General features: G+C 36.9%; 2 protein-coding genes across 11 annotated transcripts; both read right to left on the bottom strand.

The window, feature by feature from the left end:
• Positions 1-34,069: 34,069 nt before the first annotated feature.
• LOC114300028 (serine carboxypeptidase-like 26) lies at positions 34,070-48,338 on the bottom strand. Of its 4 annotated transcripts, none has more exons than XM_082877305.1 (10): positions 47,925-48,338; positions 47,184-47,291; positions 46,487-46,582; positions 46,283-46,375; positions 44,620-44,708; positions 43,831-44,109; positions 43,242-43,411; positions 43,037-43,132; positions 40,125-40,230; positions 34,070-34,343 (listed from the first exon to the last, which is right to left on the bottom strand). In XM_082877305.1, the coding sequence occupies exons 3-10, from the start codon at positions 46,572-46,574 to the stop codon at positions 34,197-34,199; spliced, it is 1,068 nt and encodes a 355-aa protein (XP_082733431.1). In that variant the 5' UTR covers positions 46,575-46,582; positions 47,184-47,291; positions 47,925-48,338; the 3' UTR covers positions 34,070-34,196. The 4 variants fall into 4 exon arrangements, with proteins under 4 accessions (XP_082733431.1, XP_082733432.1, XP_082733433.1 ...); XM_082877306.1 differs by having other exon boundaries at positions 43,242-43,408; XM_082877307.1 differs by lacking the exon at positions 46,487-46,582.
• An 11,773-nt stretch (positions 48,339-60,111) lies between these two features.
• LOC114300025 (beta-glucosidase-like SFR2, chloroplastic) lies at positions 60,112-65,303 on the bottom strand. Of its 7 annotated transcripts, none has more exons than XR_014334893.1 (11): positions 64,973-65,303; positions 64,175-64,526; positions 63,845-63,983; positions 63,423-63,589; positions 62,770-62,991; positions 62,228-62,396; positions 61,893-62,126; positions 61,646-61,795; positions 61,427-61,556; positions 60,584-60,845; positions 60,112-60,488 (listed from the first exon to the last, which is right to left on the bottom strand). XR_014334893.1 is itself a non-coding variant. In XM_082877287.1 (10 exons), exons 1-10 carry the CDS (start codon positions 65,151-65,153, stop codon positions 60,649-60,651), a joined length of 1,941 nt encoding a protein of 646 aa, XP_082733413.1. In that variant the 5' UTR covers positions 65,154-65,303; the 3' UTR covers positions 60,515-60,648. The 7 variants fall into 7 exon arrangements, 1 of the variants encoding a protein (XP_082733413.1); XR_014334891.1 differs by having other exon boundaries at positions 60,112-60,475; XR_014334892.1 differs by having other exon boundaries at positions 60,112-60,390.
• Positions 65,304-72,089: the final 6,786 nt, after the last annotated feature.

The raw sequence follows: 72,089 nt of genomic DNA, 5'->3' as shown, positions 1-72,089 counted from the left end.
CAAGGTTAATTTTTTAATAAACCGTCTTATGAATTGCACTTTACCTAGAAAGCCTCGCACTTCCTTTTCAGTCCTCGGTGGTGGCATTTCTAAGATGGCCTTGATTTTGGAAGGATCAACTTCGATACCTCTCTGTGTGATCAAGAACCCCAACATTTTCCCTGCTGTAACACCAAACGTACATTTCTGAGGATTCAGCCGCAACCGATACTCTCTGATCCGTTGAAAGAATTTCTGCAAGGCGGTGTAGTGGACCTCTCTTTCCTTGGACTTGACAATCATGTCATCCATGTACACCTCAACCTCTTTGTGGATCATGTCGTGCAATATTGTGGTCGCGGCCCGTTAATATGTAGCTCCAGCATTCTTCAGCCCAAACGGCATAACCCTATAACAATAGGTCCCCCACAGGGTGATAAAAGCAGTCTTCTCTTGGTCTTCGAGTGCCATCAGAATCTGATTGTAGCCAGAAAACCCATCCATGAATGAGAGCAACGCATGCCTAGCAGTGAAGTCCACTAACTCGTCGATATGCGACAGAGGAAAGTCGTCCTTTGGACTGGGTTTGTTCAAATCCCTGAAGTCCACACATACCCGAATTCTGCCTTCCTTCTTCGGCACTAGAACTATGTTGGCTAACCAAGTTGGGTATTCAGATACCAGCAAGAACCCTGCGTCAATTTGCTTGGTGACCTCTTCTTCAATCTTAAGAGCCCAATCCGGGCGGATCCTTCTGAGCTTCTGCTTAACAAGCCAGGCCTCTAGGTCAAAAAGGATCCGGTGCTGTACAATCTCAGGATCGATTCCAGGTATGTTTTCGTAGGACCACACGAAAAAATCTTTGAAATCTTTTAATAAAGCGACTAAGCGCTCGCGCTCCTCCGAAGACAATGTGGACCTGATCTGGACCAGCCGCAGATCCTTATCAGTACCTACATTAATTGTGGTGATTTCATCAACCAGCGATTTTACAAACCTCTCGTGCTCTTGATCAAGCAAATATTTCCAAACGGGAGGAATATCTTCCTCGTCGTTTTCATCGAAATTTTGAAAGTCCTGATTAATACAATAAATCAAGGGCACAGAAAAATACTCAAATGCCACAGCCATTCCATTCTCATTAATCACTTCCAAGTCGCCTGATTCCTCTATTACAACAGACTCAAAGGAAAAAGAAAAAGACGACCTAGACAGGACTGTGGCATCTGGGTTGTCACCTCCAAAAATACCAGACTCAGACTCAGACGAGCTGGAACCTGATTCCGACTCCATAGACTCGGTGGAATCGGATTCCGGCTCACTACCTGAACCGGTGCTGCTCGATAAGAATCCCTTTTCGTACTGCCAAACAAGGGAGGGTGCGATGGACGTATCCAGAATGTTTGAAGATGGGCTCGCAGCCGTTTCATTCCCAATCATGGACACTGAGTTATCCCCTAAGCACTCATGTACGATCGGAGGATCTGAAAGTAGACAAGCCACTGCTACCCCCATTTCAATCTCAGTGTTCTCGGAATCCTCTTCCTTACACTGCTCGGCCTCAACTGATAGGTCTGTCTGCTCTTTGGCAACATCATCCCCAGACAACTGCAAGCCAAAAAAGATCTCAAATCCTGGTAGGCGCCTCTTCTCTGCGTTTAGACATGGCTCTGGGAAGTCGCAGAGTGGAAAGTCTTCCCCCTCCTGGGCGAAGCGTCCATTCAGGGTGCCCTGGATAGGCCGATGCATCAACTCATAATGCCTTCCGGTCGGCTTGGCCCTGGCCCTTCTAGCCATCTCTTTGCCTTTCCTTTCCCAATCCTCTTTGGTAGGCAGATAACCTAAGCCAAAGGTATGCGGGTTGTGCGGTACTTCGGCCGATACTGTAATGCCCTTCTGACCACTTTTTCCTAGTCCCATCCCAAGGATATGCTGAAGCTTGTTCATGAGGTACACTGACTGTGCGCTGACATATAACCCCTCATCAATAGCCAAAATGTTTTGTACGACTCGGGCCTCGGCTAGGGTAAATCCTGATAGGAACACATCCTCCGTGCCATGCTCGATTTCCAGAACCGGTGTAGACACCTCTGGTGGCGGATAGATTGAAGAATTCCCAAAAACTATAGCAACCCCCTTCCCGTGGGGGTATTTCAACATTTGGTGCAGGGTGGAAGAGACCGCCTTCACTTGGTGCAACTACGGCCGCCCTAGGAGTAAATTAAAGGTTGCCGGAACGTCCAAGACATGAAAGGCAACATCGTGTTGTCCTGGACCAACTTGGATCTGAATCTGCACAGTCCCCATCACCTGTCTGCTAGTATTGTCATATGCTCTTATCACCTGGGCAGTTGGTACAAAATCCACGGGCTTTAACCCGATTGCATAGGTCGTCCTCGACGGGCACACATTGATAGCAGATCCTGTGTCAACAAGAACCATCGGTATCCATTTTTCTCTACACTCGACAGAGATGTAGAGAGGTTTGTTATGGTTTGCGCCCTCAGGCGGCAGTTCCTTGTCAGTGAAGGTCAGCGTCGAGGAAGCTCCTCCCGGAAAGACTAGTCCTACCAGCTGCTCCGGTGTTGTATCTATTGAGAGTTTGGCCTTGTCCATCGCAGAAAAGATAGCCTTTCTATTAACTCTTGAGGCCATAAACAGTCCCCAGATGGAGATGTCTGCTTGTATCTTCTTAAGCTGTTTCAGTACAACCTCCTCTTCGAGCAACTTTTCTTTTTGCTTGTCTACTTCCTTGTCCTTTCCAGACGCCTCTGGTTGATCTAAGTGCGGGGGCTTGAAATACCGCCCGCTCCTAGTCATGTGGTCAACTTCGCCAACATACCAGGTATCATCCGGCTGGCTTTGCCCCCCAGTCTTCATCGGTGTGGGTGAGACATAGGTCATCATCTTCCCACCACATGCCATCGGCAGTCGACAGACACCTGTCCGGCTCCGTTACAACTATTCCCGTGCCCACAACACCTTATGTTCCTCTGCTCGCAACACACTCCGTTCTTGTGCACACAACACGTTCTGTCCTCGCAGGGGCTTTGGCCTTTCTAACCCTCTCAGAATCTTCGATCCTTTCCCACTCAAACTGCTTCAGTGCAGCTTGCAGTTCAGTATCTTCCGTACCCAAACTGCCCGTATTCTAAGCAAAATTCTTAACACCGATGCTCTCCGACGATGCATCCTGATTCCCGGCCCTTTCGGCTACTGTTGATGTCCCCGTCCCTGACGGACTCTATTCTAGCTGAAGTTGTTCAACAACATCCGGCTGGTTGTCAAGCTACCCAGTAGACTCTGCTGACCCATCCAAATCAAACCAGTTGACTGTCACGTCTCTCGGATCTTGTTTGTTGAAAAACTGAAGGTTAACAATGTCCTCTTCCAAATCCGCTAGGTCATCTAGCCCCTGATTAGGTCCATCCTCTCGTACTACACAAATCTCTGCCCCCACTGGCAATTCCACTCTCGGCCTAGCCTGGCCTACAGATGTAATGTGACCGCTGGGGTTGTACATGATGCTCGTAGACCCCTCAGGCTCTGTATTCGCATTCTCATTTGCCTCCACAATCGACCCACTTCTATCTTCGATAGCCACCACCACCGTTTCAGGTTGGGTTTGGGAGATGTCCAACATGTATAAGTCAGTGCTGTCAGGAATGAACATGTCCGGCTTGGGTAGGTGGGAAGGGGTGATATTTATGCTAGGGTCGTATAACACAACCCCAGTTTAGATCAGATTGATGCGTTTAGGAGATGGAGCTTGGTTATGTGGTGGGAGAGGGTTGCTTGTGACATTCGGTTTCTCCGGAGGCACGATCACCCTGTTGTTAACGAGATCCTGAATCTTGTGACGCAATCTATAGTACTAGTCGGTGTCATGACCATGCTGTTGGTGAAAGGGGCAGTACTTCGCCGGGTTATGGGAGGGGAGAAATTTTTCTGGCAATGGTCGCGGCTCTAGGGGCTTCAAGTGCCCTTTTCTGATCAAAACCCCCAAAGCCTTGGACAAAGACATGTATAGTGGGGTGAAGGTTCTTTGGCCTCGGGGTGGAAACTTGGTTGTTTGTGAGCTATTTCCAGACGCACCGGTGAATGGTGTAGCTGTAAGGGTTCTTGGGGTGGTAGTGGTGACCATACTCACATCTGAAGCTCTGGCAGCTGTAGCACTGCTTGTGCCTGCATTCGTACTGCGGTTGAATGCCCTCTTGGGCTGTTCTCTCTCATGATCAATGAGGCCCTGTTTCATAGCGTCCTCGATCTGCACCCCTATCTCATGTAGATTTGCAAAGGTAGGGAGGGGGAGAACGATCATTTTCTGCATGAGTTTAGGCTGGAGGTTGCGCACAACCATCCGAATCTGATCTTTGTCAACAGGCTTGATAGTCATCATCGAGGCCTTAGCCCTCCACCGGGTCACAAAATCGGAGAAGCTCTCATTCGGCTTTTGCCTAGTTGTTTCGAGATCACGTGTTGTGACCTCAATTTGTGTATTGTAGGAGTATTGAGCTACAAAGGCCTCAGCCATCTCCTCCCAGTTTCTCTTAATAGAGTCCTCCAGTTTTGCATACCAAATAGCCGCTACACCGACAGGGTCCGACCAAACAGGGAAAGCTTCTGCAATCTGGAGAGGCCCATCAGCCTTAGTATGTCCGAAAACAGTGACAAATGCACCATAGGATCTCCAGACTCGTCGAAACGATCTATGTGTGGCATTTTAAACCGGTCTGACAGAGTCATGGTCGAGTCGATATGCCTGTCCTCTATATCCGGGATAGATTTCACGCCCTAAGACTTCTTGAACAGCTTTTCTAGCTTGCTCACTTTTAGCGCTGTGGGATTTACCTCGAACTCAAAGGGTGCATCCTCTAGGTTGGTAGGCGCTTTAGAAAGCTGGGGTAGGATTGGGGGCAGAGCTGGCCCCGTTGGAACGTCCGTATTGTCTTGGACATGTGATGTCTCTCCAAGTATTGAAATTCTTGGTGGGGGAGGCGCTGGGTGCGAAGAAGATGCTCCGGCTTGCTGTGGTGGTTGTTATTGCTGAAGTCTAGCAATCAACTCTACTTGTTGGCAAATTCTGCTTGACGGGCAGCATCCTGGTGCATGGCCTTCATACTCTCTTGGAGCTGACGCATCATCCCCTCTGTACCTACCATATTATGCTGATCTAGCTAAATAACAGGTATATCTATCCCTGTAGTAGAAACTGAGACCTCAGCCTAACTGTTCACTGGTGGGGTAGACCACTAATCTGGCGACCGCTGTATCGATACACTGCGCCTTTTTGACCTCCATCTGGTAACCGGGGGTAAAGAAAGGAACACTGCTTGTCCATCTGTCAGATCCCTGGTTCGATTAAGTCTACGACCTCTAACCCAGAGTGCTCAGGGAATATCTACCTGGTCGGATGCAATGGTGCTAAACTACCTTGCAAAAAGATAAATAAAGCATAATAAGGAAACAATGAACAGAAAAATGGACAGCATAACAGCTTGAATAAAAACAACACACAGTTGGCAAACACAAGCTGAAAGAACTGTTCTCAACCACTGATCACTGTTCCCAAATCATTGCCCCAAATCTGAATTTGATACCCGCAGGTAAAACTGATTCCCAAATATTGATGCCCGCAGGCCTGATACCCAGACTTGCAAACTGAAACGTACATTCCTGTAGAGGCCAACTCTAAAAGCACATAGGAAGCAAGTGAGAGCCAAAACATCCCTATGTTGGGGTAGGATTTCCTCGTCCTATTGTCAGGAGCTAGGGTTTCACTATGCACGCAGCGGTTTCAAACAACCTATAATCGGGTAAGCAACCTGTCCTAGCTTGGAATGGTGACTACAGTTTCCGATATGCACTAGGTCGAATGGTCAAAAAGGGTGTCCCGGTAAAAACCGGGGTTTGTGTTCCCGTCGTGGCAGAGCCTACAACCGGTCAGCCTTATGGCACGCTTCTCGAAGCTAGCCTCCGACAAACCGTTCAAGAATAGCATACGGCAAACACAGTGTCCTAGGCGCACCGATGCAGATGCAATGCAAAGAGACACATAAGTGTAATCAAAACAAGATATCATGACTTCGAGTCAAGCTCTCTAAATCCCCAACAGAGTCGCCAGAAACTGTAGACGTGCCCCGAACGTCCCGAGCTCCGCGCGCGAACGGCGTGAGATCTGTTTTGTTCATTAAGCTACTACAGTTCGGACTCAATGTCACGATTCTGAATCTAATCTCGCAAAGTGCAATGCAAGACCAATAAATCACCAAAGAGCCCAAATCAGGCAAATCGTTTTGGAAAACTGATTTTTATAAAGAAGTGCCAAACATGGACTGCTTTGCCAGATACAGAGTCGCCACCTAAATGTTTTGTTTTTGGGAAATTTAAGAAACCCTGACTCATGCCTAAGGCCACGTGCCCGTCATCACCAAAGTTGCCTTAGCTCGGGAACTTGGGCACGAGAGGGGAAGGTCATGCAATGAGCACCCCTGCTCGCCCAATCAAAGATCGGCCTTTACTAACATGATATTTTGTTTTTGAAAACACATGCGTTCTTATTCCGGTTATTAGCCTAGAATTACTATGTGATGCGCACAACACACAAGTATAGACTAGATCGCCTAAGTTGGAACAAAACATCTTATGTTTGTTTGTTTGAAAATGGTTTGAAGGTGCTACTCGCAAGTAGGCTAAGACGTGGATTTGCCACCCTCGAGTGGGCGTAGAAAACATGGTTTTGCCAATCTCAAGTGGGCTTAAAACTCGCATTTCGATGAATTATTCCAATTCAAGTAATCCAACATTCACCCACAGGCATTCATGCAGTTAATCACTTAAGCAGATAGCCTCATGGCAAGCATGCTGTCATGGCAACACTGACACACATGTAAGGATGCTAAAGCATAAAAGCTTACCTAGTACTCCGAGCCAAAACAATAGCTAGTTAGTAATCATGCATGATCCTAGTTTATGTTAAGATGCCTAATGCAACACATGCAAAATGCAACTAGAAATAGGCTCGGCTATTCTAAGATGGCATATAAGATGCAACTTGATAATCATGTATTCAAGTAGGAATTGAAATACAATGTAGTTAGTATGATGCGCCGAGCTTGGTGCATGCAATACAGATGAATGGATGCAAACATGCAAGCATAAGAATGCTAATTGAAATATGACCTAGAACTAACCATCGTAAGCGATTAAGTAAAAGAGAGAAAGAAATGGGGGTTGGAAGACATGTATCACATACACGCACGCTTATTACAACATTCGCCCTCTCGACGGAGGGTCCGAATAAATAATACAAGCTAGCTATGCTAAGTTATTCTAACTAATTTAATAATCTAATTAGACTAATTATTACAACACCAAAACTAATTAACTAACAAGCTAATTAATTATTACAACCCGAATTGAAACAAATAGCTACACTAAGCTAAATGAATATTACAAAACCAATTAAATGATTAAATTACACTAACTAATCATGAATACTGAAATGGCCTCGTAGGCGATGAAGAGATGCATGCTTGGTCGGCTTCGCTCGGAAATCCGTTGCCATACCTCATGTTGCCTCTGTTTGCACTGTTTTACACCTCTGAAGACTTTACAAATCTCCAAAACATTTCTAATCCACCTCATGGACATGCTGAGAGGCCATCGGCCAAATGGTATGGTCATCGGCCAATAGATGAGGGTCATCGACCACTTTTGAGGCTATCGGCCAAACATTTCTAGCCAATCGGCACACCAGATAGCTGATCGGCCATATTTTTCGGCAAACTGCTCCTTTTGCTGCAGCAGAGTACAAACAGAGGCATGGCAATACATTTGCAAGAAAATGTTGTGCAACTACACCCCTTATCATGTTTGAAACTCAAATGAGTGTAGTGATCGACCCTCGAGCCATCAATCACGCATTTCAATGCATGATGGCCAAAGAGGCTGAGTTCCACAAATCAATGTGAATGAAATGCACAAAAACACATAATGCCTTGAACTCTATCATGTTGGATCAAGAGTGTCGGCGACTAAGAATTGAGGTACGTTTCATCACTTCAAGTATGAAACATGCCTCGTTCCTCGTGTTTGGCTTAACACCCAAACCAAACACAATGCAATGCATGCAACATGGAGATGCTATACAATGCAACATAAGCATACCAAATGCAATGCAACAAGCATGCAAAATGCCATGCAACCTAAACATGCAAACATGCAATGTAACTCAAGCATGCACACATGAGGCAATGCAACAAGTATGCAACAACATGCAAGAGATGGACAAGTATGCAACAACATGCAAACCAGCAAGCATGCAACAACATGCAATGTGACAAGCATGCAATAACATGCAAAGAGATAGACAAGCATGCAACAGCATGCAAAAATAGACTTAAACTAAAATGGGCAAACCTTAATCATGCCCAAATCAGTGGCCAAAATGATGAAACAATGGCATGAAATGCACATACAAACATGCACACACTTTGGTTTGCAAACAAGGTATGAAGACAACTACTCTCAAGCATCAGCAATGAATGAAAAGCATGGATGTATGACAATACTATAGGCCCTAAAATCATGCATGGAATGGTGCCAAACCACTCACATAACACAAGGATAGCATGCAAGAAAGTTCAAAGTTTGAAACTAGCAAAGGGACTTAAACCATGGCCATGCAAAGCAAGCCCCAAAGGGCCAAGGGCAACCAAAACAGTCCCAAGGCAGGTCAATACAAGACCAAAAGCATGCTCGAACCTAGCCAACACAAGCTAGAACAAAAGACCAAAAGCATGAAGCATGCAAGGCTAATAAGGGGTGTTACACTACATCTATTAAAACCAAACATGGCATGACTTAACCAATAAAAATCAGAGTTATGGCATGTCAAAATAAGCCCAAAAACCCACTGAGATGACATCCTAAAGACCTAAGCATAGAGGCATGCACAATGACCCGCTCTTAAAGCATAAAACATCAACTCTTCAAAGCATTGAAAGAATGACAAAGGCAAGTGTATGACCATGAAACATGCACTGAAATATCATTTCAAGTGATGCCAAATCATGAGAATAGTCTAAGCAATGTATGCTAATGGATTGGATACACAAAGCTAACAAGCTAGATTGAACTATGGCTATACAAAGTATGGTATGCATGACCAAGACAACACAAATCAGAGCTTAAGCATGGTAAAACAAGGCTAAAAGCTTTTTTGATTTGAGCCAAAACATGCAAGAATGATGGTCCAAACACAAGATACATGTTATGCTAGCATGCAAGATTGCTCTATAAGTATGTGAAGCATGCGAGATGCTATCAAACCAACCTAAAACAGAGTTGAAGCATGCTAAAATAACACCAAAAAGTTGCTGAAATAGAACCAAAACATGCTAAGCAAACATGCTACTATTATGAGCCATTTATACTAGCATACAAGACACAAGGAGAGGGGGGTGTCCCTCTCCTATTTAAGACTCCAAAACCACCTTTCCACCACTGAAAATCCTCTGGATTTCAGTGGTGAGAAGGTCAAAACAAGGTGGTTCCAAAAGCTTAAAAGGAAGGCACAAAACAAGACCAAACAAGGCCTAAGAGGGGGTAGACAACCCCTAACACAAAAGTGACCTTAAACAAACATCACAAGCATGAAAAATTATAAATTTTTACAATAGAAAGTTAAGCTTAAATCAGCATGCAAATAGGTCTAAAAGCTTAAGCCAAAGCAAGGGATTAAAAGGTAGTTGACTCACCCTTGAAGAACACCTTCAAGAACACAACTTCAGCAGCTTTTCTGAGTTTAAACCAACCCAAAAACACTAACACCAACTCCTAAGTACCTCAGCAACAAAAGGATGGTGTTCTAGTAGGTGTTTGTGTGCAATAGTGTGAAGATTTTACACTTTTGAGCACAAACAAAGGTAAATGAAGATAGAGAGGTAGAATATAGAGAGAGAGATATATATATATATATATATAGAACTTGTATATCTAATTTTTAGAACCTCTGGAAAGGGAGAGGGGTCTCCCTTCTTATAGAATTTCAATTCTCAAGCTTGTTGAACAAGCTTGAGTCTTGATTCAAATCCCTCCATACATGTGTATGGAGGATGAGAATTATGTTCACCAGTTGTCACAGCTGGCACAAAATATCTGCAAAAGCAGATAAAAAGATCTCAGCCAAGAAATATGGCCGATCAACCAAAAAGAGTGCCGATTGGCCACCACTTATGGCCGATATCAAGAAAAGAAGGCCGATGGCACAATGCCTTAGCTGATGGGTTGTAAGGATGGCCAACAAGCCACCCTCTTCCCTCAGAAGCAAAACCACAAGTCCTTGGTTCACAACCAAGCACAAAACAAACAAGTTGAAAGATCCTAAGGCAAGGCGCGCAGTTGAGACCTTTGGGAACTCAAAATGAACACGAGCATGGATGATCATCGAGTATTCAAACGATGACGTCCAAGTCTTGAGGACGGTCAAAAATGGGGTGTCTAAAAAGTTGTTCACCATTGTCCATTGTAGAATAAGATGTGAACATCTTTTTGTCGGCACAAATGTGGTGAGTAGCACTAGTGTCCACCCACCATTCTTTAGGATTTCTGACAAGATTTGCCTCGGAAACAACTATAGAAAGATTGATTTCATCTACATCATTGGAAATATTGTCCACTTCGGCCATATGGGCTTGAGCAAGCTTCTTGCTTGTTTTTCTTTTGCTTTTACTTTTGCTACGACAATCTTTGGCCCGTTGTCCCTCTTTGTCACAGATGTAACATTTGCCGTTAAACTTGTACTTTTTATTTTCTCCCCCTTTAGAGCCTTGTGATGAACTTTCTCCAGAAGACTTTCGTTTCTTGGTTTTTGAAGCATGTTCCACCACATTTGCCTTAGACTCCATAGGATGCTTACCAGCCCGCTTTTCAGAATTGCGGTTGTCTTCTTTAATCCTCAAACGCATGATTAATTCTTTCATAGACATTCTTTGCGCTTGTGTTTGAGGTAGTTCTTGAATTCTTTCCAGCCTTGTGGTAATTTTTCAATTTAGGCTGCAACTTGGAAGGATTTACTGAGAAACATGCCCTCTATGTGAATGTCATGCAGAATGAGTTAGAGATCTTGAACTTGGCTGATCACAGTTTTAGAATCAACCATTACAAAATCCAGGAATTTGCCAACCACAAATTTCTTTGAGCCGGCATCTTCCGTTTTGTACTTTTTCTCCAAAGACTCCCAAAGTTCATTTGCGGTCTTGATAGGACTGTAAACGTTGTATAATGTGTTGTCAAGTCCGTTCAAGATGTAGTTCCGGCAAAGGAAATTGGTGTGTTTCTAGGCATCAATCGCAGCAACCACTTGCCGGTCGGTTTCATCCTCTTTCAAAATAGGAGCATCCTCACGAAGAAAATGAGCCAGGTTCAGAGTTGTAAGATAAAACAATATTTTTTATTGCCATCTTTTAAAATCAGTTCCTGAGAACTTCTCTGGCTTTTCACCGTGATTTACCGGTACTGTCACCACAGGAGAGGGGGTTGGTGCAATTGCAGCCACCACAGTAGTACTTGTTTGAGCATTTGTTTCAGTAGTCATGAATTCTAAATTATAAACAAAATTATAATTAGAATTTATACTACACATAAAATTAATCCAAATTCACAGAATTAAATTCTGTAAAAATAAAAGAAACAAAAATGTAACTTTTATTTTCTAATTAATTTGGAAATAAAATAAAATTTTATTTAGCCAAATTAATTCCACACAGAAAATTAAATTTCTGTTTCACTTCAATAATTAAAATACTGAAACAGAATTTTAATTAATGAAAACTCATAAAATAATTTCTAAAAACCAAAATTAATTTCTGAAAAATTCCACAAAAATATATTCTGAATTGTTAATGACACCAGTATATTACTATTAGTTGTCAAAGAAAATAGACAGTATATTACTACTATCTGTCAAATAGCATATAATCATTGTTTATTTTTCTAACTAGAATATTATTTTGTAAATCCGTAGAAAATAATTTTTTTTATAAACGAAGAATGAAAAAGGGAAACAAACGAAAAATTTTGTAAACAGAATAATTCGAATCTGTCTTAAGATTGTTGGAACAATCTTCTATGTAAATAAAATAGAAACAAAATTCAAATAAATAAATAAATAACGTACCGAATTTATTTATCGAAGAAAATTGAAAGACCAAGTCGAGTGTGTGACACTCTGTTCTTAAGACAGATTCGTCCGGCTACGGTGCTTACGGTTGAATGGCGTTTATCTCCCAGGATACAATGATCTTAACCAATTTGTAGTAGCACTCTAAAACAAATTGTTCGGCGAACCAAACCTGTGTTCTAACTCTCTAAATATTTATTCTAAAATTAAATATGGAGAATAATGCACCAAAGATGATAATTGGACAGCAAAAGAATATTTTGAGACTGATTTTCGGTGTCCAAGACTACTGGAAATGGTCTGAATTTATAGGCAAAAATCTGACCCGAACAGGTACCAAAATGAAGTGAATAGGTGCACATTTAATTTGAACAGGCGCAAGCACTATTCAAACAGATAACTGTTGAATAGTATATTAGTCCATTGCTAAGAACAAATTTTCAAACATTTTGAAAAAACAATCCGTTGGTAGAACAGTTATTAAACTGTTGAAATATTTTTATTAAACTATTTGAATAGTTTAATCAATAAAGGAAAATGTACAAACTTTAGGAAACCACTTTAGAAAACTAAAATTTGAATTTAGATTTAAATTAAATTCTCACAATAATTTTTTATTGAAAAAAAAAATTCAAATGAATTTTGTCTAAAAAATTAATGTTAGACGCGAAAACGACGTCAACTTCCCATTCACTCATAAATGGTTTTGACTTTCTGTCTTCACCATGTGACTTGCCACGCGGTAAGGAACACTTCACCTCTTCGGACCCACCCCAAAAGACATTTGGGGCCCACTCAATTTTGAGCTCAAAGTTGGCCAAAAATATGTTTATATTAAACCATTTTTCCAACAGGTAAATCATTCTATATAAGAAATTTGTTTGTATATTATTTCTTTAAATTTGTACAGAAAAAATTAGCAATTAGCAATTATCAAGTAATTTAGGAAGATTAACCTGGTGGTGTGCCCTGTTACATGTGTTCAAGTATTTGCTTTGCTTCTACTTTTCTTTGAAAAATAGAGACACTCTTTATAATTGGGAGGGCACATGATCAAGTAGTATTTCGAAAACACCAAATAATTGCTTGCTTGTGTACATATAAGGCTTACTAAATTTAGAAAATAGTAATGGGTCAAGATGTGGTATATGGCATTTACTTTGAAAAGAAAAAAAAAATTGTTGAAATTCATCCGGTGATATATGAAAGCAGCTGGGGAAATGGATGCCCTGAAGGAAACAGTTTCCAGATGATGGGTAAGACACTCAAACTAAGCTTCTTTGGCTGAGAAAAACAAATCAAAATTCATTGTAAATTTGTAATTAATCACTCAGCTACCAAGAATTTCAATGATTTACATTAGCATAAACCAATACAATTTTTTTAGGTAGTTGTATTGGACCTACTACATGTTATAAAAATAAGAGACACATAGAATATATGTGCTCTAATTATTGCCATTTGTCAGCATTTCACCTTAAAAACGACATCTATATGTAATACTATATAACTGGAAGTAATTTATCTTTTTATTTCAATTTTTATGTATATTTATGTAATAAAAATTATATATATATATATATATATATGTAGAACTCAATATAGTTAAAATAACATGATTTGTTGGTGACATATAACAATCATCTTTTTCAAAATATAAAGGGAATTTTTTTAAATTTTGGTGCTAGAAAAATGTTGTTAGTTGCTCCCATCAGATTTCTCAAGACCTCTCTACCTTCTTTAGACTAAGCCCTCGTTTGGTTTTCTTATTAGAGTTAAAAAGGCACAAAAAGATAAAATAGACTACATAAGTTAATAAGACAAAATACTACTTTTTATTCATAATTATTACACTTTTTCTCTTACAAAAGTCAAAAAAATCTCAAAACAAAAACCAAACAAGACTAAAAAAGTCAGGTCAAAAAAGTTTCAACATAAAAAAATTGACTATATTAGCCAATGCTAAATGACTCCTAAATTTTGATTTTTTTTTTTTCTTTGGACCCCATCTTAATCCCAATAATTCTACTATCATTCCTTACACACTAACCTTAGCTCTCATCTTCACCTCTGGTTGTCACTGTGCCTCATTCAGCAACCCCTCTCACTGCAACTCCCATTCCACCTTTCATCCACTAGAGCCTTCCTTCCTCCATCCCTGTTGTCCCTCACCCTCTACAGTCTCCACTGTCACTATCGCCACCCTCCACAACCCCCATTTGTCGTGATCCCTATCCCGTGACCCTTGCAAACTTTTTCTACTTGGCAGCCTCGCCATACAGAGAGAGAGAGAGAGGCGGGGGAATGAAAGGATGGGTTGAGAAAAGGAGAGTTGGTAGAGTTAGGGATGGAGGAGAGTAGCTACTGGTCGGAGTTCATGGGTTGGGATTAGGTTAAAAAGGTTCAAGAGATTAGGGATGAAAGTAACAAAAAGTCTATGCATACAGAGGATGGAACATATAAACTGTGTATTTGGCAGACGATCGGTTAGAGCTTGTTGATTGTAGTTGTTATAGTGTTAACCGTAGTTGTCATAGTGTCAACCGCAGTTGTCATTTTGGCCAAAGTTTGTCGATTGCGACTATTATGTCTTCTGATCGTCCGACCAGTCATTCGGTAGAATAATTGTTGTGTTTGATCCTCTGTGTGCACGTTGCTGATGGAAGTAAAGATGAAATTTTATGATAGGCTAAAATAATAATAATAACTTGAAGGAAGGAGTTCAAAAAGAAAGGTCTAAGTTGGAAAGGTAGAAGGCAAATGGCCAAACTGGTACAGTACCCTCTGTTATCAGGATCTTACGATTCGCGATTCGATTCACGATTCGATACGTAATTTTTGCAAAATCGATACGAATCTATGAGTGAATCCATTTTGGAAGTGAATCTCTAGTGAATCACACGATTCACAATCGATTCACGATTCGATTCACTTTTTACGATTCATGCAATTTTTGAAATTATTGTTTTCGACTCATTTTTTCCATCTTTTTAGTGAAAATGACATAATACAACTTCTAATAACATTTAATACCAAAATAACCAACATGTATATATGATTTGTTGTTATTTTAGTGATCATGGAATTTTTTATAGGATTCAGTCAGATTCAGTCAGACCTAACAAATTTTTAACTTTTCTTCTCATTTTTTTCCCCTTCAAAAAATTGTAATATATCTTCTAAAGATATTTAAGATTAAAGTTACACTATGAATTATCTATTACTATTTTATTAAATTGAATATTACATGTGTGAGGTCAGTTATACTTTTTAAAATGTTTTAGGCTTTAAAATAAAATATCCTAAATAATTCTTTCTTATTATTTGTTCACTCTTACTTAGAAAAGTATATATACTTATTGTTCAAATATCAATATCGTTGTAAACTATTGTTACTTTAGAAATTAATAATTTGTCTATTTGGTTATTATTTTTATTAAGAATGGTTGATAAAAAATATCTAAAAAATAAAAAAAAAAGGTAAGATAGTGATTTTACATAGGAGCCTTTGTTAACTTCTTACCTATTAAATTACGCGATTATCATTCAAAATAACATTTTTGTTGATTTAAGTATAAATATTTTATATTCATAAGATATATTTAACATTTAAATGTGTAGATATATGTTTTTAAGTAATTTAGAAAAAGTGACCGAATCTTTACGATTCACGATTCGATTCGATTCGCGATTCGGTACGAGGCCATTTCGATTCACGATACGAATCCTGATTTGACAACTATGACAGTACCCAATAATGTTTCGCCAAACTGATCTATTTCATGAATGGAATAGATGTATCTATTTTATGATTAATAGTTATAAAAGATTCACAACAATAAATTTTTATTTTAAATTTGAAAAAAGTTAAAAGAAATGGGCTAAGAAATTATGCACTCTAAAAGATTAAAAATTAATTTTATTAGGATTAACTTTTTATAAGCATATTTTTTGTCAATAAATTCTTATTATTATTATTTAACTAACTCTTAAAAAACTCCTAAATATCGTAAAGTGGGATCCACTTTGTGTTAGTATATATTTTAATATTATAATATGTTATAGGTTTGATTTTTTTTTCTATCCCTCCAAGTTTTCATTTTCTTTCTCTCCAAGTCAAGTTCAAGTCCCAAGTCTTCCAAGGAAATTGCCCATCAATTTCTTTTTGTATTCTTATCCACCAAGTCTCCAAGAAAACTTGGCCATCAAGAATATTTTCCTTCCAAGTTACCTCTCCTATAAATAGAGTCTTTCACCTCTCTTATTGGAGCTCAAGTTTCTTTTGAGTGAGATTAACAAGCAAATAAAAAATGGTGTATGTGATAAAGCTTTGGGTTCAACCAATTGTGCAGTATTGGTGAACTATATAACTTAGTCGGGTTGTTGTATTCTAGGGGAACAAGCCAAGGTTTTTTCTGCTGCACCGGTGTGAGGCTTTACCTAACCGCAGAGGGCTTGAATCTCCTTAAAGATGGTGAATTTCCCGCGCCTCAACCCTTACAATGGTTATTGTAATTTTTATTATTTGTATTTTCTAGTGTTTTATTTGTAATTATCACCAACAATTTTAAGGAGACTCAAATAGAAAAAATTCATGGAGCCAGTATTGGAGAAGCCCAACGAAAATACCGGTGATCTCAACAAGCCCTTCCGATTCAAGGGAGCCCATTTCAAGAGATGGAAACGCAAGGTGCTTTTCTACCTCAGTCTCCTCAAGGTGGCCTATATCTTGACCGAGAAAAATCCGAACAAAGTCCCCATTGAAGAGATGACCGACGAGGAGTATGCCGCTCAACTTGAAAAAATCAAGAAATACAACACAGATGAGTATAAATGTCGATATTATCTTTTGAATTGTCTTTCAGATCAATTTTATGATTATTATGATACTACTTAAACCACTGCCAAGAAAATTTGAAAAGCCTTGCAGAATAAATATGACACTGAAGAGGCAGGCACTAAAAAATATGCTGCAAGCCGTTTTTTCCGCTATCAAATGATAGATGGAAAATCAGTGGTGGAGCAAGTTCAAGATTTTCAGATGCTAGTCGCTGAAATTAGATCCGAAGGCATCAAAATTGGAGACAATCTTGTTGTAGCAGGTATTGTTGACAAACTTCCATCATCTTGGAGGGAGTTCCAGAAGTCAATACGTCACAAGCAAAAAGAGACGTCCTTGGAGACTCTAATCACACGAATTCGAGTGGAGGAGGAAGCACGAGGACAAGATGCGCTTATGACACAAGAGCATTCTACTGCAAAGGTAAATTTAACTTCTGGAAATACTTTACCTAAAGGTCGATTTCATAAAAATAGTCACTTGAAGCCAGTTAAGAAAATTTGGAAAAATATTGGAAGGCCACAAAATAAAAATTACTCGAGGCAAAAGAAATGGAACCAAGAACCCCCTTCACAAGATCTGACAAATGTGACATGTTTTGTGTGTGGCAAAAGTGGGCATATTGCTTGAACTTGCAAATTTCAGAAACAACAGTCTCAACCACAGGCTAATGTTACCGAGGAACCATTTGTGGCTATGATTATAGATATTTTTATGGTTCAATTTGTGGAAGGGTGGTGGGCAAACTCTGGTGCTGTGGGAAAGTGGTTTGGAAATACTCTTTGGACCCAATGGGATGCTCGAGATCCTTAACTAATAACCTGAAAAGGAATGAACACTCCGGTCGGGGGTGCCGGAATTAGCACTCCGACGGATAAGTCAGTATATACTCTCTTGATTGCTTGTATCTTAAGCTAAGCGTACTAATTCTCACATACCTCTCTCTGGCTGATGTTCTTTTATTTATATCTTTTTTTTTTGGGGCTCAGGGCTGGGCCCACCTTCGATTCCCCGTATAACTATGGCTCCTTTCGTTGCAAACCGCTCTTCATTTGGCCCCTTACTCAACTGGTTATTTGGCCGAACAAGGTACTTTTGGATTTGTATATATAAGACGGGGCCGAATGCGATGTATATATTTCGACTCTCTAGGTCCAATTATTCGGCCTCTTTACATCTCCCAATATTTGGCCCCCACAATTGCCCCTCAAACACTCCGCTAACAACAGTTAGCTGGTGTGTTTGGTTTCGAACTCGAAAATTCAGAGGCGAATTTCGGAAGTTAACCTCATTTCAACGTAGATGTCAGGCTCACGCCTTTCGGTTGCCATTACAACTTCCCCTCCCCCTTCGTACACTTCTTCTATTTATTGTGATTTAAAATTTTGTCGTATTTTTTAATACATACACATTTTTGGACGCATGAAACTCTTGGAGTGCCTTCCGACTCACCTCTACAACTTCCTTTTATCCCTCATTATCCTCTTCGTCTCTTGTAAGTTCTCTTCCTCTCTACTTTGAATCCTTTTTCCTGGTTTGTTTTTAGTTTAGTATGCTCCTATAGGCTAACGAAAATGGCAAAGCATTTGAAAGACCTTCTTTCCGCGGATCGAGTCTCCAGCTTTCGACACCATTTTTATATCCCTGATGATATCCGTCTGTCACTTGTGACAGACAGCACCCTTGAGAGGGCTAATGAAAGCACAATCGTCTTCCCTCTCTTATCAATTACAGAGGGCGGAGTCCGTTTCCCCCTTCACCCATTCCTTAGGATTGTCCTTCACCATTGGGGTCTAATCCTTTCCCAACCTAGTGTAAACTTTTTTCAAATCGTAATGGGGATTATAGAGTTAAACCGTTGCCTTAGGATTAATCTCGGCATACCTGCTATTCGGCATTGTTATGCCTTGGCCAAGTCTTCTGGCCGACATGGCACTATTTCCTTAGGGCCAAGGACACCGACCATCAATTAGTGACTATGCTTTCCAGCTCTGGCAAGCGAGTCGATGATGTCATGGTCGTTGTCCGAGGTAACTGGGAATTCGGCGAAGGCGAGGACCGCCTAGATCCTATTCCTAGACGGAGGGGCGAACTAGGTGGCCATATAACTCCTTGCGTTTATTTTTCTTATATTTACAAGGCTTTAGTTTTGCGGTCTCATGGTTTTTCTTGTGCAGGAAACGATTTGAAGAAAGTTTTGTTTTCAACTGACGACGCCGTTCTTGCGGAAATTAAAGTCGCGCTCAAATACTTCGGCCGTCCAAGCCTTTAGAAATAAGGGAGGGCGGCTTACATTTTTTTTTATATGAGCCAACGTATACGACGTTTTCGGCGGCAAAAAACATCCCAATTTCGAGGGGCGAAGAGTCTCTTACGACTCTTGTTTTAACTAACTTCAAAAACTTGTGGCAAGTTGGTTTGGACGGATCCGACTCAGAACAGGCGGAGGTAGCTGAGGAGGTCGCTGAAGAGTTAAACCAATCCGAAGCCGAAATAGACGAGGCTTTGAAGTTGGCCTTTGAGGAAGCCGGCCTCAATTCAGCCAACCCTCCATCCACATCGGGCTGAGGGGACATTTCCTTCGACGACATCTTTACTAGATTAGAAGACCTTCCCGGTGCGTACCCTGACGACATGGCCGGGTTGTCACTCACACAGCTCACCAAAACGAAAAACACCGAAAGAATGGCCGCGTGGGGGAGAGCAAAGGCCATTCGATCGGAAGTGCCACCCGGCGCCGATGCTGAGCCATCCCTGCCTGTTATCGAAGTGGAGGCAGCTCAAACCCAGAATGCTGAGTCAGAGCCGGTAGAGCAGACGAATCAGGAGGCTAAGCGAGGGGTGGGGAAACGTCCTATTGAGGTCGAGGTCGACTCCGAAGAAAACCCCGCTAACAAACGGCCGCGCTGAGGAGTCGGATGTGGCTGTGCCTTTTGTCATTCAACCAAAGATAAAAAACATGCCGCTCTCCTCTGACGCATCGGCTATGAAAGACCCAGCCGTGGAGTTGAGCATGGCGTCGTTGGTTTCATTGCCGGCTGACAAGGTAATTTTCCGGGGGGAGCCGGATCTGTTGGCAATAGCATTAGCCGCTCAATCGGCTTTTCTGGTATATAACTCGATCTTGTCTTTCGCTTTTATGCATATATTGTTTTGGTTTTAATTTCCTGTTTTACAAACGGTCAGAAGGATAGCCGAGATAGGCCGACGCCAGCATGACGCTATCGAACGAATTGGCCGTTTAAAGTCGGAAGTTGAGGGCGAGAGGAGCAAGGCCGAGTTCGAAGTAGTGAGGGCAATGATGGAAAGTGCAAGGGCCGAGGCCGAGATGGAAAGTGCTAGAAATTCGGACCAGCTCAGATTGGATGTCGAGGAGAGGGCAAACGCGAGCGAAGGTGAGCTCAAGTTAGCCCAAGAGGTGATTGACAAACTAGAGGTCGACTTGGAAGAATCGAAGAAGGCAAAGGAAAAAGTCAACTCCGAGGCTTCCAAGGCGTACGAGGCTGGGCAAGGCGTCGCCCTTGCAAATTATGTGGAAGAAGTCCCCAAATTTGAGAATCGAGGATTCAAACACGGCTGGCTCAAAGCGTTTGCTGCTGCAAATGTGACATTAGCTATGCCGATTCCATACAAGCAAGTAGACGTTAAGCTGCTGGAGTCTGACCCCGAGGACCCCGAGGATTGATTAGGGCGACACTTTAATTGTTTTCGTTAAGGATTTTGAATGTATTGTTGTAGCTTTTCATTTAGTAGTTTTTATATGTAAAATGGCTACTGTTTTTTATGTTTTTTCTAGGCATCTTCCATGCAAAGTTGTAGCTTTTTGTTTAGTAGTTTTCATATGTAAAATGGCTACTGTCTATACCCAATTTACTAATGAAAATTTTCTTTGTACTTTGTTTTTATTTTTGCTTAATTTTGCTATTAATGAATAGTATTGTTTTTTGCTACTTGGGATAAAACATTCGTGTACACTTGCCGATTAGATAACTAAACAATCTAGTAATTTACCTTCAATTTATCCGAATAAGTGCAAGGGCTCAGGGCCTTGTCGAATAGTCGATTAGCTTCATGAATCTACCCTTGGTTCATGGGGTAGCTGCGCCATACGGCGATCGGCATCGGGCCTAGATGTTTGGCCGACCAGATTAATAAATCTGCCCTTGCCCCAGCCAATGTATGAACTTCGAAGGCCGAATATCATTAGTTCATGGAGTGGCTACGGCACACGTCGATCGGCATCGAGCCTAGGTATTTGGCCGATCAGATTAATAAATCTGCCTCTACCCCAACCAATGTATGAACTCCAAAGGCCAAATATCATTAGTTTATGGAGTGGCTGCAGCACACGTCGATCAGCGTCAGGCCTAGATATTTGGCTGATCAGATTAATAAATCTGCCCCTACCTCAGCCAATGTATGAACTCCAAAGGCCGAATATCATTAGTTCATGGAGTGGCTACGGCATACGTCGATCGGCATCGGGCTTTTGAAGTTTAGCATTAATGAAATCGCCTCGGGGGCGCTGCATGCGTTAGGAATAAATGGGGTAAGTTCTTCGCGCCCGTAAATCCACTTATTGTGTTTAGACTCAATTTAAACAGGTTTGTTGCGGAAGGTTAGATAAGTGCGAATGTCAAATAGACTATTCTTCAACAACAAAAGAGAGGGGCAGACATTGGCTGAGCTTGGCACTGAAATGAATCGCAGCAACGAGCCAACAAGCACGGGAAGTAGGACGTCGAGGGAACGGGAAAAACGTCAACCCCTAAGTCGTCGAAGTAGATCACCCAGAAGGAAAAAACAGCAACGGGGCAGCTCACCTCGACCATGACCAAGAAGTGAATCCGATGCGACACCACGACCATTGAGTTTTACAATTTTTATGGGGAATAAACCGATAACGGAGGTGGATTCTGTTGTTCATGACCCAGGTGTAGCAGTCGAGTTCGCTCGGAAGATTTTTTCATCGAAAGTCCAGCAGTCGGTGGTTGGTCGACAGGATTTCGAAGTGTTTCGAGAGGGCATCCATGGAGCAGTAAAAGGGCTGTATACCGCCTATGAAGTCGGCATGTGTCTACGTGCCGCGCGGCGGGAGATAGAGCAGAAGAACGAACGAATTCAAAACTTGGAGACTCGTGCGGAGAAGGCCGAGCGTGAGCTAAGGAAGGCCCAAACTGTCAAGCCACGTGCGGCCGGACAATCTAACCCGGTCGTGGAGGAAAGAATGACCCAATGGCTGATAAGTCATGCGATTGCCGATCGAGATACGGCAAGCATGTTTGCAGTAGAGAATACTAGGTCCATGGGTTATGAAAAAGGCTTTCACGACGGCCGGAGAGTTGGGATAGACAAGACCAAGGAGAAACTCGCTGAGGAAGTATGCCGATGCGAGAATCGGGGTTTTAGGTACGGGTGGATTAAGGCTCTCAAAGCCACAGAGGCTCTCCAAGAAGCAGGCATTGAATCGGCGTTGCCATTATACCAACGTCATCATTTTCCTTTTGGCGCTTTCGAAATCGAGAAGAGTGACGACGAGGGTGACGCCGAATAAAATTGAACATATTGTAAATGCTCCAACGCAGATTGGACGCCAACTATATATTTATTGGTTAATTTAATAAAATACTCTGTTTAAGTGTTTGTATTCTTCAGCTTATGGTAATACACTTTCATTGTAAATGCTTGCATGTTTCAGCTAATGTTTATACGGTTTGTGATGGTTCATCTTAATGAAACATTTCATTTTGAATGCATGCATGCTTCAGTTTATGTAGTGTATTATGGTATCATCGAAGGGCGCTCCAAATCCGGAGTATTTATTCGGCCCAAGCGCGACCTGGCCAATCGTGATATCCACGAAGGGCGCTCCATATACGGAGGCTTAATCGGCTCTGAATCTGGAGTCTTACTTGGCCCAAAAGCGTCTAACGCTGATGGGGCTCCGAATTTGAAGACTTATTTTGGCCAATCATGATATCTACGAAGGGCGCTTCGAATCCGGAGGCTTAATTGGCCCAAAACCGTCTTGCGCTGATGGGGCTCCGAATTCGGAGACCTGGCCAATCGTGATATCCACGAAGGGCGCTCCGAATACGGAGGCTTAATCGGCTCCGAATCCGGAGTCTTACTCGGCCCAAACAGGTCATGCACGTATGGGGCTCCGAATTCGGTGTCTTTTTCGGCCAAAACGTGACCACAGATGGGGCTCCTAATCCAGAGTCTTAATCGGCCCAAAAGCATCTTGCGTTGATGGGGCTCCGGATTCGAAGACTTATTTTGGCCAATCGTGATATCCACGAAGGGCGCTCCGAATCCGAAGGCTTAATTGGCTCCGAATACAGAGGCTTGAGAGTTGCAACAAGTTAAATTTCACAGTGAGGAAATAAGAGACTTTGCATTGCAAAAACGAAATGTGTACATGGTGAATCATTCAAAACAAATATCTTGCCTCACAAGTCGGGTTCAATGATAGAATTTACGCAAATGTGAGGAATTCCAAGGGCGTGGCAGACTTCTTCCAGACATGTCTTTGAGCCAATATGCCCCTGTTCCCGCGATTAAGTCGATCTGATAGGGGTCGTCCCAGTTAGGACCCAATTTTCCATCAACTGGATTTCTGGCAGCTGGAAGCACTTTCTACAGGACCAATTCGCCTAGAACATAGCGGCGCAACTGAACGCATTGATTATACGACTTAGCGAGCTGCTGCTGGTACCATGCCATGGATGCAAGGGCACGGTCTCTTCATTCTTCAATCAGAGTTAAATCCAAGGTCAACATCATGTCGTTTTGGCCCATATCAAAAACTTTCGATTTCAAGGTTGGGAGGCCAATTTCCAAGGGGATGATGGCTTGATTTCCGAAGCACAAAGCGAACGACATTTCCCCAGTGGACCGTCTTGGAGTAGTGCGATAAGCCCACAGTATGCTCAGTAATTCTTCGACCTATCTGCCTTTAGCTTTCTCCAGCCTCTTCTTGATGCCGTCCAAAATGACTTTGTTGGAGGCTTCAGCTTGGCCATTACTCTGTGGATAAGCTAGGGTGGAGAAATAGGGTCGAATACCATACTTGTTGCACAGTTCTCTGTAGGCATCACAATCAAACTGGATGCCGTTATCTGAGATTAGTGCTCTTGGAATGCCAAATCGCGTTATGATATTTTTTCATACAAAACGCTTCACATCAGTGTCTCGAATGTGAGTTAGTGCTTCCGCTTCTACCCATTTTGTGAAATAATCTGTTGCGACAATCAAAAATCGCTTGTTACCCGAGGCACGAGGCAGCGGTCCGACGATGTCAAGTCCCCATTGGGCGAACGGCCAAGGACTGGTAATAGAGCTGAACTCCTCTGCAGGCAGATGGGTTAAAGGAGAAAACTTCTGGCACGGTTCACATTTCTTCACGTAACATTCGGCATCAGCTCTCATTGTCGGCCAATAATACCCCTGTGTCACAGCTCGATGGGCCAAAGAGCGCCCGCCAGAATGGGCACCGCAACTATCTTCATGTATTTCAGTCAGGAGTCCCTCGACTTTATCCGGATGAATGCACTCTAGGTATGGGCCAGAAAGGGATTTTTTGTAAAGTTTTCCTTGCAGATCCAAATAGTATCGCAGGGCTTTGTTTCGCAGCTTGTGTACTTCTTTCTTATCCGACGGGAGCTGTTCGAAAGATAGGAATGCAACAATGGAGTCCATCCAACTTGGACCTGACTCTATGACATTGATTTGGACTTCCTCTGAAGGGCCAATGCTTGGTTTAGGGATGAAACCCACTTCTATCGTCCGTTCAATCTCTGGGTTAATGGCAGAGGCTAGGCAAGCTAGGGCGTCTGCATGTGTGTTTTGATCAAAAGTTATTTGGTTTAGCTCATGATGGTCAAATTTTGCTAGCAAGGAATTTGCAGTTTTCATGTAAACGGCCATACGGTCGTTTTTGGCCGCATACTCCCTCTTTAGCTGATTGATTAGCAGTTTCAAATCGCAAAATATAAGCAGACACCGAGCGCCTAGGAGATGTGCATTCCGCAAGCCGGTTAGCAAGGCTTCATATTCGGCCTCGTTGTTTGATGCTTCGAAGCCGAATTTGACAACCTGATCGATTATTGCTCCGTCAGGAGCCATGATCACTATTCCAGCCCCACTGCTGCGTTGATTGGACAATCCATCACAGTACAATTGCCAAATGTCCCCAACATAAATTCTCCAGTTCGGCTTAGGTTGAACTTCATCAGGCTTGAAGTCAGCAAGACCCCCAATGAATTCAGCCACAAAGTCGGCAAGCACTTGGCCCTTGATTGAGGTTCTAGGCAGCAATTGAATATCATACTGGCCGAGTTCAAGAGTTCATTTTGAAACGCGCCCTAACGCTTCTGCACTACGGAGTACTGACCGGAGAGGGTGGTCCATTAGTACCCCAATGGTATGCCCCTAAAAGTAATGCATCAGCTTTCTTGCCACCATGACGAGGGCTAGGATGATTTTTTCCAATGGAACGTATCGTGTTTCGACATCAACCATTGTCTTGCTCACATAATACACTGGCCGCTGCTCTACAAGCTCTTCCTTTAAAAGTACAGTGCTGATGGCCCGATCAGAAACTGCCAAATATAGAATAAGCGGGTCACCTGCCGAAGGTGTTGTCAAGAGGGGTACTAATCGAAGATAGGTCTTCAGACCGTTGAAAGCGGCTTCGCACTCAGAGGTCCATTCAAAAGCCCTGCCCTGCTATAAGGTATGAAAGAATTGTCAGCAGCGGTCTGTAGAACGACCGATGAACCTGTTGAGTGCGGTGGCCATATCCATCAACTTTTGAACCTCTTTCACCGATCGAGGGGAGCCGAGTTCCAGGATTGCTGTGATTTTCCTCGGGTTAGCTTCGATGCCTCGGTGATTGACAATGTAGCCAAGGAATTTGCTGGATCCAATCCCAAATGCACACTTGGAAGCGTTCAGCTTCATTTTATACTTGCATAAAATGCCGAATGTCTCTTCCAGGTTGGCCAGATAAGTTTGCTCTTCCTTTAAATTCACCACCATATCATCAATGTTCACTTCCATAGTACGGCCGAGTTGCTCTTTGAACATGGCAGTGACCAGTCTTTGGTAAGTTGTCCCTGCATTCTTCAGCCCAAAAGGCATAACCTTATAACAATAGGTTCCTCTTAGGGTGAGGAATGCAGTTTTGTCTTGGTCCTCCGGATGCATGGCGATTTGATGGTAGCCTCTATAGGCATCGAGGAAGCTCATACGTTGATGATGTGCCATGGCGTCTACGAGTTGATCAATTCTGGGGAGAGAAAAACAGTCCTTGGGGTAAGCTTTATTTAAATCCGTGAAGTCCACACAGACACGCCAAGTTCCATTTTTCTTCTTTACCACCACAGTATTCTATAGCCATGTAGGATAGGTCACTTTTCAAATTGCCCCGACTCAAGCAACCGGTCAACTTTTTCAACGACGGCAGTAGTCTGCTCTGCGGCTGACCGCCGGCTTCTCTGAATGATCGGCTTACATTTGGGGTCAACATTTAGATGGTGCTCAGAAATAGATGGATCTACCCTCGGCATCTCATACGGCGACCATGCGAATACATCAAGGTTGCCAAGCATGAAAGTAATTAGCTACTGCCTGTTCGTTTTATTCAGGGAGGCACCGACCATGAAGAACCTGTCAGGATCCCTGTTAATTTCAACTCGTCTAGGACTTTTGTGGCCTTTTCACTTGGAAGCCGTCCAACATCGTCCAGGCTCTCCCGATCCGGCACCTCAATAAAGTTTACCTCCAGCTATCTTGGTGTCTTTGCGGCGAGAAGATAACATGCTTGTGCCAATTTCTAGAAACCACGGATTTGTTCAATGCCTCGTTCAGTCGGGAAGTGGAGTAGTTGGTGATAGGTGCTAGGCATGACATGCATGGCATGCAGCCAAGTTCGTTCCATGATAAGATTATACGGCAAAGGCAGGTTGACGACCAAGAATTCCACATCTACTATTCGGGAGCCCGCTCGAACTGGTAGTGTGATTTTGCCTAACGGGTATTCTGGATTAGCATTGAAGCCAAATAACAAATATGGAGCTGGAGACAGGTCTGATTCAATGAACCTGAGTTTGATGAAGGTCTTGTAATACATAACCTCCGAAGTACTCGCCTAGTCTATGAGAACGGGTTCAACGGTGAATCGATTTACGCATAGTTCAATGTGGGGGAGTGTCACGCCGATCAAATCAGAATCGTTGAAGGTAATACTCGGAGCTTCACAGGGCCGCTTTGCTGGTGTGATTTGCTTTTGGGGGCCAGGATGAGACTGAATTAAATGCACAGCAGGGGCTGTCAGCAGGCTGTATATCATATGGATTACGCCGAGCGGAGGTGAATCCTGCCTTAAGACAACTGTTTTGGTTGAGTTGTTCTTTCGGACGTGTTGCTAGAGCCGACCGTCTTGTACCAACTCCTTAAGGTGGTCTTTCAAGGCATAGCAACTGTCGGTATCATGACCGTGATCTTTGTGGTATTCACACCGTCTATCCCGTCTCCTTGTGTCAGGAGATCCCACCATTTTGGGCGGCCACTTGAAGAATGATAGATGTTGAATTTTAGTCATAACCATGTTGATCGGCTCTAACAACTCCGTATACTTCTTGTTTGCGCGCCTTGCACGCCTGTTATCCACTTGAAGTTGTTCATTGGCTCGGTGGGGGCATTGGTCGTTTGATCAGTGCGAACTTCTCTTGTCTCATTTAGCCTGGCCCCGTGGTTCAGGGCTCCGTGATGGTGCAGAACTTATCGGCTGAATAATTTCAGACGGGGCCATCTTAATGGCCTTTTGCCCGGCTTTGACCCGCAGTGCATCATCTTCAACTTTGAAATATTCCTCGACTTTCTTCATCAACGACCAGACTGTTTTGAGGGGCCTTCTTGTCAAGGAACTGCGGAGGGCACTATCAGGATGCAACCCCATCTTAAAGGTGGTGATGGCCATGGAGTTGTTGCAGGCGTTACCCACAAGATTAAAGCATTCCTAATAGCGCGCCGAATACACCCGTAATGTTTCCCCTAATTGGACTTGCATTGCCCAGAGAGAATCGGCCTGCTTCGGCTGGACCTCATTGGTGATGAACCTTGCCCTGAAAGATTTTTGGAGTTGATGGAAGCTCTTAATCGATGCCGGTTCCAATTTATAATACCATCTGATGGCCAGCGGTCCCAAACTGCTCGGAAATATTTGGCACATGAGGGCCTCGTCGTCCGCATACAACGTCATAACTTGCTTATAATGTCGGATGTGATCAGTGGGATCTGATTTCCCATCGTACAGGGTGAACGATGGGGCTTTAAACTTTTTGGGTAGTACCACCTTTGCGATCCAGCGCACAAAGGGATTATGTTGGTCCTTGTCACCTGAATTATTTCGCCTTCGCTTATGGCGTGCACGCGGACTCTCTTCGGAGGAACTACTAGGTTCTACTCGTCCCTTCCTTTTGGGTTCCGGTGATAATGAGTCAGAATCACTGTCAGTCTCTTGTCTTCGAACTCAAGGTTGTCGAACATCTTCTCTCAGAGGTCGTCTGGGATCTTAGCGTGCAGCTTGCTTGGATTTTGCTACTTCCAAGGCCAAATCCTAACGGAGGCGCTCATTCTCAGCGATCATGTTTTCCAGCCTCTATTCGTTTTGCTTCGCCTGTTTCATGATCGCTTGCATTGTCTCGTGTACTGAGGTCGATGGTGAGTTCTGGGCAAGTGAGTCGAAGTTCAAGGCACATCTTACGACGATAGTTTTCGATCCAAGCATGTTTTTCAGAGTGAGGTTATCTCTCTGTGTGGTTTCATCAGTGACTATCGGAGCATCTTCCGTTACGTCTGCTATGGATGTAGTTCAGTATTCCCACAGACGGCGCCAATTGTGGAAAAGTGGTTTGGAAATACTTTTTGGATCCAATGGGACGCTCGAGATCCTCAGCTAATAACCTGAAAAACAATGAACACTCCGGTCGGGGGTGCTGAAATTAGCACTCCGACGGATAAGTCAGTATATACTCTCTTGATTGCTTGTATCTTAAGTTAAGCGTACTAATTCTCACATACCTCTATTTGGCTGATGTTCTTCTATTTATATCTTTTCTTTCTTGGGGCTCAGGGCTGGGCCCACCTTCGATTTACCGTATAACTATTTACTTGGCTCCTTTCGTTGCAAACCGCTCTTCATTCAGCCCCTTACTCAACTGGTTATTTGGCCGAATAGGGTACTTCTGGATTTGTATGTATAAGACGAGGCCGAATGCGATGTATATATTTCAACTCTCCAGGTCCAATTATCCGACCTCTTTACGTCTCCTAATATTCGGCCCCCACAGGTGCCAATAGACATGTCTGCTATGATAAAAATTGGTTCAAAGATTTCACTCCTTTTAATGAGGAGAGGACTGTTATGCTTGGTGACTCCAGTTTAACCAAGGTGCTCGGGTGTGGAGATGTTGAGCTGAATTTTACCTCTGGATGTGTGCTTGTTTTAAAAAATGTGTTATACACACCATCCATGAGAAAAAATTTGATGTCGAGTTATTTGCTCAACAAAACTGGTTTCAAGCAGACTATTAAATCTGACCATATGTAATCACTAAAAAAGGCATATTTGTGGGGAAAGGGTATGCCTGTGATGGAATGTTTACATTAAATGTTGAGAACAAAAAAGCACATGTTTCTGTTTACATGTTGTCTTCTATGAATTTTTGGCATGCTCGTTTGTGTCATATTAATAGCTAATACGTGGGAGTCATGAGTAGTTTAGGATTAATTCACAGACTAACAAATAAATTTGAGAAATGTGAAGTTTGCAGTCAAGCAAAGATAACTAAAATGCTTCATAAAAGTGTGGTGAGAAATACTGAATTGTTAGAATTAATTCACACTGATTTATGTAAATTTGAAGGAATTTTAACACATGGTGGAAATAGATATTTTATCACTTTTATTGATGATTTTTCAAAATACACTTATGTATACTTGTTGAAAAATAAAAGTGATGCTTTTGAAAAATTTAAAGAATTCCTTCTTGAAGTTGAAAATCAATTCGGTAAAAAGATTAAAAGATATAGAAGTGATAGAGGCCGAGAGTATGAATCTTTTGGATTCAACTCGTTTGCTCAGTCTTTGGGAATAATCCATGAAACTACTCTACCACATTCACCTGCATCTAATGGTGTAGCAGAAAGAAAAAATAAAACTTCAACTGATTTAACAAATACTATGCTAATTGAAGCAGGTGCTCCTTCAAATTTGTGGGGAGAAGCAATTTTAATTGTATGTTATGTTATGAACAGAGTGCTACATAAAAAAACAAAAGTTACACCTTTTGAGTTATGGAAAGGGCATAAGCCAAATTTGAGATATTTGAGGGTTTGGGGTTGTCTAGCTTTTGTTAGACTTGTGGACCCTAAAAGACCTAAATTAGGTGTGAAAACTGCCACTTGTGCTTTTCTTGGATATGCAACAAATAGTACAGCCTATAGATTTTTTGATATTGAAAACAAAATAATTTTTAAATCAATTTTTCATGAAGAAAATTTTCATTTTAAATCTAAAAATGGTGGGAGTCAAAATTATCAAGAAAATATTTTATTTGAAACCGATTCCTCTACTTCTCTTTTATAAAACCAAGATATTGTAGTTTTTGAACCAAGAAGGAGTAAAAGAGCCAGATTAGAAAAAGATTTTGGCTCTGATTATCATGTTTTTAATGTGGAGGAAACTCCATTAACTTTACAAGAAGCTTTGGCATCACCTGACTCTATTTTTTGGAACGAGGCTGTAAATGATGAGATGAAATCATTATTATCCAATAAAACTTGGGTATTAGTAGATTTATCACCAAGTTGTAAAACTATTGGCTGTAAATGAGTTTTGAGAAAAAAAAACTTAAACCGGATGGAACTATTAATAAATATAAAGCAAGGCTTGTTGCAAAAGGTTTTAAACAACAAGCAGATCTTGACTTTTTTGATACATTTTCTCCGGTTACTAGAGTTACATCTATTAGATTATTAATTGCAGTGGCTGCAATTCATGATCAAAAGATTCATCAAATGGATGTTAAAACAGCCTTTTTAAATGGAGACCTGGGTGAAGAAATCTATATGGATCAACCTAAGAGTTTATTGGAACCCGGTCAAGAAAGCAAAGTGTGCAAGTTAGTTAAATCCCTATTTGGCTTAAAACAAGCCCCTAGACAGTGCCATGAGAAATTTGATTCCTGCATGATAAAGAATGGCTATAAAACGAATAAATGTGATAAATGCATCAACTATAAATCTGAAGAAAATTCACATGTCATTATTAGCCTCTATGTGGATGATTTACTTATATTTGGCTCTAATTTGCATATCATCGTGAAAACTAAAAATGTACTTAGAAGCCATTTTGATATGAAAGATCTTGGTGAGGCTAATTATATTTTGAGAATGAAAATTACCAAAACTTGTGATGGTATATTTCTTGATCAGTCGTATTATGTTGAGAAAATTTTGAGAAAATATAATTTTTATAAGTGCAAGCATGTTCTTACTCTTTTCGATCCTCATATGTGTTTATTTCCTATTGAAAATGATGAGAATGTAATTAATCAAAAGGAATATGCCAGTATGATTGGTAGCTTGCGTTATGCGACTGACTGTACTAGACCTAACATTGCCTATGCAGTTGGAGTACTTAGCAGATTTACTAGCAAGCCTGGTAGTGATCACTGGCTAGCCATTGAGCGGATTATAAAACATTTATCTGGCACCATAAAATATGGCTTGTTTTATAATAAGTATCCTGTAGTACTTGAAGGTTACAGTGATGCCGATTAGAATACCTTGTCAAGTGATTCATTATCAACCACTGGTTACTTATTTACATTGGGAGGTGGTGCTATAAGTTGGAAATCGAAAAAACAAACCATTATTTCTAATTCAGCAATGGAGGTTGAGCTCATTGCTTTAGCTACTGCTAGTGAAGAAGCAAATTGGTTGAGAGATTTATTAAATGAAATCTTTTGTTGGGAAAAACCGATTCCACCTATACTGATTCATTGTGATAGCACCGCAGCAATTAGTCGAGTTAATAACCATTATTATAACGGTAAATCCAGACCTATCAGAAGAAAACACAGTACTGTGAGATCTTATATGAATAATGGCATCATAAATGTGGATTATATTAAATCTGGTGATAATCTTACAGATCCATTAACTAAGGCTTTAGCAAGAGATAGAGTCTGGAATACATCGAGGGGGCCCATTGAATATAGCAAGAGCCATGTAGGAGGATACTCAACCCAAGGACCAGAGATCATGTAACTGGGTTCAATGAGAAAAACGATCATATGATGGCCGTGAGAAATGCACTAAATTACTTTTTACCCATCTCTATGATGTAAGTGCATTTATCCTATAATGCTGTAGAGGTTGAGCTATTAAAAAAATCTTAATGAATTTATGTAGCTCTTATTGAGTGGGGTGTTATAGTTACAAGAGCACCCTTGCCAGAATTCACCTATGTGAGTATGGTAGTGGGGCCATTACCTATGAGATTTGGGCTAATTCTCAAACACACTCATGAATCCTGGGATCACATAAGGCCATAATGTGCTGGCTCTTAAAGCTTATGTGAACACCTAGAATATTATGTGTGTGCAATAATTATTTATTTCCCTAAAGCAGTCATAGTTCAATGCTGAGCATATTATTGGCTCTGGAATAGATATTATTGTTTCACTAGTGAAGGTTCAATGCAGAGCACACCTACCATGATGCATAATATCCTTATTTGCCTAATAATCTCAGTTTTTGTTACCTATAATATTAAAATATGTGGGGGAATGTTAGCAGATATTTTAATATTATAATGTGTTATAGGTTTGATTTTCTTTTCTTTCCCTCCAAGTTTTCATTTTCTTTTTTCTTCAAGTCTCCAAGTCAAGTCCAAGTCTCAAGTCTTCCAAGGAAATTGCCCACCAATTTCCTTTCCTATTCTTATCCACCAAGTCTCCAAAAAATCTTGGCCACCAAGAATATTTGCCCCCCAAGTTACCTCTCCTATAAATAGAACTTTTCACCTCTCTTTTTGGAGCTCAAGTTTCTTTTGAGTGAGATTAACATACAAATAAAAAAAGGTGTATGTGATAAAACTTTGGGTTCAACCAATTGTGCAGTATTGATGAACCATACGACTTAGTCGGACTATTGTATCCTGGGGGACACAAGTCAATATTTTTTCTGCTGCACCGGTGTGAGGCTTTGCCTATAACCGCAGAGGGCTTGAATCTCCTTAAAGAGAGCAAATTTCCCACGCCTCAGCCATTACGATAGTTATTATAATTTTTATTATTTGTATTTTTCAATATTTTATTTGTAATTATCACCAACACTTTATTTTTCACCAAACCGTACCTGTAATCTCCATTTACCCATTTGGTTGGAGTTTAAAATTGATTGAGTGAAACTATGGCTTATTTTGGCAATACAATTAAAAATTAATTTTTTGACCCTTTTTTTTTAAAGATTATATCACTTTTTTATTTTTTTACATTTTTTTTTGGAAAAAAGTCCAAAAAAAATAAAAACTTAAACTTTTAACCTACTTCTCAAAACAGACCTATGTGATAATGCCACATGTTATTATTACACTTATTAATTAATATATCTACTAATGGGTCAAATTTAAAACCTTACCATTAGGAACGGAACCAGAAATTCATTTGCGGGGAACTAAGACATGAATAAATTTTTTTATATGAATTGATATAAACTACTATTTTTTTAATTCAAAAAATAAATTAAAATTTGATATTAAATTAGTACGTAAAAAATAAAACAATCATATACTTAGTGAATTTAATACATGAATAAAACCAAAGTCATGTATTAAATAATTTTTTATACAAATCAACTCAATCATCTATCAAAGTGGAACTCAACGTTCTTTCATATCTTGAAAGTCTTCAATGATTGACTTTGTGGTAAAATTTTTAGTAATTTTCTTTTCAATGTACACAAGCAAAAAGTCTGTAAGAAATTTATTTTCCATTTTGTTACAATTAAAATAAATTTCATATAAACTTAAAAATTGAAAATTTGTTGGAAGTACATCATGTCACTAGAATTTCACAATGGTCCATTTTTAATTATTAATTTAGGAATAGTCCACCAATAATCATCTTTGTGTTGGGAGATGTTGGCCAGATAAGAAAGAGCGAATGAGAGAGAGTGCTTGGCTGGGCTTGTTGAGAGGTACCAAGTGACCAGCTCCTCTGACTGTCACATATGTCAAGCCTTCATACTCAACTATCCTCCCTCCCACCTGCATTTTCGTCCACCATATCATATCAGCTGTGTCAAATGCATAAAAATTATTTATGAGGATTAAAATACAAGAAAGTAGGGGCCACACTTGGGCTTCCACTTATGGTATAAAAAATCAGTCACGGGATAAAAGACGAGAGTGGGGGGCCACACTTGGGCTCCATTTATAGATTCTTCTCTTGTTTTTATTTTGTGAAGGATTTTTGTGTAAAAAATTTACTTTGTATCACATAAATTCGATATCAATTCCTGATTTGTTTAATTTTTTTTTTCTTTCTCCAAATTAATAAGTGTTAAGGTCCATTAGATTGTCAATTCCGCAAACAAACACATTTCAATTGTAATATTTGTGCCCTGTTTGTCAGTAAAACCGCTTAAGCGATGAGCGAAAAATAACATCTCTCAATAGTTCAGACTTGCTTTACAAAAATATCGGAAAGTTCCATTACGCACTCAAGTAGACTTTCTATCACTAAAACGAAGGCACTTATGATTTCTCCGCATCTTAGATATGTTGGGGTATATCTCCTTAGTAGAGTTTGAGACCCAATTATGGTTTCTCCGCATCTTAGATATGTTGGGGTATATCTCCTTAGTGGAGTTTGAGAACCAATTGATTTGTTAAAAGAATTTTAATTGGGTTTAGTTTGGGTATAATATATTTTATATATATTATATCTAATTTTTGGAGATCTAATTCAGTTTGGTAACAATTAGGATTTGATAAAACAAACTCAAGATTTAACAATATATATATATATATATATATATTGTTGTGTGGCGGCAGTGGCTTAATACAATAGATTTGATTCAATTTGGTGGCTTTGGCTATGTGGAGGAGCAACAGTGTCAGATGAAATTCGGTTGTTTCTTTGTATGTGATTTAATGCTGCTACGGTCTCTATTTTGAAGCTAATTTGAGTTATTATTTTGGGTCTTCTTCAACTCTTGTTTCGAAAACTTTTGTTTATCTATTTAGTGAGGTCTTTCCTCTTGTTTATTTGTGATTATTTGGAATTCACCTAAGGGTGATTTTGTGAGATCATTCGTGTCTCATTTGTAATCGTTTGGAAACTTTTTAGTTGATAGTGAAATCAGATTTCGATCCCGTAGACTTACCTCACATTGAGGGAACCACATAAAAATTCTTATGTTGTTTTTTATTTAATTTTTCCGCATTATTTTTATTCTCATTGATTGATTTACTTGTGGGAAATCATATATTTTTCCAAACAAGATACATTACTCGAGTGAATTTTCTTGCGCTCGAGCAGCCTTCGCAACCCTGTTTTGTTTAAAGTTGCGCAAGCTGTAGATTTTACGGTTACGGTTTCCAGATCTAAAACTTGTGACTGTGTTTTCTTCTGGAGTACTTACCTATTGTTTCCCTTGATAGTTTTGTGAGTTGGTCGTGTCGTATGAATTGGATTGCTTATATCAAGGGGTTTGTTATGGTTCTACTTTTCTAGAGCGTTTGATTGGTAGATTCCGAAGATTTGAGCTTGGAGATTTTAAAGGAGTTCGAAACTGCTCGTTATCGTAGACTTGACTTGGGTGTTGTGGATTCAATATTGTGTTAATCAATTCCGAGACTTGTTGAAAGAGGCACAAGAGGTGAAAGGCAATTCCTGAGCGTGTTGGGTAATTTTTTGTATTCTTGTGTATTTTCATTATCCTCATAGTGGATTGATTAATGGCTTTTAGCTCGTATTTTTTATCACATTGAAAGTGCTCCAATTGTAATTTTTTTCACGTTAAAATCTTTTGTGTCGATTTATTAGAGGTGCTGCTATTAGCACCATATAAATTATTTTGGACCCCTCAATTTTTAACCCTTTTTTTTTATTACAATAATAATCTCAAATAAAATTACTGTAAAGGGCATCATTAATTTTCGGACACTCCATCTCACAATTAAACCTACACATCCACTACATCATGAATTAGGGTTTATGAGAACACTTACCTCCATCACCACCCATCCATCTTTCCCAAATCTCACCTTCAAAACCTACCCACTCTTAAAACCTTAAAAACTCTTTGATAGCAATATTTCGACAGTAACAGTGGCAACCATATGACTACATATACTTCTCCGGCAATGACAATGAGTGAAAATTTTTCTAGTAACCACAACTCTATAAGACGAGAGGAGTACAACAATAAAATCTTAAAAGAGATTCATAGTTTTGCTGTTGTTCTTAGTTTAGAGAAGATTGGCCTTGTAAGGGTAAGTTTTTTGAAAAAAATGGCAAAAATAATAAAATCTGTTCGTCATTTTTTCGGGATTGAGCTCCCAAACATATGACCGAAATTTGGGAACACAGGCCCGAATATTGTTTATTTGTTCAGGAATCAGTAATCAAACATTTATTATTTGTTCAGGAATGCAGGTCTGAACATGAAAATTTCTTAACACATTGAACGGTCAAAATTGTTAACGTTTGCAGAAGTTTCATTTTTTCAAGTTCGGGAATACAGGCCTGAACATTACTTATTTGTTCGAGAATGCCTTCCCGAATTCTTGAACAAATAAGTAATGTTCGGGACTGCAGGTCCAAACATGAAAATTTCTTAACACATTAAATGGTCAAAATTTTTAACACTTGCATAAATTATCGAAAGTAGCCCAAATCTATTATTAGATTCAAAAGCTATTCCTTCATCGCGTAACTTTGATAATATTGTTGTGAAGTTCTGCTGAACTCACAATTTTATAATATCTACCGACAAAACTAACCAAACTAATTATTATAATTTTTTTTTCTACAAGAGAAGAAATCGTTACGAGAAAACTAAGAAATTATGTATATATATAGAGAGAGAGCGAGAATACCAACTGTGACAATGGATGATGAGGCAGCAGAGACAGTAATCACATTGACTCTTCTTCTTCTTTGTGGGTTTTGTTAAGGTTTTTTGGAAGACGGGTTTTTTTGGAGTGTGGGGAGTGTGCATTCAATGGATAGAATGTTTTCACAAGAATAATTTTGGTATTATATGGAGGGAAAAAAGAAATTTTGAGGGTTTCAAAATTTATAAGTGGACGTCCAAAGAAATGGGGGGTCTAAAATAATTCATGGGGTGTTAATAGCACCACTCTTTATTAATTATGAAACGACAATCTAAATCACTTTCGTACGTATTAGATGATTTAGACTGTTAATTTTTGTGTGTTTGGAATTTTTTGCAATTAAATCTATTTTGAATCACAAATGTGGCTCTGTTTGGTTATGTTTTCAAAATGTGATTCTACACTGAGTTTTGAATATAGTGTTTAAAACGTGTTCTGGAAACACGTTTCTAAAACTCTGCAGAAAAGTCTGTACCAGCCGCGCTTTTCAGGATTTTTTTTTTTTTTGCAAATTTTGCTTAACCGGTCTTCCGGCCGGTTGAAATTTTTAAAATTTTTATGTGCTTTAAAATAATTTTGAGTTGTATGTTTAGTTATGAGTTGTAAATTTTTGTATCAAATATCAAATGTTACATCAACAATTCCTCAGTCAAATCAAAAACTCTTTTCAAAATTATTTTCAAAAACTATTTACCAAACAAATTTTCTACACTCAAATCATAATTTCAAACTCCACAAACTCAAAATATAACTCATACTCTCAAATCAAAATTACAAAACTCTACCAAACGCTTTTTCATTAAGTTAAATTATTACTAATGGTCATTCCATGTTTCTCTATAAGTCTGAACTCCAATCTATTATTTAGAAACCAAGGCGTACAACCATTATAGTTAAGCTCAAGTTCGAATAAATTATATTGTTAGGTCATTTAGTTTTGATGAAATTTTATTTTGATTTTTGTATTTTTTGATTTTATTAATTTAAACCACACACATTTTTGCGTTTCAGTAATTGCGTTTCAATACGTTTTCTCCGTAAATTGCCATCAGTATTTTGAATGAAAAAAATGACATATGTCAAACTAGAGGGTCAACATAAAATTGAGTGCAATTACAAGGACCACTGTTCATTCATTTTTCGTTTTTAGCTGAGAATTGCTGTAGTGGCCGTCATATTTGTTCCAAAAATGCAAATGCAACTGGCAGATGCGCCATATTGAAACACAATTGTAAATGTGAGGTTTAAATTAATAAAATTTAAATTATAAAAATTGAAATCATGTTGAAAATTAAAAAGATCGATGGTATAATTTTTGTTTCTTTTTTTTTTTTCAAATGAGTGATGTATGCTGGTCTTGATTAGATATGATTTAAAAGCCGAAAAAGCCGAGTTGTTTTGACAACAAAAAGTCGGCTTCGTTTGGTTGTGTTTTGATAATATAATTTTACACCTACATTTGAATATGATGTTTGGAAAGAGTTTTGAAATTAATTTTTCAAAACTCTGCAGAGAACTCTGTATCAGGCGCTATTTTCAGAATTTTTTTTTTGTAAATTTTGCCTAACCGGTTGTCCGGCCGGTTGACCAAAATAGTGATTTTTTTTTTTTTGTGCAATTGATATGTTAATTTGTATATAATCGAAAAAAATATTTTTCGAATTTTTTATGTGTTTTAAAATAATTTTGAGTTGTATATTTGGTTATGAGTTGTAAATTTTTGTATCAAATGTCACATCAACAATTTCCTACTCAAATCAAAACTCTTTTCAAAATTATTTTCAAAACTCTTTACCAAACAAATTTTTCGCAGTCAAATCATAATTTCAAATCTCACAAACTCAAAATACTACTCATACTTTTAAATCATAGTTACAATTTACTCTCCCTCTCCCAAAAAAAAAAAAACTTGATGGACTTCTCTTAGGCACCGTTTGGCAAGAGCTAAACGGGGCTTTTTTGGTCATTTTAGCCACAAAAGACAAAATAGGCTATTTTAGCCACAAAAAATAAAATATCACAGCAAGCCCATAATCATTACATTATTCTCTCACAAAAAAAGTCAAAAAAACAAAAAAAACTAAAAATCCCTTCCCAAATCAAACTTTTTAGTCCAGGCTAAAATAGTTAAAAAAGTCAAAAAAAATAAAAAAACCAACCAACTTCTCAAACGGAGGCTTAATACATTTTTGTCTTTTTTGGGCTTCTTCCAGAAGAAAGTCAACCAAAAAAAGCAACTACAATCTACCATGTGAAACCTAGTATTCAATTTGCACTTGCAAGGCCAAAAGTCGTATTACCAAACAAGTGGTGCTAAGAGAAACCAAAAAGTGGAAAAGCCAAAAACTAGTTGTATTTATCAAAACAAGTGGTGCTAAAAAATTCTATTTAAGAGATCCTAAAAATGAAAAAAAAAAAAAAGAAGTAAAAATTGATCGGTGTTACCAAAGACTTTCATCAGAACTATGGTGAAGCAAGGCCAAGTAGTCAAGGGCATTGCTTTTGTTTTTCTCTTTTGATTGCTTGAGCCTACTTTTGAAGTTGTATGAAATAAAAATATTTCTTATCTATTAATTATTAAAGTAAATTGATTAATTCAACATTAGTTATCCTTATAAGTTTTTTGAAGGAGATTTTAGATCGGAAGAGAAGCATAGAATATCTAACTACGGCTGTGATTGAGGCCTCGAAATTGCCTCGAATGCATTTTTTTTTTTTTCTGGGGTAATACATTGTAGAAAAAAATAAATAAAAATAAAAATAATAATAACAAGCAAAGCATCAACCCAGCAAAAAAAAAAAAGAAAAAAGAAAATTCGAAACAAATTTAAGCCAAAAAATTTGAGGCCTCAATCATTAATCATCTAACTATACTAATCTGTTAATATCTTATCGAGTAAAATAAAAATAAAAAAAAAGTCAAACCTGATGGTTGTGGTACCAAGAACGCCATGGGGATTTGAGAGGCAATCCAAGAGCTTCAATGCAGTATCTTGACCCTATTACTGGCACTCTCCCATCTGTGTCTCCACTGCTCACGGCCACCCAAACCACACCCACCACACCCGAAAAACAAATTTAAATCACATTACAATGTGTACTATTCTAAAATTGACAGTGGTAATATGATATTCAACGATAATTGAGAGTGTAATTTTTTAAAATTGTTAGAATAATAGAGAGAGAAAAAATAATATATATTGTATTAAATGAATTGTATTGTATGTATTGTATTCAATAAATTGTATTGAAAGTTATTTGTCCTATACAATAGAAGGCCTCTATATATAGGTTGAGAAAGAGTATCCTACTAGAAATCTAACTATGAGAAAGAGTATCATATAAGAGGCCTAACTAGTATCCTATAAGATACCTAACTATGACAATATCTAATATATCTAGAAAAATCAATACCTAATATATGTAGGAATATACCTAACTATGACAATATCTAATATATCTAGAAAAATCAATACCTAATATATGTAGGAATATATACCATATATACATTAGCATCCCCTCAAATTTAAGGAGGATAATCATCTTGAGTTTGGAGAGAGAAACTAAAATATGAAATAAAACTAAATAAAATAAAAGGTAAATAGATTGCAAAATCCGAACGGGAGTGCAATAGCGCTTGAAATAGATCAGAGGCCGGAACTAAAGCCAGGAGATAGTTCGGCCATTGTAGGAATTGACTGAAACTAATGCCAGGACAATTTAAGGTTGTGCCGGACCGATATAGAAATTGGCTAGAATTAATGCCGAGAGACAGTTTATGGTCGTGTCAGACCATTGTAGAAACTGACTGGAACTAATGCCAAGACAGTTTAAAGGAGTCATGCATCAATGTAAGAGCTAATCGGAATCAATGTCGAGACAATTTAAAAAGGTCATGCCAGACCAATGTAAGAGCTAACTGGAATCAATGTCGAGACAGTTTACGTAGTCATGTTGGACCGATGTAGAGAACTGGATATCGGACCAACAAGCATGGCATACACATAACTTATGACGTGGTGCTGAACAATGATGGTAATAGATAACTGAGTGCGCCAGGGAGCGGCTTGGATTGTGTGCCAAAGGGGCGGCTTGCGTGGTTCGCATAGTGTATAACCATGCTCACCATGATATAGGTATAATACCCCCTCAAACTCAAATAGGTTTGAAAATAGAAACCTATTTGAGGTTGAAATAGAGGGAAAGACAAAGTGGAACAGAAATACAAAAAAAATAAAATAAAATAAATGATAGAGATATTTAGAATAGGAATAAACCAATGGACAAAGGAAGAGATCACCATGAAGCGATATTGACAGGAAAATATGACAGCAGAATAGGTTGAGGTCCGACAGGTGGCCAAGGCAAGGCTATCGCTTGCCAATAAGGCGAACCTATAACTCTGATACCATGTTAGAATAGTAGAGAGAGAAAATAATATATATTGTATTGAATGAATTGTATGTATTGTATTCAATGAATTGTATTGAAAGTGATTTGTCCTATACAATAGAAGGCCTGTATATATAGGCTGAGAAAGAGTATCCTACTAGAAGTCTAACTATGAGAAAGAGTATTCTATAAGAGACCTAACTAGTATTCTACTAGAAGTCTAACTATGAGAAAGAGTTTCCTATAAGAGACCTAACCATGACAATACTTAAGATATCTAGGAAATCAATACCTAATATATATAGAAATATATACCATATATACATTAACAAAAACAATATTCAATATAAAGTGATGGACATATAAGGCTGCAAATGAGTTGAGTTGCAAGTTGTTTAAGGAAATCAATACCTAATATATATAGAAATATATACCATATATATATTAACAAAAACAATATTCAATATAAAGTGATGGACATATAAGGCTGCAAATGAGTTGAGTTGCAAGTAGTTCAAGTTTCGCTCCAAAACTTTAGTGAGTTTCAAATTATGTTTAAATTTGGTTTATACATATAACAAGTCAATCTTGAGTTGAGCTCCCATAACTTAGTTCTTTATAGTAGATATATGCTTATCGAGTAATAAGTTGTTCAACTTTCACTTAAAAATTTAACGAGTTTTAAAATATGTTTAAATTTAAATTGTTTACCTGACGAGTCAATTTCAAACAAATTTTTTACAAGTGAATCTCAAACATGTGTGTGTGTTGTGCAATGTGCAATGAATCAGAAAAGCTGAGATGCCAACTGCCAACAAGTCATCAAAAGCCAACCAGTCTAAACAGTATTTTAGTCCTTTTATTTTTTCTGACTTCGAATCTCTTTAAGGTAGGACCAAATTGGATCCATCCTCCTCAAAAATTCTAAATATTTATACTGTAATTACTTATAAATTATCTGTATCAATTAAATTTAGGTGCAACAAGAGATTAAGAGGTCTTAAATTCGAATCTCTATTTCACTCAATAAGTGAAAGTACTAGATACTAACCATTCGATCATAGATCCAATTTGTAACCTGTTACCATTAATTTCTATGCATATGTTGTGGGAAGACGAGTATTTCAGTATCTCTTGTAATTTTTTTAACAATATTGAGAACAGCAGCTCAGTAGAGGTTTTGATACTCCCAAGTAAATAATTTAACACTATCTATGGTTGATGGTTTCAAGGCTAGGGCAATTTCGATAGTTTTGTCCTAGATAAGGAAACACTACTTTGTTAGAATTGTAAGTTTTATTATGAAGGAAAACATAAAACAAAAGGTAAAGAATATATATTTTTGTTGTTGTTTCTCTTACAAATTTAAAATTCAAAAACAACATTATATCATTAATGGATTAGGGAGGGCATGAAAAGGGGGGACGAGAGTAATATACAAGTACCTGTAAATCCAAATTTGGAGGCCACCTTTGATGAGTTTAGTATAGATGGGTAGGACAGAAAATACAGTAAAGTTATATGTGACGAATACAGAATGGCTGCAAAATTTAGTCAATTATCCACACTAATTAGTTGAAACAAAAATCAAAACATGGAAAGAAAAATAACAAACATAGATTAAAGTATAGAGTAAGAAAGCTAACTTACTTGCAGACATTCCAATTGACAAAACCATTTGCAACTCCTCTAGTATTTGCATGAAGAGATGTTTGAACATCAACCCTGTTGAAGTAGTGTTGTGTATGTGTAGAGAAACATGGATCATACCCACCTCCACCACCTATTCTCATCCTCCTCAATCCATAATTTTGTGTCTGCTATTAAGTTCGTCCAAATAAAACCATCAAAGACCAGATTTATCTATTCTATTATATACAACTTACACCTCATAATGCTTTGTCATAGTTTTTTCATTTTCAAATTGTCCTGCAACTGCCTCACTTTTTTATTTTAAATTTCAATTTTTTATAATTTTTTCAGTATTTTTTTCTTCATATACCATTTTTTTTTACCAATAAATTAAAGATCAATAGATTGTTTTTTTTTATAAATGTAACGCACACATTTTTGACATACGCAATGCGTGTGCATACAGAATGATATAGTATTACATGATTTGTTTGTTTTAATTTTTATTTAGATTTACAAAAATATTCCTATCCCATCATTCTGTAAATGTAAATTATGTTATGAGAATCATTTTAATATATATATATATATATATGATTAGAATCACCTTAAAAGAAAATATATCACTATCACTGCCACTACCACTGCCACTGCCACTAGTGTTGAGAAGACAAATAGGGGCATAGATATTATAGATGTCAATCTCATGGTACTTCTCAAATACGACCCTCATGGCTGCATTGCATTCACCAGACCAATCAGAGACCTTGAAATTGCATACTTTTTTAGCATTTTCAAATTCTTGATCTGATATTACTGAGTGGCTCCATGCATACTCTAGTAGTCCTTTAGAATCATAGTAATCATTTGTTTCTGGATTCCCTACCTGCAATTCATATCTAACTCATTAATATTGGCAATTCTTTGACTTGGTAATCGGATCGGTTGTGAATTAACTGTGAACAACTAGGAATCCATATGTATAAGAAACTGATCGATACAAATGTAATTTTTGTCCCCACCGATACACCAGGATGTATCAATATCAGAATGGAAAAAACTCAATACACATCGAAAGATACTGCACAGACTACTCATATTTAAAACCATATGCATATGTGAGTCAGGAGGTGCATTTCACGATGTCAACTACACATAAATCAATGTATGGCTTAAAGGCAAAAGACACTAGCAGTAAAAGTCGAACCCAAAATGTTTGAAGCTATGAATTCACCCTTTTATCCATTGGGCTATCATACAGATTGCCGTATTAGTAATTTACTTTAATCACTTACATTTTTGGGGGGATATTTTTATGATGCAAGTGATAGTTAAAAGTAAAATGTACTCTCCAACACATGCAAGTAGTAAAATCAAAGAAAGAGAAGTCACGTACTATGAAACCTTTGAGATTAATATGGGGGTATTTACTTGTATCCTTATTTCTGTCATACACAAGCTCTGCCAGCTGAGGCACATAATGTCCTACAAGTAACCCAAAAAAAAAAAAAAAAAAAAAGAAAAGGAAGAAAGAAAGTCATGAGAGATTTAGAGAGCCAAAATTTCAAGGTATAGGACCTTATGCCCCCGAAATTTTTACATTATGTGATTGAAAGTACATTTACGGATAGGAGGATGGGTTTTGAGTTCGAATTCTCTACAGTGATTGCCTGTAGTTCTTCTTGCAGTGCCCTTTGGGGAAAACTTAAAAAAAAATAAAATACACAAAAAACTGCCCCTCCTCTCTCTCTCTCTCTCCTTCGACATTGGGGCTCCGATCCAGCCCCCCTCCGTCTTCCCTCTCTGCAACTTTCTCTCTTCTCATTTTTCTCTCCCTCTCTACACATACATACATGTATATATGTAAGCGAATTCATGTGTCTGAAAGTGAAAATTTTACAAAGCAAAAACTCTTTAAGTTTGATTTTTTATTTAATTTTTCTTCAGTATTCTAATGAATGAATCACAAAATTGAAATTTTTTGTTTTTGATTAATTTTTCTTTAGTATTCTGTTGAGTGAATCACAAAACTGAATATATATTCTTGGCTATTTCAATTCAAGCCTTTGGATTAGAAGAGACTCAAAATCATAGTCAATGAGAGAATCTGGACAAAACCCAGAAATCTTGCTTTTGTAGAGAGAATCAGAGGAGATATGGGGTTGTTTGTGTGGTGTTGAGAGGGAGAGAAGTTGAATTGGGTTTGAGTAAAGAGCTAGGGTGGGTTTGATTGTTCTTTTATGAATAAATTACAAATATACATTCTCAGATTTGTTTAAATTATAAATTGTTCTATGTGGTTTGGAAAATTATAAATTCTCTCTTATTGAACTTTTTATTTAACAGAATTAACTAAAAAAATGAAATTCATAATTATTCTTCTATACAATAATAAAATTACATAAATTATTAATTAAAATATATTTCTAACATCATTAAAAATTGTTAATTGACTTGACGATTTATTAATAAAATGGATGATTTGTTATGAAATTAGAAACCTCAAGGGTGGAATGTAATTTTCAAAATCTTAGGGGGCAATTCGTATTTCAATCAAATCTCAGGAGATAAATTTGTAATTTATCCTTTTTTTTAGAAAGAAGACGAAGGAGGAAAAAAGAGGAGAGAGGTGGAAAAAAGAGCATATCCGCCACCTTACTACTGCTGCCAGTGTCGCCGTGCCGTCTCTGTCGTCTCGCTTCGCCGCCGTCACTCTCCTCCTCTGTTCTTGCTGTTGTACTCGTCAGTTAAGTTAAGAGTTCTACCGCTGAGAGAGAGAGAGAGGGAAAAAAAAAAAAAAAAAAACGACGTCGTTTGTTTGGCACCATTTTAGGAAGTATTGCAAGATATAGAATGGCAGAGGATCCAGACTCAATGGGTTTTAGGGTCAAAATACACTTTTAGTCATAGTCACACAATCATGTTTTGAAATTCTTGCCTGAGAGTGTATTAAGGATATATGGGCAGATTTTAGGGTCAGATAAAATCCCTCTGTTCGTAATGCACTTCTAGCCACACGATTGTATCTCAAAATTATTGTAAAGGTTAGGCTATATCACCTGCATAACTCTCTCCTGATATGAAGACATCATGGTTTTTGAAGTGTGGAAATCTTTTCATCCAATTCACCAGGAAATTGTAGACATCCTCAGCTAAAAAAGTTAGCAGAACAGATGATAAATATAGAATTTAATTATTGAATGAAAGTACATAAGAAAAAAGTGTATTGCATTTAATTATATTCTAATGAATGGTGAAATTACCAACAAACACATCATCCAATTTGGTAAAATCAGCAGATGTGTTGGTGTAGGAGAACCCAACTCCCACTGGTGACTCCACAAACAGCATATTGGCTTCTGCAAGATATATCATACACTTCAAATTTAATTTCATTACTTAATAGTAATTACTTTCATATTATGATTTCACCTGATTATATATTCACACAACAAATATCATAGCACGGAGCCTAAAGAAGTTATTTGAAAATGAAATTTGTGAATCAAATTCATTCCACGTCACACTTAAGTTAAATTTGCATAGCACATTTAATTTTTGATAACTTTTCAGATTATCTTTTGGACACCCCAACTTTCCCAAAAACTATGGTTCCTGTGTCAAATGTTACATATATATGTAGAATTTACCATATTTAGAAAACAATTAATAATGATAGAGAGTCCAAAAAAGTTATCTAAAAATGAAATGCATAGATCAGATTCATTTTAAATGTGATCCACATCACAATTTGAATCTGCATAACACGCTTCATTTCCTGATAACTTTCCAAACTATTTTTTGAGCTCCATAACATATTCACATTTTGGCTTGCTAATAAATTTTCAATTGTAGCATCTTCATACAATCAAATTGAGTAGACAAGAGTTATTATAATGTATAAAAACACATTGGCAAAAAAAGAACATAGAAAAGAGACTATGAAATGAAGAAAAAGACCTTTATTCCAAGAATGTTTATTGAATTCAAGACCAGAACCACTTGCATTGACTCGGAGAGGACCCAATTCCACAGCAGCACCATGCCCAATTGATGAACAACCAGGTCCTTCAACAGCCCAAAAACATTAAAAATAAATAAAGAAAACCATTGTTAGAGTGAACATAAAAGTCATAGTAACTACTTGGTACATTAATGTATGTGTTTGTGGAGTAAATCACACACTCATTAACAAGAAGAATCAATTACAAACAAATAAATAAAAAAGCACGGTACACAAATTTACATGGTTCTATAAAATTGGTCACGTCAATGACTTTCACTACTTTCACTATATTAAAAAAGACAAAAATCAATACGGCTGCTTGTATATACAACAATATATATGCTACTATTTATATCATTAAATTATCATGAAACTCTTACTACTAGTCAAAAGTAATTCACCTTGGAGGCATAGGAAAATGAATTCAGTCACACTTTAGAAGTATGTGAACAATAGCAAAATTTGATTGGTCCAAAACTGTAAACTCTATATCCAAAAATGTATTAATCTCATTTAAATTATAGACTCCTTTAATTTAAACGATCAAAAATTGTCTCTTATTTAAATATTTTGATAGTGTGTAAATAAAATAGAATTCAGTAGTGAAGGTGATAATGTGTACAGTACTAATCAGATTCCACCAACTCAACTGCACACTTATATTTATTGGAGAAAGAAATGAAGTGAGGTTGTACCTCAATTGAACCAGAGCAAGAGGGGCTTAATGGACGGATGAGATTGAGCTTCAAAGAACCAATAGAAAAGTGCCCTCCCATGATCTTGGTTGACTGTGATGTAGCCAGAGAAGTGAGAGAGTGGTGGACTTGAAGGCTGGCCTGGTAGATTTAGTACTCTATCAGATTCATGTGTTGCTTTAATGCATGTAGTAGTAGCAATAAAGGACCCAAGAAAAATAAATAGAGTTAGAAGAAGAGCGAGAAATGGAAGCTTTGTAGGAGCAGAGACTGAAGAAGCCATGTCCTCTCTCCTCTCTCCTCTCCCCTCTCCATTTAATCTTTCTTATAACTGTGAGAAAAAGGAGAGAGAAAGTGGTGAGGGAAAGAGAGTGGTGGGGGTGAGAAATTGTGGTTATTTTGAAAGAAGGTAAAAGCATCTATTTACACACACCAAATACTCTTTTTGCACATCTTTCTCACTACACACACCAAAAAAATTAATTCCTAATTAATCTACTCACTACACACACAGTTTATTCCACATCTGCCCTCACACACACACCCCCCCAACCCCAAACCCAGCTCTCTCCCAACGGTGCAAATACACACACCCATTGAAGCGTAAGCTACATCTTCAACCTTGAGGATACATACACCCATTGAAGCTTAAGCTACATCTTCAACCTTGAGGATACACACACCCATTGAAGCTTACCGTGTGCAAATACACACACACAGCTTTCATCCCCAAATACACATACAGAGCTTTCATCTTCAACCTCTGTCAGTAACAATAAATCACAAACCTACTGTTGAAATAAATCACAAATGAATTAATCAAAACGTAGAGTTTTGTTTTTATCATTTTGAAAACGGACGAAGGCCCACGGAGTGTAAACAAATCGTTCGGAACTGGTTTGCCGAAATTAATTCATTTGTTCGGAAGTAGGATTTCGAAATTGGTGATTTATTTCAACAGTAGGTTTCCGAAACTTTTTGATTTTTTCGGCAGTCAACTTCCGAATATATTAAATTCAAACAACAATCAAGTTCCGAAATTAATTTTTTGTTTCGGATTTCAACTTTCGAACAGTATATATACTTTTGGTTTTAAACTTCCGAACAGTGTTTTTCTTTTTTTTCTTTTTTTTTTCTCCCTTCTTATGTATATTCTTTTTACATTTGTGGTAATCTCTTATTGAGTGATAAATAATTTGAGAAAATGTATTAAAATTTTAATTATTGTAACATAATTTATACCTATATGAATCAATCACTACGTATTGTATTTGATATTATTTTCAAATGTAATGACATTGCATGTTTTGTATAACATCACAAATTTTTAATGGCATTATAAAGATTAATTTGCAATTCGAAACTGTAAATTTGGTATACAGTTTGCAAAAAAAATTTTTTACTTCATTCGGAAGTAGTTGTCCGAATTTATTTTCAACTTTCGGAAGTTGAATGTTGTAAAAGTTAACTTTGTTCGGACAACAACTTCCGAAATTAAATAATTGGTTCGGACAACAACTTCCGAAATTTATTAGTTTGTTCGGACAACAACTTCCGAAAATAAATAATTATTTCGGTAGTAGATTTCCGAACCAAATAACACAATTCGGCTCTGGTTATCCGAACGACGCTGGAAAAAAAAAAAAAAAAAAAAGAAACTCACATTTCCTTCGCTATGTTTCTCATAAACACTTATTTGCTGATTTTTATAAGATAAATCCTCCATATCAATGATGAATGAGGAAGAAGCTATGAATAAGGAAGGTTGAAGCTTCAGTTTCAACGTGAAGTTTGGATGTATGCATTGAGATGAACGTGAAGTCAGGATGTGTGCATTGAGATGAATTTGGTTGATGTCTAAAATAGTAATTTCATTTAGGGATAAAATTGTAATAAAATTAAATATCATTAAGTGTGTGTATAGAGGGGATTAGGTGTGTGTATATAGAAGCTCCCCAGTCCATCCCATGAAGTTTGAAAAATTACAATTTTGCTAAGAATACAAAAATATTTTTGCAGGATAGGATTTAGATGTTAGATAAAAATGTGAGACCATATTTTATTTCACACCCATGTTCCATTATGTAAAAATATTCTATGCATTTCAAATCTATGTGGATTAATTTTGTTTTCAAAATCTTTTTTTTTTTTTTTGTAATTTTAATTTTATTAAAAATAGAAAGTTACTATTAGCATCTACCTTAATTCTTTGGACTCTCATTTCTTTGAACACCTATCCTAAACCTTAAATTTCAATTAGATTTCTTTTAACACACCACTTAATATTAAATTTACCCCTATTCATAATATCATTACACCCAAGTGCATACCTATCTAATTTTACACACTCGCTCCATCATAGTTGAAGACGGTCTCTCTCCTTCCCTCACCTGTTGAAAAACGACAACGACGATCCCTCTCCTATTGAAGAACGACGATAATGACGGTCCCTTTATTTGATTTATTCTAAATCAGTGAATGACAGTATTTATTTTATCAAAATCATTGCATCATTGTTGTAAAACTAAGCAAAAATCACACCATTGGTCAACCGCCAAAGGGTTGGTTCAGCATTGTGTTGCCGAACATAAACAATTTTGTCAGCACTATGTTGTCGAGCAGAAATTATCTGTTCAGCACTGTATTGGGGAACATAAATAATTTTTTCAGTAGTTCGTCGCCGAACAACATTTGTTCAGCACTATGTTGCCGAACATAAACAATTTTTTTAGCACTACGTTGCCGAATAACATTTGTTAAGCATTTTATAATTTAACCCTCAATTTACTCTTTTCCATTCCAATTCAATATAACAAACAAAATAATAGATATCCATTCCAATTCGGCCATTAATTTCTAGTTCAGGGTTTAGAATTGTGATGAAAATGAATATGTTTAGGGTTTAGGGTGGTGATGAAGAGGAATACGTAGGTTTAGAATGGTAATGAAGAGAAATGTTGGGTTTAAGGATGGTAATGAAGGGGAATGTGATGAAGAAGAATACATTGGGTTTAGTTGGGGGAGGTTGTGTACAATATTATAGCGTTGTCTTTATTTGGTAGATGGATGTTCCATTAAAGGGAGATTGCCCTTTAATGTAATTTTACTTCAAGGTATAATTGCAATAAAAAAAATTGAGAATTGGAGAGTCCAAAGAAATTAAGTAGGTGATAATAACAACCTTCTAAAAAAAATCAGTATGACCAAAATAACAGCCAAAAAAAAAAATTCCAATATGAAAATGATGAATATTTTTATTGTTTTACAAAATTATTTTTTTTGAAAAAAAATATATTAAAAATAAATTTTGAAAATGAAACCAAATATGGTGAATAAATCCTCTTGATTAGATCTTATCGATATTGTATCTGACTTCTTTTTATTTTCTTGTTTTGAGTTATTTTCAACTGCACGATGCAAAAATTATCACATGCATCTAAAATATCACGTGTTTGTGTTCAATTAATGATAAACTTGTGTTATTGAACAAACATACAACTAATATAAAAATTTAAGATAAAGTTATATTTTCTTTCTTTCAAACATTGGACTAAAAATCACCTGTTCTCAATTTTTTTTTTTAATTCTACTGTGTTAATGTACTTTCAAATTTCAATCATCGAGCAATCCAATTACCTCTTGGCAATAAACATTGAATAATGTTATAAATGTTATACAAACTTAAAAATCATTTAAAATTTTCAATAATTTATTGAGGTGGTTTCAATTATAGGGTGATTTGGTGATAGCCCCCTCACTATCTAATTTGTCTTTCAAAATGACAAGAATTATATAAGTACTTTCAAATCCCCCTGATATTTTAAAACTTATTTCTTTTACTATATTACCCTCATATCTATCAGCTCTCCTATTAAGCCATCTTCACTATGTATTTCAGAGTAAAATTTTACTCTATATAAAAGTAAAATTTTATTCTGTATGAAAGTAAAATTTTACTCTGTATAAAAGTAAAATTTTATACTTTGAAACTAAAGTAAAATTTTACTCTGTATAAAAGTAAAATTTTACTCTGAATAAGAGTAAAATTTTACACTCTGAAACTAAAAGTAAAATTTTACTCTGAAAAACAAGTAAACTGTGAGACTCTGAAGTTAAAAGTAAAATTTTACTCTGTATAAAAGTAAAATTTTACTCTGGTTCTGTCAAATGAAAAAAACAGAGCAAAAGAACCAGAGTAAAATTTTACTCTGGTTCTATCAAATGAAATTAGATCATTCACAGTCATTGTTCTTCTGTTTCTTCACAGTTACTTGCCTCTTTCGTATCACCTCTTTGGCTTCTCTGTTATCTATTACATATACACAATCCATATTACTCACTCACGACACAAAAATTTATCAAAATCAAAAACAATTTTACAACAAAATGTTGAGAGAACATAGTAACAACTCATCAATAGATCAATTTAAGAACTTAACAACACTATCCAAATGAAAAATCTCTCCCTCACACACACACACACACACATATATATATGAAAAATTTGAAGAACTGTGTTCAAATATGAAAATTTTGAACAGTCGCGCGATTCGTCTCTATACTCTTTCACAATTCGAATTTTTGATCGACGAGGCTATCATCAACGACAAGAACATGAACTTCATGAGAATTAGAAGGCGATACGTCGACGTCGTCGAAGCTTTCTCTGATCATCTCCAACGATCTCTTCCACTGCGAAACCTATGCGCCATTCAAAGAAAATTCTCTTCAACTGAGAGTGATTTAGGTATATTCACAGTTTTGGTTGAAATCACGAGAGCTTCGAACGAATCCAATCCAAACCCTAGGAATGGAAGAGAGAAGGAAAAAAGAGTGGAGAAGGTGAGGAAATTTTGTTGAGGGTATAATAGTCTAATAAAATATTTAAATAATAAATTTTGTCCTTTATGCAAAATTTTATAATTATGAGGGGGTTTAGAAAATATAATTTTTTTCTTAGTCCTTTTAACAATGAAAGGAAGGTAAAAGGGGTTTATAGCTAAATTTCCCTCAATTATATTATTGAATTAGATCCTATTTTAAGTTTTAAAATATTCTTATTGCATGTTATATCAGCTAATATAAAAAGGATAAATTATAAATACACTTTAGATTTGCTTAAAATGTAAATTGTTCTTGTGATTTTAAAAATTACATCTCATCCCTTGAAGTTTCAAACTTAATAACAAATTGTCCATTTTATTAATAAATCATCAAGTCAATTAACAGTTTTTAATAATGTTAAAAATTTATTTAAATTAATAATTTAAGTAATTTTATTATTGTATAAAAGAATAGTTAGAAATTTTATTTTTTTAATTAATTTTATTAAATAAAAATTCTAAAAAGAAAACATTTATAATTTTTTAAATTATGAGAGATAATTTATATTTTAAATAAATAGTAGCATATACTTATAAATTACCCTAAAAGTAATCTATAAAATTTGATATTTATCCACAAACATTTGGCCATTTATCCACAGCATCCTAGCTGTATCCAGGAAATTTCATCCACTTGTCTTGTTGCTCGTTATGTTCCACCAATGGTGATAGAGACCCAGACCTCCGCACCTTCACACATTTTGTGAGAGAGGGAGAGGGAGAGGGAGAGGGAGAGGGAGGAGAGAGAAGGAAAAAAAATAATAATAAGTGGATACAAATGGGGTTGCGGGGTCCCAAGTATTACGATATTCCACGAAGGGATGAGTCCAAACAGAAGGGAACGTAGGGCAGTTCCATTGGGCAAAAGGTAATTGTGATGTAATTAAATATTTGTTAACAACTCCGTCGGTCCCAAGTCCGGGTTAAGGAGGAAGGTTGTGTGTTAGGTAGCCGACAGCCAACACGTAAAAAAGCCGCTCGGATCCCTTATGAAAATGAATCCTACTTTGAATCGTTTAAATGCTAGGTCGTTCCCCTCAAGTGACGCGTTGCGCCTGCCTCCGGGTGTTTCGAAAAGTGAGCAAGGGGCGCCGCATCGACGCCTGGGTGCGGTGAAAAATGGGCAAAGGTTTCCGCGTTTTTCTGGACGAGCGCGGGTAAAGAAGCTAGTCCAAGACTATAGGTTTAGGATAGCCACTTGGAACATAGGAACCTTAACTGGTAGGACGATGGAATTGGTAGATGTTATGATTAGGAGGAGAGTTAGTATAGCTTGCATACAAGAAATTAAGTGGATGGGAGAGAAAGCTAGGGAAATTGAGGATACTGGTTTTAAACTTTATTATAGTGGTAAGGATAGACGAAGGAATGGGGTAGGAATCATAATTGCCAAGGGTCTTGTGGAAAGTGTGGTGGCGGTCATTAGGAAAGGAGATAGGATTATGCTAGTTAAATTAGTTATTGGAGGGAATATAGTGAACATTATTAGCGCTTACGCCCTTCAAGTAGGGTTAGATGATCAGACTAAGAAGGATTTTTGGGAGCAAATGGATGAGATCTTACAGGAGATACCCGTAGGAGAGAACCTGGTTATAGGTGGAGATTTTAATGGCCATGTGGGCATAGATAAAGTAGGTTATGAAAGGGTGCATGGTGGATACGGTTTTGGTGACAGAAATAAGGCTGGAGAGAGAATCTTAGATTTTGCGTTGGCTTCTGACCTGGTGGTGGCCAATACTATGTATAAGAAGAGGGAGGAGCATTTGATAACCTTTAAGAGTGGATTAGTTAAGAGCCAAATAGATTATTTCTTAGTAAGAAAAGTAGACTGGCTAAAATGCAATGATTGTAAGGTGATTCCTGGAGAGAGTCTGGTCTCTCAACATAGGATTTTGATACTAGATTTATGTTTTAGAGGGCAATACCAAGCTAGGAAGGATGGTGGGCGTCGTAGGACGAGATGGTGGGACTTAAAAGGGGATAAACTAGAAATATTTAAGAATCGAATGAATAAGGAAGGTACTTGGGACTTAGAAGGTGATGCTAACACTATGTGGAATTCGATGGCCAATTGTATGAGGAGAATCTCAAGGGAAGTGCTTGGAGAGTCGAAAGGAACGAGACCCAGCTCTAGGGAAACTTGGTGGTGGAGGGAAGAGGTCCGAGCGGTAGTTAAGGCAAAAAAAGAGTGCTTTAAAAAGTGGCAGAAGGATAGAACTGAGGAAAACCTTAAGAGCTATAGATTGGCTAATAAGGAGGTCAAGAAAGTAGTGAGAGAGATTAAGTTGAAAGTTTATGATGACCTATACATTAGACTAGATAGTAAGGAGGGAGAGAAGAGGGTATACAAACTTGCTAAGATACGGGAGAGGAAAACAAGAGATTTTAATCAAGTAAAGTGCATCAAGAGTGAGGGTTCTAAGGTATTGGTGAAGGACGATGAGATTAAGGAAAGATGGAAGAATTATTTTGAGAAACTGTTAAATGAGGAACATGGAAGTACGACAATAGGGGAAGAAATAATCAGTAATACGATAAACCAAGACTATAGGTTCTATCGCAGGATTAGGAATTTTGAAGTGGAGATTGCACTTAAGAAGATGAAATCAAATAAGGCTTTAGGACCTGATGATATCCCTATTGAAGCTTGGAAGTGTTTGGATAAAAAGGGAGTTGCTTGGTTGACTAGGTTGTTTAGCAAATTTTTGTTGACTAGGAACATGCCAGATGAGTGGAGGAAGAGTATTTTAGTGCCAATCTATAAGAATAAAGGTGATGTCCAGAATTGTAACAACTATAGAGGAATTAAGCTAATGTGTCATATAATGAAAGTGTGGGAGAGGGTGATGGAACGTCGATTGCGAGACATAACAGAGGTATCAGAGAATCAATTTGGGTTTATGCCTGGTAGGTCAACAATGGAAGCGATTTATCTTTTGAGGAGAGTAATAGAAAAGTATAAAGAAAATAAAAGAGACATTCATATGGTGTTTATCGACCTTGAGAAAGCATATGACAGAGTGCCCCGAGATATAATATGGTGGGCGTTAGAAAAGAAAGGGGTGACAAAAGGCTACATTGACGTGATTAGGGACATGTATGAAGGGGTGGTGACCATTATTAGATCCCCAGCTGGAGAAACAAATGAATTTTCTATCACTGTAGGGTTACACCAATGATCTACCTTAAGTCTTTATCTTTTTGCTTTAGTTATGGATGAGTTGACGATAAATATTCAGGATGACGTGCCATGGTGTATGCTTTTTGCAGACGATATTGTGTTAGTGGATGAGACTAGAGAAGGAGTTAACACAAAGTTGGAGATCTGGAGAAAAGCTCTTGAATCTAAAGGATTTCGGATAAGCAGAACTAAGACAGAGTACATGGAGTGCAAATTTAGTAACAGTAACAATGAAAACAGAGGAGAAGTGAAGATTGAGAACCAAGAACTGCCTAAGAGTGAACATTTTCGTTATTTAGGGTCGATTATCACAACAGCGGGAGAGATTGATGCAGATGTGGCCCATAGGATTAAGGCGGGATGGTGTAAGTGGAGAAGTGCGTCTGGGGTATTGTGCGATAAACGAATACCCACTAGACTAAAAGGTAAGTTTTATAGAACGACTATTAGACCAGCTATGTTGTATGGGACGGAGTGTTGGGCAACTAAGAAACAACATGTAGATAAGATGAGTGTGGCTGAGATGAGGATGCTAAGGTGGATGTGTGGTAAGACTAGACAGGACAGGATTAGGAATGAGTGTATTCGGGAATGGGTAGGAGTAACACCGATAGAAGATAAGTTGAGAGAGAATCGTTTGAGATGGTTTGGTCATATTCAACGGAGACCAACAGAGGCAGTAGTGAAGAGATGCGATGCTGTAACGGTAGATGGAAGTGTTAGGGGACGGGGTAGGCCTAGATTAACGTTGACTAGCATTATAAATAGAGATATGAATCTACTTAATTTGACTAATGAAATGGCCTTTGATAGGGCCGCGTGGAGAAGAAGGATTCATGTAGCCGACCCCATTTGATGGGACTTAAAGCTTCGTTTGGTTTGGTTTGGTTTGGATATATTTAAATGGGGTTAATTTATTTTTGTTATTTATAGAAAATTGGGATTAATTATACCAACATTGTTTTAATTATTAATAAATATCACATTATCTTCCTCACATATAAATTAGTTTATTTTGATTCTTTAACTATGAATGTATCAAATCTTTAAAAAAAATTATGAAAGTGTTTCATTTTTTCCTCCTTTTGAATTTCTTTAAAAGTGGTGTATTCTTACTGTTTTCAAAGTTGAAGAGATGAATCGGACTTTGATCCTCTCCATTCTATATATGTAAAGAATGATTTTTATTATATATCTAATGGTTATAAAAATATGAATGTAAATTTTTAAAAAAGAATACTACTCTCACATTTGGGTAATAAAATAGAACTTCTCCATTACAAATATGAAATGGAGAGGATCACAATCCAAATCAATAAATTCATAAATGAGGAAGTAAAGTGATATTCACTTCTTATTTAGAAGATCTTGATATAACTAACCTATTTACTTATTAGGTAAACTACATTGACCACATTTGAAATTTAGAAAAAATAATAATAAACTCTAGAAATTTTAATAAGGTGACGTTGATATCACTTTTAATAAGGTTAAAATGGGTAAAACCAACCCAAACAATTGTAGACATAGGAATGAACATGTATAATATATATATATATATATAGTGTAAAATAAATGAAAATATAATTTTTTTTTATTGTTACGATTAATAAAGTATTATTAAAAAAATGATTATATATCATGAGAATTGAAACAAGGGAACCAATTGACAAATTTATGAAACTCCATATATTTTGTCCAAATTTTAAGAGGAGTTGGTGTAATTTATTGTAAATTGTTTTATTTCACTTTATGGGTGTTACATACAAGTCTAAGATGCATCATAACACATATGACAGGGAAAAAGGTAATTATTTGATTTCACTTTATCTTTGTCATTAGATCCAATTAATTAGTGAAATTTGAAGGTTTCTATTACAAATAATTACAATGGAGAAATGATAAAATTAGTAGTTAATTATTGAATGAGTCATGATAGTTTTAAAAATTATCATTAAAAAGAATAAAATGAAATAATTTTAATTTTAATAAATTTTTTACTAATTTCAATATATGTTTCACACAAATCTATAAACCTTTTATACATATATCAAAGTTTTAGTATTTTTCTGAGTTACATATTTGTTTGACCAGACAAAGCAAAATGCATACTGACAAGACAAAACGAGCAGCTCAAAAAATCAAAAACCAGAAAAGAAAAACAAAAACAAAAAAACAATTGGGACAGTTTTTCTAAATTTTTCTAGAAGTTGAAGATTTTCTCCAGAGGAGACAAATATTTCGCTATCGCGTTTGAAAGACTGTCCAGTTCTCCGTTGACGAGTCCAAGTGCATCTCTACTAATCATATCACAAAAAATGACGACAAAATTACAATTTAACAATCACCTTCAAATTTTAACACGTCTCAATTATTTGAATTTGTGTATACTAATCATTCGATTGGATATTAATAATCTAAACGGATATCGATTAATAAAAGTGATAGTCACAATTAACAAGAATAATGTCAACGGTTTAACAAATCATCCCACTTACGTAATTTAAACAATCCAACCGAAATCAAATTTAATAGGTAAATCATTTTTCATTTGACCATTTATAATATTAATATTAAATTTTAACAGTATTTCTCCATTTAAAAGCAAATATTATCTTCACACAATTACATCAATTTGTAACCATTGGATGAGTATCTTCAACCACATCAATTAGTAGCCATTGCATCAACACGTCACCCCTCATCATTTTTTGGGGGGTGTTTGTTTGGATTTTTTTTAGTCAACTTATAGTTTATAGTTTTGAAAAAGTTATTTTGAACTGTTTGATTAAACTTATTTCAAACAGTTTCTGATTCTAACAATTTATTTTAACTCAAAAAAGTTGATTCTGAGAAGCTGCTCATCCCATGCTTTTGATTATCAGCTTCTGCTGTGGATATGTTAATTTACGGTTATATTTTTAGATTTTTTTATTTTTTATTTTTTAAAAAATAGAAAAAGACCCAAATAGATTATAAATGATTATTATTATTTTTAATGAGAAATGTAGACAAGTAGTGAATAACAAAAAAGAAAAGTTAATTGAAAAAACTACTTCACAGTTTATTTAACAAACACTATTCAGCAACTTAAATCTATAATTTAACAGATACACCAAACAAATTAACAGCTTCTGATTAAAATCATAATCTGTTAAGATATAATTTATAATCTGTTTGAACAGGTAGACCAAACGGGCCTTTGTACCTCCTATCTTAACTAGAGCTCTCACTCCTCCAATGACAGTTGTCTCCGTCTGAATCTTAAACTTTTGGAGAGAAAAAAAAAAATATATATTGTTAGCCCCTTTAATTGAAGTAATATTTCATTTTAATCTTTATAATTTTAATTTTTTTCATCTAAACCCTATACTTTCAATTGTGCTCTTCGTTCCGTTTATTGACGCTAGTATTTTAAACAGAAAAATGTCACATGCAACTGAGGAGATGAAAATAAAATTTTAATCAAATTAAAGAGACTATTGGTATAATTTATCCCAAAAAAAAAACCGCTACACAAATTTAAAATTCAAACATAATTTTTGTTTCTTATTAATAAGATTCAAACGTAATTTAATAGTCACAACCTGGACAATAATTTAATAAGATAAACTATCAATAAATCATAACAATTATACTTAATTTTCATCAAGTTCTATTGAAGATAAATTTTGATAAAATCGTCACTAAAAATTAATTTTTACAACTTTTTTGCATATTTCACTAAAAATTAATAATTAGTGACTTTTTTTGTCACAATTTTTATAAATTATCGCTAAAACTTATAATCAGTGATGTTTTCCTGTGATAAATTTTTCAAATTATCGTTGAAAGTTAAAAATTAATAACTTTTTTGTGACAATTTTTTTTAAACTGTTATTAAAACTTATAATTAGTGACATTTTTTGTGACAATTTTCAAATTGTCGCTAAAAATTAATAATTAATAACATTTTTTAATAGTGTTTGATAAAAATACCATTAGTTATCATAAGACCTATTGAATAATAAGTCCATTTATTTGAACCTACACGTAACTTCTCCAATAATAATAATTGTCATAACCTCATGTTGATTATGCTATGCAAGAATCAGACAAAACAAGAAGAAAAAGCAAAAAAACATTTTCGTGGCACAAATAACAAGTAACCATCTATCATTTGCTTAAAAATAAACATAACTGGTGATATTTTACACCTATTACGGATAACTATTTCAATGAATCAAAGTTGGCATTGAAACAAAGAAATACCGTAATGCAGAACACAATTGTCTATACATGAAAACTACAAATTTGGGCAGGGATTTTGGGGAGAGTGCAGTGTATGCTGTCATCCGATCCAATCTAAATCAAACCCAACTAAGTCTTGTCTTCTAACTATCCAATCGATTACTTATATACACTGCATTGTATTAGATACAGTAATTGTAAAGACTATAAAAAATAAAAAATAAAAAAGCACATCTTGACATCAGCATCAAAGAAACCTGCATTGAAAGCCTAATTTTGAATGCGATTTTGAAAATGATTCTAAAAAACAATTCGAAGAATCATATACGAAATAACTAAAGCATTAGCAAATCAAGTAGTTGTACCTAGTTTGGGATGTGTTCCATTTTTTATGCGGTATGGGAAATCTCTGAACTGTCTGGAGAATGAATCAGACAGTTAATTCAAGAGGCTGAAGAACCAACTCAGCTTCATCCGTTTGAGGTTTCCCTTTCCTTCTGAGGGAGAAAGGTTGGAGAATACACCGTGACAAGCGGCTCAATGGGTCCTGCAGACCTTCCATCTCATGGTGTCCAAACCGCCAATCTCGATCAATGTAAGGTCTCCGTATAGGTTCATCAAGGCCTCCTGTTGAAAGTAGGAAAATGTGAAACCCATAATGTATTTGATCAATGTTGGTGCAGTGTAGATCCTAATAAATACTCGACATTAGACCTAGTTTGGGGTGAATCATGTAAACCTCATGTTCTTTGTGTGTGTGCATGTGATTTATATTTCTTGTGTATTTGTTCATTTTTGGGTTTTATGTTTCATCCATCCTGGTTAGCTGTGTAACAGATTCCTAACAATCAATGAGTCGGTCACTGTTTTTGACTGTTGAAGAACAAATAAGCAATTAAAAAAATGTTGCCAGTAAGGCAGTATCATTTATAAGCAAGAATTCAGAACCCTTACTTAAAATGCAAGCATGTTTTATGTTCTGAGAAGTGCAAGGAGATTGACTGAGTTTGATACATGCACACGAGTCACTTGAGGCATCTTACTCATAAGCATTACAGTTTAGAGACGCAACCTATGAGTTAGGACTCCACAAAAATACCTAGTGGCCATTTTTACAATTTTCCATAGAGTAAGAATAAAAAAAGCAATGAAGCCAAGAAAGTGGCATTATAAAATGAAGCAGAAAGAAACTGAACTGCACATCTTACCCGCATACATTAAACCTTGTTTATTCACTGCTCGATAAAATGGCCTTGTTTTTCTCTGTTTAACAGCTCTGTGTAGTTCATTCCATGCAAGTTCCCTGTCTTGACGTGTAACCTTACCTGTGGTTGCCACCTGAAATTTAAGGTTCCAGATGAACTATTAACAATATCAACACAATAAGGGCATGATAAGCGACACAAAGGCACATAGAAAATTATTACTTTGGAAAACAAATGGTATGAAGGACGAGGTATCCGTGCAAGATTATTGGCACGATCAACTGCTACAAGTCCAAACTTGGGACCATAGCCATCAGCCCACTCCCAGTTATCAGAAATAGTCCAAAACAGGTAACCAAGCACAGGCACACCCTGCAAAATAAATTTAAGAAGATTTAATACACAAACTTTTTAAATGGAAGACAGCACTATTCCAGAACAGTAGAGAAGCATAAGTTCAGAGTTAAACCATGATCATGGCTGCATAAATTGCAAGTAAATGTTCCAACATGTATGGTCTTCTGATCAAATCTGTCTCATCTGAAACACCATTTTCAGTAACGATAAAAGGTACATTTAGATGTTTGTATCTATCATGGAACTGAAGTAGAATGCGGTACAAGCCATCTGGATATACAGCCCGTCCAGATTCACTGTATTCATCAGTCTCTACTAGCTTCAGTCCAGCACCAGACACCACTTCCTGACCAATGAATATATATTTTTTAATAACTAATTTATCTAAGTTACTATATTCACAAAAGCATGAAGAGGACAGTGATCATAGTTAGAGAAGCACAAAACCTGGCCATAATAATTTATTCCTATAAAATCCAGCTTGTGAGAAATATCATCCAGATATGGGAAGAGAGTCAAGGAGTTAGTCAGTGAGATGGCAGGAACATCAAACAGACCATATGGCCGAATAAATGAGACATGGTGTGCTACTCCAACGATTGAATTTGTGGAGGTGCTGCAGTTTAAAAATTTAAAAAAAAAAAAAAAAAAAAAAAACTCAGAAAAGTCCAGAAAAATATTAGAAGCAATTGAAAGATTGTGATTATTTTTTAAGAAACCAGAAGTGTCAGGTGGGGAGATAGATAGTCCATATGCAACAATACGGTTTAACTTACGTAAGTGCATAATGGTATAATGCAGAAGAGCCTGTTTATACCATTTTTGAAAGAAAAGAAAGAAAAAAAAAAAAAAACACTTGCATACTCCTAAAAGTTACGAAGACTCCCCCAAGTTAAATGTACCTTGTAAAGGATTAATAATTCAAATCATGACATTTTCTTGGCAAGGGTACATAAAGTACATATTAAGAGATAGGTGCTGGAGAAAACCTTTTCCCATGGATATAGTCATAGGCCTTTGAGTGTGCAATTGCTATCCAGTGCATGGCTTGATTGAAAACACCAGTAGGTAGTGCAGAAGTAGCAACCTCCAGCATATCAGGATTACCACCAGGCCAAGTACCAGCACAATAAGTAAGCATACAAAAGACATGAGGCTCATTAAATGTAACCCAGTAATCTACAATATCTGATACACTGTCAACAACAAGCCTGCAAAATAAAAAGCATAAGAGTGTTAATTAAAGTTTTAGGGCAAATATGAGTTACCCACATAAGAGAACCATTACACATGTTAAGTGCATGAAGTAAAATGGCATTCACAAAGCAAACTATTAACTGCCCCAGCTCTCAGTCATCTTGTTATCTAATCTCTCTCTCTCTCTCTCTGCTCTTCAAAAAATGAGTCCTCCAAACTCTTAGGTGTCTACCAGTTACCATTATGCTACCAAAAGAAAAGAATGAAAATAATGGAACAACCAGACTGCACTTCAGTGGCATAAAATGAAGATGAATGGATGTGAAAACCATGGTTAAACTACAACATCAAACACGTAGTACAAGATACAACTATTTAAATAGTAATCTGAATGCCAATGCCAGATAACAACTATGGTGAATCTATCACTAAAAAGAAGCCTAACCTTGTAAAATCCACGAAATAATCAACAGTTTTCTCCAGTTTCCATCCTCCATACTCTCCAGCCCATGGTGGCAGTGAATGATGGAACAGTGTCAGCATCACCTTCATACCATATGAGCGAACCCTACTGATAATCCATTTATATCGTTCCAACGCAGCATAATTAACCTAAAACAGAACATCAAACAACTGAATTTGGTGCCATTTGTATCTTCACAACCAATTTTATTAATTCTTATGCAAATTTATAAATAGTGTATGTCAATTAAGATGATAATTTAACTCCAGTCCATTTGAGATGATAATTCAACTCCAGTCCATTTCTAATTGATCCAATTATCACCAAATGGAAGTATGACAAACTAAAAGCACACAAAGATGCACGCAGACACACACACACACAATGTTCGGCATAAGATTTACAGTTTCTTTACTCCCATCGACTGGCTCCTCTGGCATGATCCTTGTCCAATCTATACCCATTCGGAAGACACGAACACCAGTGTCTTTAGCCAGTTTCAATTCCGTATCAGGATCTGACCAAAACCTCAGCCTCTCCTCCCTGAAAGTAATTCACGACAATCCATTTCTTCCAATGTCAACAGTAAGCAATTTCAATATAGAAGTTTGTGATTCTAAATATAAGTTTTATTCAAATGATGTGATGGGTATAGATAGAAATTAGCAGCAGTATATGCCCATTCGGCATTCAGCTTGTAAATTTCAAACACCACATGAAAGAGCAGGGCATACGGGTGAGGAACATTGTGCCAGGCAGCTACTTTATGATGGCATTCTTCAGGTGGTGCAGGCTCTTCCTCTTCTACATACTTATTGAAACCTCTGATCATTGCCTCCATAGCTATCTTAATAGACTTCTTTCTTTTCACCATCCTTTTAGCTTCTGTTAGGGGCAATGAAGCTTGCTGAGATCCACCATCACCAGCAGCAGAGCCCAGTACTGCATCAGCTGATTGCAGGTCATGCTCTGACTCTGCTTGGTCACAGGGGCTCTCTTCTGCAAACTGGAGCCAAGCATCATCAAGCCTGTCTTCAACGTGTGCAGGTGCAGTTGCCAATCCGAAGAAGAACTCTTTTTCACCTTCTACAGTGAATTACATAACAGTTGTATTATAATTTCTTGACAATCATGAAAAGTTCAAATGTTTTCAGACTCAGCAACATATATTATATTCTCAAACCCTCACCCGGGGGAAAAAGGGGAAAAGAAAAAATCAATCTAAAAACAATGAGCTTAGTTCAAGCTTGAGATGCCTCCACTCAAATTCAACAAAATTGAGCTGAAATAGCTCAATGTTGACTCCAATCAACTAGTAACTTAGATTTAAAATCCTCAAAGCTGACCAGAACAATACACACACAAAAGTTCAAAATTACAACAATTTATCATTTCAAGGATGAAACTCTAATATTGACTTGTTCATGCTCTTCAATAACACTAACGAAGCTACTTTCACGAACATCTCCGTATTTGCAGAGCACAAAACGAATGTATAAAAAGCTACGGTTTCTGAGGAGAGAAGTGATTACCGGAAGAAGGATCGAGGTTGAAGACGGCGAGTGTGTCGGAGGACTCGTCGATGGGAGAGCGGAAGGGGCGGAGGTGCTTGCGGCGGTAACGAGAGAAGGAGACGGCGTTGGCGGCGAAAGTGACGGTGACTAAGATTCCGGCGAGCTTGGTGGCCGCAACTAAGAGGCCAACAATTGCCATTGTCGAGAGAGAGAGAGAGAGAGAGAGAGAGAGAGAGAGAGGAGATTGAGAGTAGCCAAAGAAGAGTGTTTGTTTGTTGTAGCTGAGCCTGAGAGTGGCAAATACTATTCACAATTACAGATGAGGAGAGAGAGGGGAGGGGCATCGCGGGATTGATTGAACTTGAAGATATTTACGTATCCACGTGTCATGCGCGTAAATGATTGGAAAAATATGGAAAATTTTTTGATTTTCAAACAAAATAAATTCTAAATTTTTAATTTTATCAATTTAAATTTTAATATTTTAATTTAATTTCAATCTAAACATACATTTTTTGTTAAGTGAAATTGATAGAAAAATAATATTTTGATCATTAAACTCAATATATGTATATATAAAATGTCTAAAACATTATTTTTTTATTAAATTTAATAACTAATTTTTTTCTTTCAAATTTACTTAGTAAAAAAAATTAAATGATTTAGATTGAAAACAAACAAAAAGATTAGAATTTCAATTGAAAAAATAAAAAAATTATAATTTATTTTATTATAAGAATAAAATTTTAATTTTTTTTAATAATTTCTCTAAACAATTTTGAATAATAGAAATCGATCAAAACCACTTGGTGATGAGTTTTATGTATAATATTTGATTCTGTAAACAGTTTAATTAGAATAATTGAGTTCAATTTTGTATTCAATTTTTGGGTAAATAAAAAAATTATAAAAATTTAATAGTGATTTATTATTGAAGGTTTGGTTTAATCCTTACTTTGCAACAAAAAAAAAAAAAAAAAAAAAGTTTGGTTTAATGAAAAAACACAAACAAAATTGTTGAAGATAGCTATCGCGATCTAGACCCTTTCAGGCCATTCAACGTCGGCACTAAGGTACACTTTTTCAGGCCATTTGATAGTATAATCTTTTATTTTTTATTTTAAGAATTTGTATGAAATTATTTACAATAATTTAAATAAGTCAATTTTTTTATTATTTAGAAATTAAGAAAGTTTAAAAATTGACTTTTTTTTAGTAATTTTTTCTCTGTTTACAAAAAGACATGTAAAAAAATTAAAATAATAATTTGATAACTTATAAAGACAATTTAACTAAAAACTTTAGTTTCCAAATAAGGCCTTAAAAAAATGATATTTTGGGTTTGGGAGAACGATTATGTGGTGTTTCAAGTAGGGCTGAGCAAGGAATCCGTGAAATCCGTAATCCGATCCAGTCCAGTCCAATCCGATAGGTTTGGATTGGTTTTTTGAATCCGTGGTTCGGTTCCGGATTGAAGAATTAAAAATCCGTAGTCCACGGATTGGTTCTGGATTGAACCCCACGGTTCCGGATTGGAACCGATCCGGACCGTATACAAATAGTCTATATTTTTATTATACATCCTTACCCATAGTATCTTCGCTTATTCCATATAAAACCTAAACTCAAACCTAAACCCGTTTAATATCTTCTTTTATTACTTTTGTTTGTTAGTTTTAGTTTTAACTTGTAAAGGTCTAAATACTTATGGTGAAACTAATTTTCTTATGGTTGTTTAAATTCTATAACAGTATGTCGCTATTATAAAGACATATTGCTATTGTGGAACTAATATAGTGCTATGTTTATGTTTTTATGAAATTAAAGTGTTATATATATATTTTTTTATTATTTAATTATGTGAATCCGTGGTCCTAAACCGATCCAATCCGTATTTAAATGGATTGGTTCGGATTGGTTCCATGATTTAAACGGATTGGATTGGTTCTAATTTTTCAGGAACCGTAAATAACGGATTGGTCCTCGTTTTACACCAATCCGGTCCAATCCGGACCATGCTCACCCCTAGTTTCAAGGGTGTTGTGATAAGTTAAGAAGAGAGAACTTACAATTTTGTATTGAGTAATTGAGAAATATAAAAGAACATGGTGTATAATAATTAGTAAAGGAGTATAGACACCTATGGTGATGCACATCAAAATTTTGTATTATAATTTTTTTTTTAACAAATTATGAAATTAATAAATAAATAAATAAACTTCGAATGAAAGCCACCCTACAAGTCAAGAAGCCTGACCTGAAACTCATAAGCCCATATTTTCAGTCTATGAACAAGGCCTGGGCTTTGAGAGTTTGGGATGGGTCTGTAGACTAGTCAAAAGTCATGAGCTCAGGTTCGGGCCTTAAATTTTAGGGGTCGGCCCATTTTTGAGGCCTAGCCTTAGGCATAGAGAAAAAGAAATCAATAATAAGTTGGGGGGTTCAAACTTGAGGTTATGAAGTTAAATTTTTTTTTAGCTATTCATTGAAAAATGCAAGGCTTGAATGAAAAAAAGGGGTGAGAAGAGTTTAAGTTAATAGTATCTAAACCTTTTAATTTTAAGTAAATAATTACTGATTTTTTTTAAAAAAAATTCACTAATAAAGTTAAGACACAAATCAGAGAGGAGTGGTTAGGCATAGAGAAAAAGAAATGAAATTTTGATTATCAATAATGAGTTGGGGGGTTCAAACTTTAGGTTATGAAGTTAAATTTTTTTTTTAGCTATTCATTGAAAAATGCAAGGCTTGAATGAAAAAAAGGGGTGAGGAGAGTTTAAGTTAATAGTATCTAAACCTTTTAATTTTAAGTAAATAATTACAGATTTTTTTTTTAAAAAAATTCACTAATAAAGTTAAAACACAAATCAGAGAGGAGTGGTGTGTGGTGTGGTGTGGTGTGGTGTGGGTTGGGTGTGGGTATGAGAGCAGAAGAATCAAACAAAAGATAAGTGTGGTGGTCCTCTCTCTCTCTCTCTCTCTCTCTGTGAGATGTCCTTTCCTTCATTTTGGTGAAATTCTAGCTATTAGGCCATGCATGGTTTTGAGGTAATCATTAATGTTTCAGAGAATTACTGAAATATGATAGCAACTTCTCACCTACGGATTCTCTCATTATCATACCACAATTTTTTTTAGGGACCATTGTTACCACTGAGATAGTTTAAAACAAAAAAAATTGTACCACACATGTCAATTTTTTACATCTAAATCTGATACACAAAAAAAATTTACACTAAACACAAAACAAACTTACACATTATAAAAATGGGATTTTTTTTTCTTCTCTTTTAGTGCAAATTTTCAAAATAAAAAATGTCATACCGAGGGACTTAATTCAATATGATTGTTCATGTAAACTATGAGAGAGATTTCATAATCTGGCTTTGGGCCGTGATAATGACCGGGCTAAAATTGGTCCGAGCAAGTTTGGGCCGAGCTAGGCTGGGACAATCCAGGTGTAGTGCGCTCGGTTAAAGCCCAGGTCCGATTTGGCAGGGATAACTTCTCTGCTAGTCCGGTTCGCGTTGTTTGCTTGTTGAGATCGGTCTCCCTCGGATCGGCCTAACCTGTCTGGAGCTCGGTCGTACTGGAATGATACTGAGCTCGGTTGTGATGGAGCTTGGCGAGTGGCACTGTCGAGCTCGTTAAGTAGCTCGGTCGAAAGAGGCTGAGATAATTCCGGCGGGCTGCCCATTCCCGCCAATGCCGAATGGCGGTTTGATTTGGTAGTGTTTAGCTGAATTTGCGCTGACAGATAGGAGAGCAGCTTCACGTGTCAATAAGCGAATGGATGTAGAGGTGAGCGCAGAAAGTATATAAGTATTACTGCGCCCCTAATGCTGTGGATGGAACATCATTTGGTGAGATCTTACATTCATTAAGCTGCTCTCTCTCTCTCTGAGTGTGTGCTAACTTGACCGTTGGAGGGGTTTCCGGCAACACACCGCCTGGTAGTTCACCGCCGTTGTGTTTTCAGGTTGATCGGATAGACACGAAGCTTGGACGAAAGGCGTACGGACAGCGACACATATTTCCTCCCCGTACATAAACTAGGTGTTTTTTTGTTTTTTTTACCCCTACTGGGTGAGTGAGGAATGAAGAACATCCGCAGTTTAGGTACATGAAAGTGGCTTTGGCCACTCCCATCCACTTGTAACTTACAATGAATGAGAAGTCATGGTCATGGTCAACCTACCTCAATACACTGTGTGTGTGAGTGTGAGTGTGAGTGTGGATGTTGGGGACATTTTTTTAGTTTCAGAATCATTATTAGGTGACTGTTCATTTACTCACCATTGGTGGAGTCTCAAATGAAAGTGATCTATAAACAAAATTGATATATATATATATATATATAATTCATTTAGAATAATATGATAATGAGATATAATTATAAGTTAGAATACTGAGTGTTTCCAGTATTTTTGTATTTGTGATTTATGTTATCTTAATTTCAAGTTTATGCAAGTGGGGTAGCAACTATCTCTATATCTTGCATGTAACATTTGTTGGACAATCTTCACCGTATTTAAAAAGATTTAATTCTGTTGTGTACAAAACAACAACAAAAATAAAAGAAATAGAGAAAAGGAGAGAATATGTTTGATTACAAAAATCAAACTCGAAATAAAAATAAATAAATAAATAACAGATTTTATTTTGTTACAAAAACAAAATTAAAATCCGAATAAATAAACAAATAAAAACAACACTGAAAGTAATTAAATAACTTACTTGATTTAATTTCTTCGAATTATTTTTCCTGATCAAGTCCAGTGTTTAACACTGTGTCCTTAAGACAGATTCGTCCTCTCCACGGTGCTTTCAGAATTCGGACGTCTATCTCCCAGGATGAAATGATCTACCACAAACAATAGCAGCACTACTAACTGTTTGCCTTACGAACACACTAAGTGTTTACACTCTTTCTTTAGAAAATAAAATGCAGCAAGATGAAGAATAGAAAACAGAAGTGAAATACGAAATTTCTGAATGCAAAATATCAAATGAGGGTGGTCCTATTTATAGATGTGAAGGTGGCTCTTCAATTTGAATTAAACAGGTATGTAACTCTTGGTTTTGAATTGAACAGGTATCATACCTGTTGGGTTTTGAATTCAAACAGATTTGAATTAATTCAAACAGATAGTAAAACGGGAAGGGCCCTGTTTGGGTGTGCATTAATTCCAAAACAGTTTATTTCTGTTTGAAATCGGGAAGGGCCCTGTTTGGGTGTGCACTAATTCCAAAACAGTTTATTTCTGTTTGAAACCGGGAAGGGCCCTGTTTGGATGAACAAATAATCCAAACCAATTTAATTTGAGGATGAATTTTATTTTAATAAAAAATAAAATTAAATTCAAATGTTTTTGGCCCAAAAAGATTAGAAGCCCAACCACGCACCCGCGCCCAAGCCCAGCCCGACCGGACGGACGGCGGCGCGCGTGTGTGGTGATTTTTGGGTCCAATGGGTCTAGCCCATTTTGCCCATAACCTCTCCCTCTAAAACACTTGGGTACCCCTTGGGGCACACCCCAAGTATCTCACCCTAAGCCTTATAAACCCTTTCAAAACCTCCCACCAAATCAATGTGGGACAAGCCAATTTACAACCTTAAGGAATTTCCACCAAAACTCCATTTTCATGGAGCACACTTTGGCTTCAATTTCCCATTCACTCGGTAATGGTTTTGAGCAACCAAATATACCACGTGAATCACAACGCGGCATAGAACGCGTTACCACTTTGACCCGAGTTAATCGACACTCGGGGCCCACCTAAAAAATAGACCTAACTTAGGAAAAAATTAACCATTTCCAACAACATTTTATGATGGTATTGAAACTGAAGTAATTGTTATTGGAATCCTACTTTTTATACATGTAATTTACAATATATATATTTTTTTTTCGTGTCTACTGAACTACATGATTTATGATAAACATATGCACTTTTTTTTCGTTGAACTAAGAGCTGATCTTAAACAATCTTTTGAACTCATTCCACGAGTACAAACTTGGGATACATGCGATCACCAATTAATTTCACATATCAAATAAAGTAGATTATGAAGACTCGAACCTAAGAAATGAATCATATGAGTTTTCAACCAATATTTGAGAATGAGGTTATGTCTTGTGGCTTTACAAAGGGAATTAAAATATCGTTCAAAAAAAACAGAAAAAGAAAAGGGAATTAAAATAAAATTATTCGTTTTACCATTTTACTAGGAAACTGAAGTGTGTGGACCACAACATACACACCATTTTCAATTTGTTGGCTCTTTCTCTGCAAGAATCTTGGCAGGTTCTGTTTCTTTTCTTTCCTTACTTTTCTACACCAAAATGGGTACTGAAAATAGCTCCAATTTGGACACATGTATGCATGTTAAAAGGCAAATTAAATAGTGTAAAGATTGTGACTTCTTCACATACATTTTCCAATAACTTTCATTTTTTACCTACCTACATATTTGTTGATTTCCTAATTTAGTTGCTAGTATTAATAATTGAAGTCACCTTATGAAATGAAGTGAACTAAATGATGCACATTCTTGTGTATCCAACCTCACTAGTACATGTCGTTATAGCAATTTTAGTATTTTATTTCTCTAGAATTAGAAATAGTAATTTGGTTCACAGGGATGGTAAGAAAAATCAAAAAAATCGATCAAATTAATTGAATTGGACCAAACTAGTTATATTTGGTCTATTTTTTAACGATAATCGCTTTGTGCGGTTTTTAAATTTGAATTTTTTCGGTTCAGTACCGGTTTAAGCACATTTTGCACCGATCTAAAGCGAAACCGACCACTTAAACATATATTGTATTTATAATATATACATATATAATCTAATAATATAATGATATTAGGATAAATTACAAATGCACCCTTTGAGGTTTGCTTAAAATACAAATTGTCTCCTGTGGTTTGAAAAATTACAGATACCTTCCTGTTAGAATTAATTTTATTTAACAGAATTAATTGAAAAAGTGAAATTTCTAATTGTTTACATATACAATAATAAAATTATCTAAATTATTAATTGAAATAAAATTTTAACATTATTAAAAACTATTAATTAACTTGATGATTTATTAATAAAGGGACTTTTTTGTTATGAAATTAGAA

The sequence above is a fragment of the Camellia sinensis genome, chromosome 7 (assembly GCF_055761805.1).
Source record: "Camellia sinensis isolate YWXY chromosome 7, ASM5576180v1, whole genome shotgun sequence".
NCBI lineage: Eukaryota > Viridiplantae > Streptophyta > Magnoliopsida > Ericales > Theaceae > Camellia > Camellia sinensis.
This window is presented reverse-complemented; position numbering and strand designations above follow the sequence as displayed.

Coding starts and splice junctions, on each gene's coding strand:
- LOC114300028 (XM_082877305.1), bottom strand. CDS start 46,574: ATGCTGTTTGTGGAGTCACCAGTGGGAGTTGGGTTCTCCTACACCAAC. Junction 46,376..46,486: donor ATTGGATGATGTGTTTGTTG/GTAATTTCACCA, acceptor TAACTTTTTTAG/CTGAGGATGTCTACAATTTC. Junction 34,344..40,124: donor CTTGGTACCACAACCATCAG/GTTTGACTTTTT, acceptor ACGAAAATGCAG/GTGGGAGGGAGGATAGTTGA.
- LOC114300025 (XM_082877287.1), bottom strand. CDS start 65,153: ATGGCAATTGTTGGCCTCTTAGTTGCGGCCACCAAGCTCGCCGGAATC. Junction 64,527..64,972: donor CAACCTCGATCCTTCTTCCG/GTAATCACTTCT, acceptor AATTCACTGTAG/AAGGTGAAAAAGAGTTCTTC. Junction 63,590..63,844: donor TCGATGGGAGTAAAGAAACT/GTAAATCTTATG, acceptor GTTCTGTTTTAG/GTTAATTATGCTGCGTTGGA.